At 37.4% G+C, this 60,948-nt stretch overlaps 1 protein-coding gene across 5 annotated transcripts; it reads right to left on the bottom strand.

Moving 5' to 3' along the window:
• Positions 1-8,659: 8,659 nt before the first annotated feature.
• On the bottom strand, positions 8,660-60,400 carry AEBP2 (AE binding protein 2). Of its 5 annotated transcripts, XM_052789587.1 has the most exons (9): positions 59,709-60,395; positions 40,657-40,864; positions 37,384-37,491; positions 28,028-28,214; positions 22,264-22,388; positions 16,213-16,280; positions 12,018-12,131; positions 11,689-11,755; positions 8,660-10,381 (listed from the first exon to the last, which is right to left on the bottom strand). In XM_052789587.1, exons 1-8 carry the CDS (start codon positions 60,329-60,331, stop codon positions 11,701-11,703), a joined length of 1,488 nt encoding a protein of 495 aa, XP_052645547.1. In that variant the 5' UTR covers positions 60,332-60,395; the 3' UTR covers positions 8,660-10,381; positions 11,689-11,700. The 5 variants fall into 5 exon arrangements, with proteins under 5 accessions (XP_052645547.1, XP_052645550.1, XP_052645551.1 ...); XM_052789590.1 differs by lacking the exon at positions 37,384-37,491 and having other exon boundaries at positions 59,709-60,400; XM_052789591.1 differs by lacking the exon at positions 12,018-12,131 and having other exon boundaries at positions 59,709-60,396.
• Between the last annotated feature and the right edge of the window lie 548 nt (positions 60,401-60,948).

Below are 60,948 nucleotides of genomic sequence, written 5' to 3' on the forward strand. Positions count from 1 at the left end.
GAAGGGGGAAGTGGGGGCGGGGAATCGCCGCTCGGGGGACTGGCTGGGTGTCGGTCGGCGGGTGGTGAGCAATTGCACTGTGCATCATTTGTACATTCCAATCCTTTCATTATTACTGTTGTCATTTTATTAGTGTTATCATTATTAGTTTCTTCTTTTCTGTTCTATTAAACCGTTCTTATCTCAACCCACGGGTTTTGCTTCTTTTCTCGATTTTCTCCCCCATCCCACTGGGTGGGGGGGAGTGAGCGAGCGGCTGCATGGTGTTTAGTTGCTGGCTGGGGTTAAACCACGACAAGAGAAAAGAGACTAGGTAAGAAATTGCCATCTTACCACCTTCCCCTTGCAAGTCCTTGCCATAACAATAGTGAGAGTTAAGCCTAGGTCAAGGGATTGCCTTCACATCAGACTTATCTGTCATTTATCTACTCGTAAATTTTTAGCCTTCATTGTTGTGACTAGAAACTGGAAAGTATGACCCAACTGTACCCAATGTACTGATCTCTACCTGAGATTGCAAAGAGCCCAACACTATAACCATGTGTACAGTGCACCAGAAACTTGACAATGGCATTATCAGAATCCCTGGAAAGCTACAGAGAGGGTGATAAGAAGCTGGTCGCTTTCCAGGCAACTGCCAAATGAAGGAAAGAGGGCTGCAACCAAAAGATCTGGTATGAAATAAGGCTCAGGTTCTACAATTCCTGGGCTAGGTGTGGAGCACAGCCCATCCACTGCTATGTTCTTCCACATCTGGCCATGCAAGATAGTTTCCGAGATGCCAGCTTAAAATTTCAGGCTTGAAGCACAAGCAAGCAAGACAGTGTATGTCAACCGCTCTGCATTTACTGCATTATCTTGCACCACTCTTGGATAGAGGCAAAGTAATTCCCTTTCCTACTGGGAGCAGAACTATGTTGCATCATCTTTCATTTACTAGAGAATAAAGGTTATGTAGGTGATTACTGCAAAACAGTAGATGCAAGTTTTGGGGCATCCAAACAAGAAATACAGTAGAAAGCAAACTGACTAATACCACTTTTTGGAAAAAGGGTTTTCTTCAGAGAAGTTCTACAACTACCAGCACAAAAGGTTTGGTGCATCTTGCTGCCATCATTTCAATGCTGCTATTGGACAATTCTGAGAGCAACTGCAGCTCAGAGTTTAGCAAGTTTGCTTTAATCCTGCCTTGTACATGGCTACTCATTTTATAGACAAAAATTTCACTTTCCCTCTGAAAGGACTACTCAGATACAAAAGAAACTGCGATCCTGATTCTAGCAGCATTTTTCTTTCATCTCCTAAGGTGAATACTAATCTGAAAGGTTTTGCAATTGGCAGGAATTGAAAGTTGTTTTGTTTTTAAATCCATGCTGAAACTTTTTACTTCGGGGAGGGGGAAAAAAACCAACCAAACAAAAAACCCCCCCGATCTGATTACCTAAACAAGAAAGTTTGATACGCAACTTACTTAGACAATAAACACAGAATTCCATAAACATCTTGTCATGCCCCTTTAGGAAGATAATCAGGTGGTCAAAAGTACAATGTTGGGCATCACTGACAAAGAAAAGGTAATTAAGAGAAGGTGACCAAGCACCATAACTACCCAGCCACATTTTACAGAATTTGATAATGTTCAAACTTTTCAGGTCTTGGATAATGAAATAAAACATTTCATTAAAGTATCTTCGCTTTTACCAGTCAGTTTTATTAAAAGAGAAGGCAGTTTCTGTTCTCTGCAATATCTGAGATACAGAACAACCAGTAAGACAGTTGGGAGAGCTGTTAAAACAATAATACGTAATTCCACCCTACATCAACAAAGGCAACAAATTGCACGAGACTGGTTTAGAAAAGCAACTGAACACCTTAAGTAATATCACTATGAAGTGATGTATTTATGCATAGTCATAGTGTGGTAGATTGCTGCCACCTTTCGGCTACAGATTGCCATGAAATTAAATTTGTACCTAAAACGCACAGATAATGGAAATGCATACTGTGACGTGTGGGTTCCTAGCATCTCGGAGAACAGTGGGGTGGGACAGGAACATCGTTTATACTTTCCTTAAACGGCACAGCATGTGGCTGCATGTCTTGACATCTACTTACCATCTTCCAGCTTAGAGTATCTTCTATTGCTGAAATCAGCTCCCATTGGAATGCACGTAATGGTTACTAAATTATGAAATACCTTCTAAGATTAAAATTAACAAATATATTAGCCAAGCAAAAAAAAGAAAGGAAGAGGACTCCAAGGAGAAAAATACATCAGAAACTACAATGTGCAGTTTGCACAGCTTCTAGTAGATTACCCAGATGAGGCATTAACCAAGATAAAGCTTTTGTTTTGCACTTTTCCTCCACAATAATTCACTGCTGAACAACAATAAATGCAGTTTAAGATAGAGACCACCTTTCACCCCAAAACCAGCTCTTTGGAATTTTTACAGCATACATTCAACTTTATCCTCATCTATTCATTTTAAAAGCTATTACTAACTAGTCAATGAGAAGTAAAACATGAAAAAAAATTCCAGCCACCGTAGAACTGACCTATGCAGCCTATGTTACAACTTGAGAGACTATGTATATAATGCATGAGCAAAGAAATCCAGAGTTTTACACGAGTCAGATCTCAGACTCCAAGATCTGACTGTAACATAAATCCTCAGTCTTCAAATCAATGGCAAACTCTCAACGACTGTAGAGGGAACAGCTACAATGAAACTAACAGATGAGCACAAGACTATTAAAAAAATCTTCGTATCTATTATCCTCCTTTCTTAAGGGTACACAAGTCAATCAAATGTTATTTGAATGAGGTATCACATGTATCTGGTCAGTGAGGACATGAAATTCATACATGACTGCACAGCACAATGAAAAGGCAGCAATACTGCACGATGGCTCGAGTATGGAGGCAGAGCAAAATATTTAATAAGTCATTACACATGAACTTGCTCACTGTCAGCAGAACGTCTCTTGACATCCTTTTATGTTTCCCCACCTCCCCACTTGTTTAAAAAGAAAGAATCCAGCTGCAGGCAACTGCTAATTAAATACTTTGGCTTTCAGCTACAGTTGCTGTATGCACACATCTGCTGTGCAATAAACAGTTTTAAGTGTAACTGACATATTTTCAATACTCTAGGAGAGAATATTTATGACATGAAGAAAGAAAAAGCAAGCAGGGTCCAAGCCTCTGCCTCATATTCACTAGAAAGTAAAAGCTGCAAAGTGTTTAAAATTAAAACGGTTTAGAATACCTTTATTGCTTAAGAGCAGTCTTTAATCTCACATTCCAATGCTTTTCTCTCAAAACATATTTACTAATTTTTTGGCCTTGAAATTATGTAAATCCAAATATATATTTCAGTGCCTAGACGTGTTTAGAGTGGCTCATGTTGAGCATTTGGCTTAAATGAATCGTAAGTGACACCATGTTCCATTTTCCCTGATTTCACAATCTGCGTTTCAGACAACAGATTTGAACAGAGGTAGACAAGTCAAATATCCGTAATGAAGTCCTTCTAAAGTGAAGAGGCATTGGTCAGACTCCATATGCCTGTACAAATCTCACTGAGCTATGTGAGCTTAGACACAACATGGATGGAACAAGCCAAAAAACACGACTGAGCAATGACATTCAGACAAAGGAGATCTCTGAGTTTGGTCAGTGGCGTTAAACGCCTAGTACTATTACAGAATTAGCTTTTGACTGTAAAGTTGTTGTGTGTTACTAGTATTCAAGTATTTCATAAGTCCCTTTGGAACTTATGGTGAAACATCTTTCATGCCTTTTTTGCTGGATATTGTTGAAAGCAGCTGTTCTCACAAGCAAGTATTACAGAAGGAGGAACATTTCCATGTAGATACACCTATCTCTCTAATACAGTAAACATCCTCCTTAAATACAATGCAACTACACACTTTCAAGTTAAAAAAAAAACAAACAAAAAACAAACAGCAAAACAACACAAGAAAACCCCACCAAACAAACCATCACTGACTACATTTTCTTACCTCCCTTTGTTAGTCAGAAGGGCTACCGACTGTCTCAAATCAGAGGCAGTTCTTCACAGTAAATGTATGAGGGGATCTTATATCCTCCACGGAAACTACAAACACAGGCAAAATACTAAGATGAAAGGATATTAAAATTTGACAAAACTTTTGAACAGTATCCAGTAGACAGTACTCAACTCTTCTGTAAGCAAGCCAACCCAAGGGTATGCTGATCAGCAATTATCTCTCCTCTGGGATGAAGTAAACAGATTTATCATATTACTTATTATTTGTTACTCTACTACCAAGGAGGATTTACACAAGTGAAAAGGGGCCATTTTTAGAATTAGTAAAAACAAATAATGTAGCATGAATCACAGCACATTAATCTTCACAAACAACTGCAAGAGTTGAATTTACCCGTAACTGGCTGTCAACCAACAGCCCACTTTTAGTATGCAATCAATACAATTTTATTCTCTTTACACTTCAAACTACATTTCTTTATTCTGCTCTAAGTTACATTGTGACATTGCAGACATCTTAATTTTAACTCTTCTCTAGAAAAGAATTAGAGCATTAAGAGGCAGACAACAGCTTTCCAACTATACATTTCATTAAAATGAAGAAAAATACAAAGCAGTTATTACACAGGATTTTGATAAAGCTACACCAAACCCCAAACATACGTACTCTGTAGATTACCGTACAGAGTACTCTATACTGTAGTATAAAAATTAAGACACATGGACATATAGTCTGGGGAGACATTTTCACTGTAAGGACAGCTGCTGTTACACAGTAGAAAAACAAATTCTCAGCATTGCCATTTCCAGTCAAAATCCAAAACCACAAGTTGCAACACTGGTCTATGCTCATCACCAGTTTCTTACCTGGAAGGAGTAAATTCACAGCTTCTGTCTCCTGGAACCAACATTCTGCTTTAAACACAAAAAAATTAATCTGTTTTTTTATCCCCCTCCAGGAGATAACCTAAGATTTGACAGCATATCTAGATCTATTTGTTTCTTCTACTTTGTCAGCTATATTCAAGGAAACATAACAGATGGTTGAAAAAAATCTTAATCTTCCAGGAGTATCAGGTTTTATTGTTGGTCAGATTTTAGTTCATCCTACGTTATTAAAAATATTATAATAGAGATTACAAAAGTGAAGCCCTTCAGCACTGTAACAATTCTTCTCATAAATATATTTTGAGAGATTCACCTCTAGTTTTTATACCCAATTCTTCTCATTGTAAGCACTAGGAGACTACAGCTGTATTAACGAGCATTCATTCTTTTAGTCTTGATTTATATAATTGCATGCACACAGTATTTTAGAAAAAGGGGTCTTATTGAAAAGGCATGAAAAAATGGATATTCTTTATTTTAAAATATTTTTTCCCTTGTATTGCTCAAAACAGTAGTGCAGGTGGGGCTTTTTTCCCCCCAAAATGCGTAATTCAGAATTTTTTTATTAAAAGTTGAAGCAACATAGTTTACCAAAGAGTATTCTTTGGTTGGAATAAGTAAACACCAGGATAACTAACAGATCTAAGGGCATCTTTTACTTGACTAAGAAAATCCATGTGATGTTAAGGCCATCTTCTGCTGCTGGAATGTTTTGTTTAGAATATCTTGTTTCAGGGATCAAGCTGTTTATTTTACTTTCATAGCCTTGTGCACATAGGAGCCATTCACAGAATGTCTGCTTAACAACTTATAGAAAATGACTGAAAGAAACCATAGATTCAGCTGCTTTTTTAAAAGCCAACTTTCCTGATGAGATGATTTTTTTTTCCTGTTGTACTTGTCATACATTAATGTGACAAGAGGAATGATAGGTTCATACGCAAGTTTAAAATGTCAAGGCAAGAAAGCGTTAAGTGAGGATATATCATCTATTTCAGACTGAAGTATTAAATAAGACTGGTTTTCTATGATAACCAATTCACATGCTGCATTGAAAAGCTGAAATCAACCACTTAAATTCCTATTATTAAAAACAATGCAGATTTAAACATAATTAACCTATTTGTTCCCAAATGAAGCTAGTCCAGTTTTAATATGTAATTTAAATTGGAAACTACTGATATAATTACTTAATAGAACATAGAAGTAAAGAAAAAAATAGTGTTCCATATTATGCAATTTGGCCCCAAACTGAAAAATCACAGTAACTTCAGAGAAACTTATATGCAATATAAGTATATGAATATTAGAAAAGAACTGATGTGTTTCTGCTCCATCTATTAAAGTGCTTTAGTAGACAGAACGAGACCTAGTATAAAAAAGTCGGCTGTATACTATGCTCAAATGCTAGCAAGTCTTCCCAGACAAAAATTTCCACCCACTTAAGCAAAAGGCAGACATGTTCTTCATTCCCAAAACAGCACTCCTCACTCAAAAATCCTGTTATTCAGATTTAGAAAACTGTAAAATTCAAGCCAACACATTCCAAAAGGACGGATGATTTTGGGCACAGATACTTGGGTGCACTGCAACTCCTGAAAAGCGTGACTTTCAAAGAGCTTCATTCAGTACTTCCTCTTTAAATGTGTCCCAGAAATAAGATAACCCAAGACATCCACAAACACATTTGAGATTTCTGAAAACCCTTGCTGGTGTCACCTGACAGCGAAGGAATAAACATTCCATCCCACACCCTTTTCTGACCCACATCCTCGAGCATCATCATCTACCTTGAGACGATAGCGCCAGTGTAGTTCAAACATATCGTAGGCCAAACCAAACACAGACTAAAGCCCCAGATCCAAGTTACTGTCACAGCTGATCAGTTTTCAATTCAAACAGCTCCAACTCTAGCCATGATCTACAAACATATGAACAGCTTGCTAATGTGATCTAAACATAGCTGATGTCTTCCTGAGCATGCGGGCTGGAAGAGAAAGTCTGCTTAGTTCTGAATCACAGAAACACAGAACAATTCATGTTGGGAGGGACCTCCAAGGGAGGTCCAATCTCCTGCTCAGTGCAACACCAACAACACTGAATCCAGAACATGTTGGTCAGGGCTTTAGCTGGATCTTGAAAACCATCAAGGACAGAGATTTCTGGGATCCCTTGGAGTAATCTGTTTCAATGCTTTACTATCCTCATAGTGAAAAAAATCTCCCATTTCAATTCATGACCACTGACTCTCACCCTCAGGCTGTGCAGTTTTAAGTGAGCTGGCTCCACCTTCCCGGTAACATCTTAGGTACTGAAAGGCTGCTGTTAGGTTCCCCCAAAGCTTTCTCTTTTGCAGGCTGAGCTTGTCCAGGTCCCTCAGCCTCTCCTCGTGGAGTACACACTCCAGTGTATTTTGCCAGGATTTAACTTGAACTATAAAATCAGCCATTTTCTTTTGCTCACCTTCTATGTGTTAAAGATAATAAAGAACCTCTAAGCAAAAAAGTATAAATTTAGGATATCTATATAGTTACTCATTAAAGCAGTCCAGAAAGAGACTGCAGCAAAGGGCAAAATAACTACAGGTTTTTCTTGGTGACACTTCTCTACAAAGAAAATAAACACTCCAGCTGGGAGGAAATGCATTCTGTAGGTATTTGGAAAATCTATTAAAAAAAAAAAAAAAAAGTTCTTGAGAGACAGGAGGAAACCTCTACCTGTTACATCCCAAAAGAAAGCACATGGAACTACTCAAAAGGGGAAGGGCCAATTATTTCATTAACACTTTTCAAGAAGGACAATAAGAGCAGTAAGATATTTTTCAGAACAAAGTGATCAATGCCTCCCAGCACACTGTGCCAGTTCCATGTATCTGGTACTCTAACAAAACTGAAATTCATCCAGGGACACACACAAAAACTGAAGCGGAGCTTTAGAGAGGCATGACTGTCATTTGAAACACAAAACACCACCAAATAATTACATAATTTGTAGAACAGAAACAACTTTCAAGCATAAATAGTTTTAGCAATTCACTTTGATAACTTCAAGGTATAAACCAGCCAAAAGTCCACTTACCTTTTACTACTATGGAAAGTTTAATTAATTCCAACATATCCATTTGTTCACAGATATTTTGAATTTAAACTGATTTTTCCTTCCAAGACAGAAGCTGTACCATGAGAACATCAGATAATACGTTTCTCAAACCCAAGAAAAGAAAGTCACAGTTTCCATGAACAATACATGACTTGAATCCACGAATTCCCCGTTTTGTAAAGGTATGCGCATTATAGAGGAAATAGATAGTGACAATTTTATATCTATCTTTGAAAATTTCATTGAAATCTTACAATTTTGAAGCTAATGAGGTTTGTTTGCTTTGTTTTATTAGAAAAAATACTCAGGCAAGGTCTACAATCATCTGTCAATTATAAATGACTTACAAGAAACTCATGAAGCAATAAAATTAAAAAAATACAAATACAAACTATATCTGAAACACTTCTATTTGGCAATTTTATAACAAATTCAAAAAAAGAAACAAAGATTACGGATTACTTTATAGGTACAGAAAAAGCAGTAGGTGAAGTGCTCAAGCAAAAAAAAAAAAACCAAAACACTGCATTTTTTCAAAAATAAAGTCACATCACTACAGATTTTATGAATAATACCCTTATTAAACAACCATTCCAGAACATCTTATATTAGTGGTGCTTTTAATCTGCACTTCATTTCGTTTGATAAGTTTTTTTTTTTTTTTTTGTGTATATAAGTAACATTTTTAACCCACTGGAGCTAAGCAAGACTCTCGTGTCAGTACCAATGCAGAATGCATTTGTATTATATTAGGATATGCTCACTTCTGCAACCAAAGGGTTACTTTAAGTTTTATTCTATTTAATAAAAATTTAGTGTAAAAACTGCTGGTTATTAGTTTCACTGTAGTAAATTCCTCCCAAATAAGGAGGACTAACTCTGCAGTTTGACTGCATATATCCGTACAAATTTTACATATTAGTTCCTTCCGATAGTAAGGAAAAAACTAATTTCATGTTCACTATTAGAAAGGAGCGCCATGAATTAATTATGGGTACTATTCATCCCTCTAAGATTTCTGGGAAGGATGTTCAATGTATTTTTGTTCTTACAACAGATATTAACAGTAGTATATAGTCCCTTAGGTATGTAAAAGAAGGGTTTTTTTATTGTTAAGGAAGGTGCTTTTTTTAAACAATTCTTCTGGCAGCACTAGTGAATTACAATATCCTTCAATATTATTTCTACCGTAATATATACATTTTAACTTTCATGCCTCTAGAAAAACATCTACAGTACATTTCATAATATAAAAATATATTACAAATCTGCTGAAATATTTACAAGCAATGTCCTATTATCTATATGCAACATTTTTGTCTCCATACAAAGACTAACAGGTTAGACACATCTCTATTTGTCAGTTAAAAAAAATCCATGGCTTCTTGCTTATTAAGCAAGAAAATGATTTTACTTTCCTTTTCAAAGCCAACTTTGGTGCATAAAGGATTGAATTTCTAGATTTATTTTTTTTAAAAAATACCATTTTCTTTACATCTAGAAAACATTAGGCCAAATAAAAAAAGTATACTTTACAAGCGAATGGGGATTCTAAAGGGTCAAAAAAGTAAAATAAAACACCAATAACACTAACTGCTTAAGTACAGGTTTTTCAAAAACCGTCCATTGATACGGATCACATAAAAGCAGATCTCATTAACATACTATACTACTCCTGAAAAGGGGGTCAGACGTACTGCAACACTCTTAACATCTTTAAACCGTACTATATGTACTCATAGTTGATTGGAAAAGACAAGCATTCCATCAACATTTGTTTAAACATTATAATCCAACATATTTTAGGGATCTGCAAAAGGACACGAGATTACAAATGACAAATGATTACTATCCACCATACTCAAAGGGCAACAGGATAATCCCTTGGTAGCTGTTTTATTGTCTGGCATATGTTATATTTAGTTAACATTGACAAAAAGCCTAATAGCTTGTTAACAGTTCTCCTGGGAATTGTGAGTAAATGGTGATGGTTACTTTTTCTTTTCATCAAATATAAACTACTGTATTCACTAAAGAAAAAAGCAGCTTAAAGAAGCAAGCATGCAAAGCCTTTTAGTTGTTCCACTAAGTTGCCAGAAGAGTGTTTGCTCAGTCTCCCACTGTACCATTCCATGAAAATGTGGATATACAGTAATATATTAATATATTCCACGGAAGCATCAACTTCATTCACAGAATGTTTACACTAAGCATAAATATTTATCTAAGAAAAAAAAAAAAAGGATGGGATTTGACTAATGTGCAACTTTATTTCTAAATCCATTGTCAGTGACTAAGACTGCAGGTGTCCCCACTTGCTTGGTTTTTACCTCTTCAACCTCTTCTGGGGCATTGTTCTGTAAAAGAAGATAGTACAGTTTTACATAAAGACCCTGAGATGTAAATTTGATCAGCTAGAGTATGCTATGAATTTATGACTATTTAAAATCTACTTTCATTTAATTTGATTAAAACTGAAAGCCATTTTAGATGATCCCATATTAGCATACGTTTCAGAGAATTGTTTCAAACTTTCTACTGGAGTCATCATTTTAGCATGACATTATAGCTGTCACTGAATTCCCTTAACCACTTTTTTCCCCTTGCAAAGTTTTGGTCTTCAACTTTATTTCTTTAATCTCCCACAGTTGGTCCCAAAACTCTTTTTAATCACACACTGATCTATACTGCTAAAAATCTGGTACAACATTATGTGAGGGGACCTTAATTTTATTTGGGAGACGTAGAAGGGGTTGCTCATTTTTCTCTAGGGGCTTAATCCCAAAGTTCATTACATTTTTATTTTAAAGGGTTATTTTTTCCTTTTCAAATCAAACTAATTGTCAAGTTCTGCAAAGGTAATCAATATATGATTAACACTTAAATAAGATTATAAAACAGTCACTGTGTTAAGCAGTTTTAAAACACACAATCCAATTTCCTCATAACTTTTTTATGATTTAATGTTAACATCAGTAATTCATATACTAAAGTAAGTATTTTAAATACTTACATTTACAAAGATAGCAGATACAGTATGATGATTTATTTTCATATTGTAAACCAAGTTCTCATTAATTTGATTAGTGAAATACACTGAATATTAAAGGTGAACTGAAAGGCTTATCGCATATCAAGACCTCAGATAAGTGTTCTAGTTACTCCTTTAGACACTAGGTCACTAGATGTTAAAGAAGAAACATAGGAACACTGAACTTCTGTTTATGGCAGAAAAAACTTTTTTTTTCCCCCAACCCATTTTCATGGATTTTTAGTATAAGTCCATAAATATGTATCTTTGGACATTCAAAAACTTAAGAGTGAATTAAGCATTTCAGATTACCTTTAAAAACTGTACACACACAGAACTGTGGGTACTGACAATTATGTGAGCACACTAATAAAGGGGGGGAGGAAAATCAGGAGATTATTAGAAACAAGATGGATTAGAAGCCAATCTGAAGTCCTAAAAACACAAATGTGAATGCAGCTTAAAGACAAGTAACATGTACTGTCCCCTTCTGTCCCCCTCTAAAGAATCTCGTATTAAAAAATAACAGTACTTGTATACAAGTACAGATTTCAAGGTAATACTGCATGTATTACAGTTGAATATAAAATATGTAAAGATAAATTTGGACTTTAAAAAAATTGGTATACAAACCAGTATGTGATCTTAACAGAAGTGATCTTTCAGGATTCCACTGTATGTACCTCCTTTACTAGAATTTCTGTACACCAAGCACAAAAAAGTAAAATACACTTGGTAAATACAAACATTCCCCGTTTCTCAGTAACTAGAGTTCAGTTCAAGAAGTTAAGTAATTCTGAAACAACTTAAGACCTCAGAACTTAACTCCTGGACGCTGACAGGATTGAAGTTCCCTGGTCTGGTGTATAATGCATTAGCAATCCTGATTTTCCAACGTCAAAAAGTTAAGTGAGGCTTAAGACTATATTTAAGTAAAGAAATTTTCAAAATTAGGACATTACCTGTATATGTTTGGGTCCAGAAGCAAGGCAGTATCTTTTGGTAGTTTTGATAAATGTACTACTTTAGTTTTTAACTGATGTCGCTCACTTTCATTTACCCACACATCAGGCAGACTATGAATAAATAAATAAAATAAAAATATTCAAAAAAGATCAACCGTTTTTCTTACCATAAAATTATGCGGTAAACTAGTACATATGAAGTTTTTTAAAGTAATCTTCACATTTCACTGGTTAAAAAGCATCTTCACTGGAGTGAGGAAAAGACAGCCAATCTTTACATATTATACTTCAAAGTTTTTCTCTCGGTGTGAGAAAGATACTTAACAGATTTTATATTATTCCAGAAGAATACTAAACTAAACATACAATGATAATGGCACTACATTCTCTATTTTAACAATTTAATGTGAAAATGGGTAGCAGGGAAAACAACAGATCTTTGAAAATACTTTATTTAACTGGACATAAAATTCTTTGACACTGTCAAAAAAGCAAGTAAAGGCCACCATATACTGCAGGCACTGAGCTTCAAGTTATACTAATTTGCTTGCTCCAAGTTCAAAGCTTTCAATGTCAAAATGCTCCAACTTTACTGAAGTTAATTGTTTGATTATCTTCTGAGGAAATCCAGGCAATCACCACAAAATATTTTGGCTATGTCACTGTTCTCATTGTGAGATGGAATAAAACTCGGTCTTTACGCATTAAAGGGAATTGTTGTTTCAGTGCCACTTGCAGTGAAACTTGGGGAAGAGGGCTGGAGATAACATACACAATTGATCCACGTTTTGTACTTTAATTCTTTGAAACAAAATATGCCTACTTCAGAGTGCCTTATTGCATTATTGCTTCTTTTACTGAAACCACATTGGGTTTTTAAGACCCTGCTGAGGTCTTCAGGTAACATATTCTTAAGAGAGGCACTGGGCTTGCAGAGGTCATGAATGTCTTACTGACAACCCACCTTCCTGCCTCCTTCCAAAAGTTAGCATTGACCAAGGCTGTGCAGAACAAACAAGTGATCCATTTTGCTTCCACTATTGAAAATAAAAAAAAAAAAGAAAGAAAAAAACAACCCCCCAAGAAAGAAAATAAAAAAAAACCCAAACCAAAAACCCCTTAAGATTATTTTCAGCCCACAAAAAGACTTTTTTTTTTTTTTTTTTTGGTAAACGTGACCTAGGAGCCAAAAATTAATTTCAGGTTGGGGAATAAGTTTAAGTTTGTAGTTAAGAATTCTAATGTTTTAAAACAAGTTTCAAATTGAGAAACTCAACATTTAAGACCCTCTAAATGAAACAGTTCTTTCTCTGACCAAAGCTATATGCAATTTTACAGACTTTCGTGAATTATTAAACTGAATCTCTGTTTTTCAGCAATGAAAGTTAGCTGTAAGTCAAATGCAATTTTTTGGGTAAGCCATTCAAAAAATGCAACGAAACACAGAACTTCTATCCCAGTAGGAAAAGGAGTTTATCCTATGATACTTTTCCCTTTTCAGATGAAGGTGGAAGAAAAAAAAGAAAAAAAAAAAAAAAAAAAAGGGAGGGGGGGACTACCCAGGAGGCAATCCATATATCTACTAAGGTTTAATATGGATCATGAAAGGTGAAAAAACATCATAAGACTTTTTTTTTTTTTTAAAATAAAGCCAAAATTTTTTTTTTTGACAAGCAATATTTGGAAGACGTTTTTAGTAGAAGCTATATGCTGAAGATGCAAAACAATACAAACAGCAAATAAGAAAACTTTTCACATGCAAAGACTATTTGAAACATAAAGACAACAACTCAGTAAGCTAAGAAGTACTGGCACAAAGAATAAACTCCTGCTCTGAAAGTTATTTCCCTCTTGTACAGGAAACAGGTTAAAGACCAGTATTTACTTTTCCTGAAAAAATACTTAATGTACAGATGACCTGGAGCAGTTTAACAGTTTCTCAAGACAACTCAGAGTAGAAAAAGTTAAATCATTATTACTAGTTCCATCTGAAAGGCTGATGAACAGCTCAGCACAATGGAAAGTAATCATCATGACTGCATCCTTCTAAAGTGTACGTATGTCCCGAGTGTCTTACACATTCACTGTGTAAGACAGATGGATGACATGAGCAATGATACCTTGCATTTGCTGTTCTTAACTGTAACAACCAAGATGAAATTGAATCTACTCAACACTCAATAATTCAAAACTACATCATTCAGTACAGGAAATATACCCTCTACCTAACCCAATCAAGAGGCAAGAAATATAAATATGAAACACATTATTCCTTTGACCTGACAACCAAATCTACATTCTATCAGGGATGTCTTAACATTAGTGAATAACTTGTCTTCTCCAATGCAGAGATTCTAATACTGTATTCATCTGCATGAGCAAAAAACTCATTCGACTCTGTATTAGGAAAAAAGTACTGTGATTTTTTAATTACTTTTCATGTTCCCGGAGTGTTATATGCTTTTTTAAAATGCTTTTTATTTTAAAATGCAATTAACTGTCTTTATCTGTAATATTTCAATAAGAATAATTTCAGGAAGCTGTTACATGCAGTATTACCAGCTGTCCTAAAAGGAAGCAAGAAACTACACTTTTTACTAGAATATTTTAGTTACTCTCTCCCAAACTGAATTGAAACTTGTAGTCTACAAGTGCTGCAACGAGCAGCAAAAGCTAAAGACACTTTAAAATTGCAACAAAATGCCAAATGTTGCTGCAGATAACTTATCAGCAAGCCTAGTCCTCTGCAAATAAAAGTTATAATAGATTCACACTGCCAAGTCCACACTACTGCACACGGCTAATTCGGGGCACTACAAAACTGAGTTAATTTAAACCACTTCACCAAAGCAAAGGTAAATTTCTGTTATGCTAAGGCTTAGGATCACCATCCCACTCACTCACTTAAAAGCAGCACTGAATCTAAAAGATCCCCCCGTTCTAAAATTTAATTGCATGAACTATGACTATTTCATCTGAAGCTTAGATATCCTTACCTAAACAATTCTACCAATTTAGAGATATCTTCCTGGTAAAACTGAAGTTCCTTTTAAGAAAGAGCCTCTAAACCTGCATGTCCTACCTAATTATGCAGCTATTCACCTCAGTGTGAGCTAAACGTCTCAGTAACTTCCATCTTAACGTGAACTAAACATCCTAGTAACTTCATCTGTATGGAGGACCATGGATCCAGGAATCGGTATGCAGGACTATGGATCCAAGAAATAAGTTCTATTATAATTATTCTTACCTTTAAAAGGAAAGTAGTTAATCACCTTAAAAATTGTGGAAGACATGGAACATAAACCTACTGCCTCTCCTAAAACTACTCTGCCTACTGCTCTCCTACAGCATAGTGGAAACAAAACATTCATTCTACTTTTCCATATAATTAAGATCAAAGTATTTACATAAAAATTCTTGTCTGTGTCAGAAGAAAGATACGAGATCTCAGCTATTTCAAAGAAGTAGATAAATTATTTCTAAAGTACATTTACTACTTCATCTGTCCCAAGCCTACCCAAGGGAAGTACCTTCATCCTGTGTTACACACAAGGCTACCCATTTGGAATGAGGCAGAACTTTGGGCGGGGGGGGGGAGAAAACAGCAGCCAAACATGCTGGAAGAGTATTCCAAGCTTCCATGGGAGAATCCAAAGAAGCAGCAATATGAGATGGATACCTTAAAGGGCCAACTGTGGTTATTATACTGTTAAGTAGTGGCAGCTAGGCAAAGATTCTTGTAGTATTACTGTTACACTGATGATTGTACATTTTTCAGTACCTAAAAGTATTTCAGGATCATGATGAATCAGTGGGTAAAACAAAGTTGTCTCAGCGATAAATTTCCTTATGTATATTGCTGGCAAAACCAACCTGAACTCTTCATTCAATAATTAGAGGACCTTGTTATTAACATCCATAGTGACAAAATGCATCAAAAATACAGCTTCAAATTTACCTGAACTGATATCAGAGTCTAAAGACTTGAAAGCTAAAGTAAATATCAGTTGAAGCATTGCTTATTATTTTTTAAACTTCTAGATTACTTTCTAAAAACCATTTTTTACAACATGAACTTTAATTTAAATACTCAAAGGCATAACATAATTTAGTGACAGACAGTTCATTTACCCCACTGTAAATCCTTCCCCATTTAAATCCTGTATCATATCACTAGCAATATACTCACATGTCCTCTGGTGTCCAATGAAGCAAGAGTTTTATTTTTCCAGAATCTTCTTTTCTTTTAGCTATTACCTGATAATAATTACATAAATCATAATTAAAACCAAATATGCAGATGTTTCCTCAAAAACTGTTGTTCTTCATGTTCAACTGGACATTCATAAAAGCCAAACTGTTTTACTCTTTGAAAGTTCTATTAATTCTATATATAGGTAGAATGTACATATCACTACTGAAGCCGTTCTTGGCAAGGTTTAATATTTTTCCTTTAACATTTGTCTATTGAGTGATCCCTGAAAAAAAAAAAACAAACAAAAAACGCATCCTGTAAGTAGTCTTCTTTCTTTTAAAATAGTTCAAATTTTTAAGCAGCTACTCCAAAAGCTTTGAAGAACATACACTCTTCTACAGATATGCTCATGTAGTTCCACAAGACATCTATAGAAGGTGCGAGAAACTGATGCAGCTTATAGTTTAACTATAGCATAGCATAAGGATAAAATTTTCTCTCACAAATGCTTTGACATCTGGACACGTCGTATGTATAACTTTCTAATTAACCTTTACTCATTCCTTTTCAATACCTAAACGAAGAACTGAATGAGGCAAAGGCTGACAGAGATTGTTTAATGCATACATAACAGGGACCCTTAACACTGTAGAGAGTACAATTGCTACTGTTGTTATATGAATGACGAATCAAATGACATGTCAAAAACCTGTCAACAATTGATAGAGTGTAAGCAGAACATATTGTACTCCACTGGTAAGGTCCTGGACAAGAAGTGAGAACTCCTTTCTCAGTTTCTCATACTAGCTCACAGTAGACCAGCACATAAGATACTCTCACAGAGAATAGTTTTTAGGTGAAGGACCCTGAAGCTATACTCCCACCTTTAGCCATGATGAAGTTAGAAATACACACAGAGAAAGTATAAAAAAAGATATTGTTCATTCAGGTACAAATATATTCTTTAACACCAGCATTCAGAAGGTACCCCAAAAATTTACAGTATCCAGAAAGACAGGGAAAAGCCATTTGCTTCCTCTTCTACTGATTTACCCTCACCTTCTCCTTTACTACATCACAATACTTCATACAGATTTTCCCTATTTGCTTCAAACACCAATTCTCCCACTTTCCGCACCTCTGAGCGTAAAAAGCTTACTAAATCTTTCAAAGATTCTATACACAGTCACTGCAGATACTGTGAACTCTGAAAGTTTACTAGAGAACCTTTAAAGCACAGAAATACAGAAGGGTGGCAAGTGATCTTTATGAAAAAGGCTAAAGTAAAATGCATATGGAACTTAAATACTGAAGTCCATAATCTGCATCAACCAAACCAATTTCCCACAACTAAATATCATGGTATATTAAACTTAGTCATTACATTTCAAGGAATTCACAAATTTGTTTAAAGTTTTATTTTTACAACTATGCAGTGATCCTCTAAACAAATATGATGCAGAGAAAAGTGACCATGGATTTAACAGCCAGATTATTAATACAGATATATTTGAGATATCTGAAGGTATCAATATGCTTGTAGATGAGAACTGGAATATTGGGTTTGCGTGGCAAGGCTGGGGTGGGACGGGGCGTGGGGGAGAGACACCTACAGGGGTGGCATCTGTGAGAAGCTGCTAGAAGCTTCCTCTGTGTCCAACAGAGCCAATGCCAGCCGGCTCCAAGACGGACCCGCTGCTGGCCAAGGCCGAGCCCATCAGTGACGGTGGTAGTGCCTCTGGGATAACAGATTTAAGAAGGGTGAAAAAAAGAGACGAGAACAACAGCAGCAGAGAGAGGAGTGAGAACATGTGAGAAAAACAACCCTGCAGACCCCCAGGTCAGTGAAGAAGGAGGGGGAGGAGGTGCTCCAGGCGCCAGAGCAGAGATTCCCCTGCAGCCCGTGGGGAAGACCATGGTGAGGCAGGCTGTCCCCCTGCAGCCCAGGGAGGTCCACGGTGGAGCAGATATCCACCTGCAGCCCGGGGAGGACCCCACACTGGAGCAGGGAGATGCCTGAAGGAGGCTGTGACCCCGTGGAGAGCCCGCACTGGAGCAGGCTCCTGGCAGGACCTGCGGACCCATGGAGAGAGGAGCCCACGCTGGAGCAGGTTTGCTGGCAGGACTTGTGACCCCGCGGGGGACTCACACAAGTCACAGATGCATATTACATCTAAGTACTAGTTAAAGCTGGGGTTGCTGTCCCTCTATCACATGATCAATAGCACTGCTTCTACAGGGATTTACAGTATAATTCATGGTGATTCCAGAACATCATAAATCTCTGTGAGAACCACCCAATATCGCCACCTGCATTCTCCAACCAGGAGGAAAAAAAAAAAAAAAAAAAAAAGTACAAACTGACATTAACAATTTCTAAATTTTGTACTGAAAATGAGGAGTCTGCTGTCTTACCATCAACACACTGAAAAGAGAGATATTTGTAAAAACTCAAAAAAATGAAACACTGATGTGCAAAAGAGATTCAAGGTACAAAATTTAGGGCAATTCAAGTACTGCCTGAGTTATACCACTGCAAGTACCATTTTCTTATTCTAGAGCCCTAGTAACATCTTCAAGCAATCAGTGCTAAACTAAGGGCTTGAACCAGCTTTCACACACACACACACAGAAGTTTAACAGGAGGATAAAGTAACTTTCAGCAGTAGAAAATAAAAAAAAAAAAATAATTTTTCATAACAGAAGAGCTAATCATATATAATACATGAAAATTATGAAAGTTATAGCTAGGATGCTTTCACACAGAGAGATATACTTGTATCCAATGTAAATTTTGCAGTCATTTTCCCCATATCATTGGCTTCTCTTGTCCCTACTAAATTATCAATATTCAAAATCCGAACAATTCACTTGTTTTTGACTGGGATGGAAGATCCTCTCTTCATATATGGAACAAGCCTATCTTTGTTTAATATTAAAGTAGTATGCTAGCTTTCTGTTAGGCGACAACAGAAATCTGGCATCTATAGCTGTCATTGCTTTTTCCCACATTTATTTTGAAATTGTAAAATTTAAAAAAGTTCTATAAAAGATATAAAAAGTATTCAATTTTATCACAATTAGTGCAATGAAAATTTTACCATATGCTAGGCAGGCTAGAGTCAGAAACACAGCTCTGATGCAGACAAATGCAAAATTGCAAAAGTTTTGCAAAAAGCAATTGAAAAAATTATTTGCTATTTTGACACTAGTAATCAGAGCTTTATAGTCAAGTCTGCAAGAGTTACAAATGAAATGGAAGAAGTCTAGCATGTCTGCAATAATGATGCTTTGAAGACTTAAAAATGTTTTGTAAAGAACTTAAGTCCATTTAAGTTTTTCATTTAAAAATATAATTCAGCCACTAGATGTACGCTCAGTACAGCTTTATTTGAAAAAAACTCTTACTATATTCTTCAAATTTCATGCACTGTCCCAGAAACAAAAGGGAAATTTAATTTGAATTTATCTCTGTGAAGGAAACGTGCATCAGAGTTGTCTCAAATCAGAAATGGAGTTCTGCTGACCTCTTCTGGAAGAAGAAAAAAAATTCACCCTATAAATTGGTATGCATCTTACTTTATTCACTTATTGTGTTTGAAAGTTTTAAGATTTCAAAACACATAAAACTAGTATCAATACATGTGATTGCTGAACTGAAATATCTAAAAAAGCTAAAAACAGTGAAGAACACTTTAGTATTCAAGTATTTTAGAGAATTAATTCTAGCCATTTCAAAAAACTGGGGCGGGGGGGGTGGGGCATGGAGGACAGGGTAACCTATAAGCTACGGTTTTTAATCAGTATAGTATCTGCTCTTTAGGTTAAATGGAAATGCTTGACTTTCTCCATCTGACAATTCAGAGAATCAAAGTACCAAGAATTTGACTCCAATAAAAAAAGCTAAGCAGAAAAAAAAAAATCATAATGAAGTCAAAGATGAACCCTGGATGGCAAAAAACATTTCTTCAAAAAGGCTTTATTGATAACTGCATTCTACAGCTTTCCACATCTATAAAGAAAAGGATGGGTTTAAAAAAAAATATATATATATATAAAAGCAGTGTATTTTCATAGGAGATGAAATGTACCTACAGTGATTGCTTAGAAATTATTCACATTAATAATTCTTCACTAGGATATCCATCCTGTAAAATACTGTATTGTGCTGACATAATTCTTATGCTGCATAAAAAAGATAAACCTACATCATTTATGTCAGTTTTCAGACAGCAAGACAATTTTATCTTCATTTTTTTCACCTTTCAAATTAATGCCCCTCATAATTACACATTTTTTCTGAAGGTGGACCACACAAACTGTATTATGCTATTTAGCCCGTCACTATTCAAATTCAATGTCCTAATGCTTTTAAGTTAAATAAAATGTGTCTGCATCAGAGGTGACCACTAACTCAGTATAACAGTGTAGATCCGCAAGATTGCTTCTATTCTGCCTTTTCTTGTTAAAGCAGTTTTTAGGCTGAATCTCATCAACATAGCTGATGTCCAGCAAAAGCCCACGCAACTGTAGCAGCACACTAAAATAGGGTAGCAAAGTGCAGCATAGGGCTGGAATCTTAGAACAGTTCTCCCACTGGTACAACCTCTCCCACAAATGAAGTCGAAGCAATTTCAGATCTAATCAACCCCCTACCATCCTGAGCGACGCATGCATGGATAAGCTAAAAGGATTTTCACCTCTTCCTCCAAGTTAATTCGAAGCAATTTTAGAGCACATTCCTCCCTCTAATTCCATCTCCTATGAATTATTCCAATAGCCAGAGGTGAGCTTCCACAACCGAGTGGTCTGTCTGGATAACCTTTCAGATTAAAGCAAGCTGTGAATTGGAAGAGAATCTGCTTTTCTCACAGCATTGTAAAATCCATGTTGGCCAGCAAAACTAGAATGAGATTTAAATACAGTAACAGCTCAGCCACCTGCAAACCTCCATTTGCAGCTGGTGCTCAATGCACATAAAGTTCAGGAAGAATCATTTGGGAAAAAATTTCTAATACAGGCCACAGATATTTATAGCAATCATCAGTCTTGTAGAAAAGGACGAAATAAGTTTCATGCACATAAAATCATCTTTTATTTATGGAAAGACTGACAGTTCAATAGTTTGAATCATGTGTTAACCTTAAGCCATAACTGAAGACACAGCAGTCAGCATTCCTTCTTTGGACAATTTGCAGTTCATCTTGCACTAGTCTGCCAATTTAGAAAACGTGCCCCCCCCGCCCCCCATTTTGTCCCATCTTTTAATTTTTTTCTTCAGCTGAGTCTCTACCTTTTATGTGCCTGTACCTCCCAATTTGGTTAAGAAAACCTGAGGTTACATAGCTTTTTGAACTTCTGATCTCTGTACCCCAATTCAGTGCTTTTTTTCCCCATTATGAACTTTTCTAAATTAATCCTGATGTCTAGCCTATCCAAACACAAGTGAAATTAACAAAACAGTATATGGAAACAGGACTAAAGGCCAGTTTCCCACCTGGTACTTTTCTCCTTCTAGCAATTCACTGACATTTTGGTAGTAAGTTTATTAAAAGAAAAAAAAAGGGCGGGGGGACACAATACATTTATTCAGGATTATAACTTTTAAACTGAAAAAAAGGAATAAAACCAAATTTCAGATCAGCATCTTTAAATATTCAATTATACAATTACCCTCAAAATATTCCTTGTGATAAATTAGCACTGACACTCACAACTATGGAAATGCCATCTGAATTGCATTCTTATTTAGAAGATATAGACAAATTTTTCTGCAACACATACTTGTTGTTAGGTATTTCCCCAAGTGTATCAGACAGGAAATGTTGCAAGCTATTCAATTTGTGAGCTAGAACAACTATTAACTCTACTTGTAAAAAGTTAATTTACTAATAGAAATGGACAAATCAACAACGTAAAATACCCACTGTTACTTACTTCTAATTAAATGCCTACTGCAGTAAGAAGAAAACAGAAATCTTTCTGAAGTATTAGATTTTTTAGACACATAGGTAAACAAATAGAATGCATAATATATATACTTACGGTACTATGAAATACAACACTGTGGCCTTTTCCTAAACTTTCTATATGTGCCGAGAGGTTAAAGCAGATGGCTCGATGTCTTATAGCATCCAGTGTTTGCGCATCAAAGAAGTCATGAGGTCTTGCTAGAAAAAAAGGAAAAGAGACCCTTAGTGTTAAACACATTGAAAGCATTCAAACACAGTCAAGCATGTAAATAAGAGAGGTGTCATTAGTAAATCATTTATCATTATGGCAGTAGCACTACCTTGTCAATGAGTCGTAAACATTCATTTAACTGAGGAAGAAATGACTCCAAGAGGGGCACAATTCATTTAAGTTTGGTCAAAACAGACTCCTTGTAGATGAAACAGCTATTTTGACAAACTGAATTACACTCACTCATTTTTTTTAAGTTTCAAGTGTATTTTATTCTTTTTTAATCTTCAAAATTAAGAATTCATTAATTTTGGTGAGTACCTCTGGGAACATCCATTGCTATAATCTCTTTAAAAAAAAAAAAAGTTCCAGTACAAAGAAACTAAATGCAGAACTCATTAATAAATGTGAGTTCTAATTTAATGCAAAACCAGCCCAGTTAGGTTGTGATGTTTATGGGAACCTAACTGGCCAAGTCACCCTTTCAGCACAGTCAATAGTTTCAATGTTGCTGCTGTGACTTTTTGAAAAATAGTATTAAAGTACTTCAAAACATGATAGTGCATACTAATCAACACCTTAAAAGCAGAATTGTATCTATACCTTATTTCTTAACTTTACTAAAAAAAATCTGGTCTGATCTAATCTATAATCACTGAAAAATCCAGCTATTTCCAGTGACTACTGGGATGCTGCAAAGAGATCAACAATGGCACTAAAACCAAAAACTGCTTCATACTGCAGTGGAACACAAAGCAAAGTATTAAGTAAGAATTACTGTGAACATACAGAAAACACGAGCTCGTCAAGAAATCTTTTATCTCTACGAGTAATAATGCTGAAAAGTCACATGAAAAACTCCACACTGCTTCATACGTTTCTATGTACAAATTGTCATTCCATGTTCTTTGATTATTAGTAAACAGATTATTTTCTAGCCAAAAAGCACCAACTGCATCACACACTACACTTCAATTTATAATGAGTAAAGTGCAATTAACATCCATCTGATATTTTACAAGTAGTCTAAAACCAGCAGGCACTAATAAAGCCCTTTTCCTTTCAGAAAAGGATTTTTATAGTTAAGTGTTTCTTGAACAGTAAAAAATTACTGAATTCTGATTAGGAGTGTAAAGAAGGTCTATCAATCCTACACTAAAAATACTTTAACTAAAAAATAACTGCTACTAGGCATATATTTGCATACTGTTAGAAATACTTCACACAAATATTTAAAAATATACCATATAGTACAGTAGTAAAATTACACGAGCAGATAAAGTATGAATGAAAGTATTCAGATTTTTTAAGCCTTATTTGAGAGCAGTAGTTCTCTATATAACACACTAAAATTAAAATTAAGAATATGAGTCATGAGTTGATATTACATTATCGACTATATATCATCCCATAATCTGCAAAACCAGTGATTCAAAGTTCTGCTGTCTTCATTTAAAACAACATCTATATTCCTTTTTACCACGATTATCTATCCATTATTTCAAAACAAACTACAAATTCCACTTAAAGGTAGCACTTTCTACACTCCTAGGACTAATTGTTGTTAAGCATTCATCTGTACATTATGTCCTGTCCTTACTCTATCTCAGCTGGATACTGCCAATTAGGCAATCATCTCACTGAAACGTTTTCTCACTGTAAGTGGTAACATAGAACCACAGCTCATGCTGCAGGTGGTCAGTGATGCAAGCATATAAATATTTTACAAATAAATATGAAGGAAGAAGGAAGGGAGGGTAGAAAGGAAAAGACAACCCCCAATTTTTGCTTTTGGTTTCACATAGCAAATTTCTTCAGGATTTACCATTGAATAATATTCAACAGATGCAGAATAAAGGGCATAAATTGTCAAAGGCATATGAATAGTTTTATTTATTCCTTACTGAGTGTTAATGCTGTATCTTCTATGTATCTTAAACCTATTCCCTCAAAATTATTTTCAAAGTAAGGTATCTCCCTTCCTGCTTAATACAAGTTCCAAGTACACATCAATTAAGTCAAATAAATTAGAATCTTCATCCCAGTAGCCTACTAAATTAAAGTCCAAGTCTTAGATAACTAACATAGTCTTACTGTCAATTCCATGAACAGTTAAGTTTCCTTATCTTGCTTACATTTCTCCAGTGAAATTAATTGTCATGCTTGTTAATAACTATAGTGTCATCTTTGCTATTGGAAAAGCAAGTGACAATATTGTAAATATAATCTTAGGTTCTGAAAAATTCTTTGAGGGTAGCTTCAGAACAGCAATACTATTACCTATTTTAGAGACACACACTTTCAATATGTTTGGCTCTGTACCTCTAAATCACAGACTACATGGGGCAGTGAATGTGTATAAGGCTATCCAAAAGAAAAAGCAAGGTACTGACTGGAATCCTGAATTATTCTGGAACATCAACATTTATATGGCAAATCAGATGGTCTCTATAGCACCATTAATGTAACCAGCTATAAGGGTGTCTATAGTAAAACATGCTTTCATCATAAGAGTACTAATTTCCAAACTTAAAAAAAACCACATACTGTTTACAGACAGGAAAAAAGAAATGCAGAACAGTTTAAGAATGGCAAGATGTTACAAAAAAAAGGAAAAAGAAGAATGAAGTAACAGTAAGAATTCTCTTTATAGTCTAAGTTAGAAGATCATGTTGTCATCACATATAAAGTCACAGTAAAGTCTCTTTTTATTTATGCATTAATGTCTCTCAGAAGAGTGTTAACCTTCAGACTAAAACAGATGAAGCAAATTTATTGATTTGCTGTATTTAAACTATTAAGACTTTATACACAAGTATGCTGCAATAGCAGCATGTATTAGCAATCAATTGCCATTAAATATTTAGTAAGCCACTTATGCCTTGCAAAAAAAAGCCTGGGTCTAATCAAACCAAGAGGAGGTAGAAAGAACACATTGATAACATTTTTTCCAGGAGAAAAATTGTTTTGTGATGCAAAACTATAATTTTTCATCAAATGATTATTTGTGAATGATTTAAACAGATTGTACACTATCAAATAGCATCCTGCTTTACATCCATTTGTCATAACTTCCTGTAACACAACTTGCAGAGAACCTGGTACATATGTTCAACACCTCTGCTTTTGGACACTTTTAAAATATCTAAATATAAATCTATGTTCCTAGCTTTATATAGTCTAGACTGAAAATACTTCATGCTGTTATTTTGTTACTTTCTCTTCTTAGATAAAGGTCCTTCCCCTCCCCCGTTCTTCTTGAAAAGGCAAAACACACAAACTTGCACTCTTCATTCTTTAACTAAAACTAAGCTAAGAAACAGAAAGACAAGCAAAATTGTATCAGCCCTTTGTCAAGTTCACCTAATCAACAATAATCCACACAAAGTTTTAAAGAAAAGCTACCCATACTTAGCATTTTCAGAAAATGCCATCAACTTTGGATATATTTCTGGGTCACATACCCTCTGGAGAAATACATTACAGTAGTCAGTTCCCAACTCAGTTAGAGATGATTTTTGCCTTAAGGCAAAACTCTACAGCCAGCATTGCATTCATCTCAAGCGGCAAGAAGATAAAAAAATTGCTCAAGCAGCTGTCATTTTTCTTCCTGCGCAACACTTGATCAGGACAGCAGAGCATTCAAGTACTACAGTCTGCTCTTTAACATTCCCATAATATTTACTACTTACTTTTTTTGGTTTTTTGCCATAGATTCATTCAAGAATTCTGAAGTAAATTCTTATTATGGCTAGAACACCTTAGCAGATAATTTGAAGTTTTAACTATGAAGCTCTGATTTGAAACTTGTAAGTCAATAATGTTCATCAATTACTAATAAAATGCCAACCTGAAAAACTATTTCTGCATATACTGGGGGGGGAAACTGAATTAAGGTGCATTAAATCAGCCACCTAACAAAATCAATATGGAGAAGTAAGCTAAGATGCAACTCAGAAATCTCTGAAAGTGAAAATTTTGAAGTGTCCAGTCTTGGACATCTATATTTTGTATGAGTTACACAGTCAACAAATCAAGATAATCTTTTAGGAACCTGCAACTATTCCAAGTAAGTCTCTCATTGAATCCAAGATGAACTAAAAAGATAAAAGCATAAAAAAAAAGTGAAAGAAAAAAAAAAAAACCTATAACCAAAGTTAACAGTGACTCTTCTAGCACTGAACTGCATAGTTGTCACACAGTGTGGAAGACAGACAGAGGAAATAAACTTTTCAAAATTGTAGGTGATACTGTAACTGTCCAGGACAGGCTTCTTTGCATTCAAGGCAGAAACATGACCACTGCTTCACAAATTTCAGTTGCTTAAAACACAGGCGAGGTATTAAGGTAAGAATAGTCACAATCAAGTGATATAGAGTAATCACTTAAGACCACTAGTATGTGCATCCATTGTTGCAGTACTATTTGAATAATTGGTAACTACTTCTTCACAGGAAGAGAAAGATCAATACAGAGAAGTGTTCTGCCACAGAAGAGTTCTGGAAAAATAAGATTGTAATTACTGACCCAGCGAAGTAACACAAGTTTTACAGCACACCATCACTAAAATCCTACCACCAGCCAGGAGACAGGATTGAAATAATTGCCTGCTTATGAACAGAGCTCCATTTCTGTGGACAGTATGAGATATAACAGGTCCAGTGGTTCATAAAAAAGGTGTCTGGCACTTCAATACTGTAAGGTTGCCTTTACACCACAGGCAAAAATTAATAGAAGTTTTTTCTTCAGCTGTTGACATAGCAGCAGGAAAAAAAAAAACCTAAATCAGTTTTTACATGTCTCTAACTGTCACTGTAACAGTTCGAAATTAGTAAATAATCAGTTCAGTACTGGAGAGTTGCATCCAAAGCAATTATAAAACAAAGGTAATGTTTTTAACAAGCCTAGTCTTTCCTAACCATTTCTGTTCTCTAAATAAATTTGACATGGTTATTAGTCTGATGCTAGGACAACTCAGGAATCAAACAATTGGATCAAACCAGACTAGAAAATGTAGTAGCTAACTGATTATTACTTGCTAGAGGAAACAATTCTCACTTTAAATGATAAATCACACTTCTCAGCACATTGGTTCACATAAAATTAACAAATATCAACTGTGCAGAGCAAGATTTAAAAAATGTAGCAAGTCAAATCTGCCCCAAATTAGATCTTAGTTATGCTCACAAAACTGTCATTAAGCTAATGAAATGTGCTCAAAAGAGAGCTTATATAATATGCATTTATCTCTAATTTATATGAATCTGCAATGTCTGTCTGCAGTACTGAACTTCAGATCTCATCCTCACTAAACAGAACATTTTCCAACAGTAACATAGTTAGTAAACCAAAAGTGACTCTAAAACGAAAAGCATCTTTTGAATTGTAAATTCAAACTGTTGCTCACAGAAAACTGATCTTTGCTACTGAACACATAGATGCTTTACCCTAAAAAGGAACACAGAATCTGGAATTGTTTTCCTCCCACCACAAGGGATGCCAACAATATAATGCTAAAGATCACCAACTCTATCAGACCCACATCTGCAGAGAAACAACCACATTGAAGAGGAACTTCCTATCCAAGACAAAACTTTCAAGAACTTCTACTTCTGGAAATACTTACGTAATGATCGTCGTCTCTTGTTCTTTAACTTTCTTCTTTTATTCATTCCAGCTTTAGATGGAGATTCCTCTTTGGCCTTTGGCTGACTGGCAACTTTTGAAGAGTTCTGCTGGCTGAAGTGTGTTGGCACATGACGGGCAAGTCCTCCCTGAGATGCAAAGCTGGCATTGCACCCACCAACTACACACTAATGAGAAAAGAACAGAACAACTGTATCAGCATGTTATACAGCACTCATTCACAGGAGTTTGATAGATCTTTCAGTTTGACTTTTCTTGCTCAACCTCCAACACACTAAAAGGAAAAGAAATTCTTAATGACCATGCAATTCTTAAAAAGAAAAACAGAAGCACAACCTGAAATAAATTTCTATCTGAACTTTAGAACTCTCAATAATTATTCCATGGTATAATAATTTTTTCTATGCTATATAATATTCTATAGTATTGTATAGCATAAAACCAATCTCAAACAATGCACTGACAAACTCTTCCCACAGAAAATGCATGCTTCTGAATAACTTTCCCCTTCACAGACCAACATCCCCTTGTCTTTCAAAATACTGCACTCTTATTCTGTATTTCTCAACAGTTCTCCAATCTTCTGCATTTGATAACAGTAATGTTCTCCAACGTCCTCCTTTCTTGTGACAGGCAGAAGTAAAGAAACCATACATCCTTACCCACATTAAATCTGAAACAGCTTAACGCTTTTTGTAAATGCTATACAAAGGCAATAAACAGTTATCTTACAGTTCTGTCTAAAACTTTTAACTTCAGTAACTTGAACATTGTATTAATTATTTATACATGTATTTTGGGATGCTACTATTACTTCAGAAGTATTTAAGAAAGTTCTTATTTAAAGAAAATGGCCTCTCCTCCTCAAACAAAAAAATAAGAAAAGGTCCAACAATAATTAAGCAGAAACACAGAAATCGCAAGATACGTGCAGCTAAGCTAGTACTGGCTACAATGATTATTGGTATTTTTATAAGTATTTGGTTTATATTTACAATTATTTCATTTGCAAAATGAGTATTTAAATTATACAGTTGGGGAGGGAGGCACAAACTTTTTCTTTTGTGCTCTGACCTTGCAAGGGTAATAGAAAAGTGATTTTAAGATACGCATTCCATCATTGGCTGCAATGAATTGTGTATCCACACGATTGATTTTTCTTCTTATCCAGAGAATAGCAGTAGGGCAAATGAGTTGACCAGCCAGTAGCACAAACCGCATCACCACTCTAAACCATTGGAAACTTCTTTTTCCACATCTGTTCTGCTCCTCCCCCTCCTTCCCCTCTTCCTCAGCTCTTCCATCTGTACCCGTCCTGGTTTCAGCTGGGATAGCGTTAATTTTCTTTCTAGTAGCTGATACAGTGCTATGTTTAGGATTTAGTATGAGAAGAATGTTGATAACACACTGATGTTTTCAGCTGTTGTTAAATAGTGTTTACACTAAGTCAAGGATTTTTCAGCTTCTCGTGCCCAGCCAGCAAGAAGGCTGGAGGGGCACAAGAAGTTGGCACAGGACGCAGCCAGGACAGCTGACCCAAACTGACCAAAGGGGTATTCCATACCGTGTGACATCATGCCGAGTATATAAACTGGGAGGAGTTGGCCTGGGGGGAATCACTGCTCAGGAACCAACTGGGCGTTGGTCAGCAAGTGGTAAGCAATTGCATTGTGCATCACTTGTTTTGTATATTCCAATTCTTATTATTGTCATTTTATTATTATTTTTATTATAATTATTATTTTCTTCCTTTCTGTTCTATTAAACTGTTCTTATCTCAAACCACAAGTTTTACTTTTTCTTTTTTTCCTTCCCCAATTCTCTCCCCCATCCCACTGGGTGCAGGGGGAAGCAAGTGAGCAGCTGCGTGGTGCTTAGTTGCTGGCTGGGGTTAAACCACAACAACCTCTCTTCTGTAGCAATTCCCGTCAAAGCAAACTGATGAGGCAGCTCCAACAGGAGTTTGGGAATAAGTAACGCTGCAACTATGTACGCAGTGCTAAGGTTCCTCTGAAGACTAAAGATGAATTTGCAAGCTCTTACAGTAATCTGCCCCAAGGCTGCAAATTTGATTGAAAGACAAGAAAACAGCAGTAGAACACCACTCAGCATGTTTTGTCCCTAAAACCCAGCTGTGCTGTTTTGTCCCTAAAACCTGTGTTGTTTTCCAACTGTGGCTGCAGAATTGAAAAGTCTATTTTTGCCTCAGACCTAGCAAATGATTTTCCATGATCTTCATAAAACAATATAGTGTCCATGAAGAGAAAAACCTGTGTCATCCCCAAGGACTAAATACTTGCTATAGGACTAAAAATATGTACGTACATTTCAAGACTGTAAAAGACAAAAAAATAGGAGGACATTTTTCACATTTTTATTCTCTCCCCCCTCCTTTTTTTTAAGGGAAGTTAAGGAAAGTTTTCTAAGTACTGAGCTAGCTACAAACATATAATTCCCTGGCAAAAAGCTTTAGGATCCTTCACACCGTATTTGTTCCTCCCTGTCTCACCCACTAATAAGTATCTTAAGATTTGTGAAGATTTTTAGCAAAAACCTACCTACACTTTTTTACCTTGCCCTATAATTTTGTATGTTCCAACAACAGCAATATTGTATACTTACACTGTAGTGACTCACCATGCTAAGAAATCCCAGCACATCTATGAAATTCAAAACACTCAAGATCCAAATCTCATTTACACTACAGTAACCTCAATGCAATATTTATTACTTCAAATTAATAATGAAGATTGAAATTTATACTTACAGAATCATAGAATGTTTTGGGTTGGAAGGGACCTGTAAAAATCATCCTGTTCCAACCCCCCCTACCATGGGCAGGGACACCTCCTACCAGATTAGATTGCTCAAAGCCCCACCCAACCTGACCCACTTAGTTGTATTAAAGATGATCAAACTCACCATCAACAGATACAGGTAAAATACATGTGTACATTAGTTCAAACAATTTTTTATTCTCCAGTTTTTAAGTCCTTGAAATATCTGTCTTGCCCATAAAAGCAGTTTCATCAAACTAAACTAAGCAACTAAACCTAAACTTAGATCTGCCAAACACTGACAGAAAAAACAGCAAAACCCCCCATATTTTGAAGTTCAATCACACTGCGAAATTAATATTTCAGTCTTGCCAATGCCTGCCAGAGGTCAAAAATAACCTAAAGTCTCAGTACAGTGCATGCATTACCACATTCCAAGTTTATTACAATATAATATCAAAAGGCAATACCTTCTGAAAACAACACATAAACTTTGTGTTGGGCACATTTCTAAAACTTTTTAAAACACAAGTTCATAAGGCTTAATTGTATTTCTTGTCAGATGGGAAACATTGTTTTATGACAAACTGCAGTTTGACTCAGTGTCATAACTTTTGTCTAGTCGTGTACAAAGAAAACACAGATACTCTATATGGATTATCTACAGAAGCTACCACTTTTCTTGCTCTGCCCAAGTTTTACTTTCAAAAGCCCCAAACCAGCATCCTTAGATCTTCAATATATGCAACTTGCAACTAGAAACGATTATTTTTCCAGAATGCCTATTTATAGTCTGCAGCCACAGTATGAATTATTTGCAGGAATCATTACATTCAGATATTGTGTAGTTTGAGACTACCTGATCACGTCATCAAATAACCAACAGCTGATACAGCAAAGATGACACAGAGTGCCTTTGTAGTAGACAGGAAATAGTAGAAGAGGAGAAAAATCTTACCTGGTTTTTTCTTTTTTTCTCTAAAATAATATATCCAGCAATCCGTTACTAATGGGTAAAGTCTCTTCTCTCCAAAGATAAAGGAGCAGTTCAGGCTGTCACTTCAGGATCTCTGGACGGTAAGTCACACCAAATCAGCTTCCCACCAGATAATTATACAGATCTAGAGGGCTTCTAATAAATCAAACTCAACTATTATGCACAACTTTAAACCAATCTCTTCATTTTTCCCCCAAAACCTAAATCTCAAAATTTTGCATTCGATTTTAAATATGATAGATTGGGTCCGGATTGGTGGATATGTTACTTCAAGAGAAAATAAGTCAACACGTAAGAAGTTTAATTTCTCCAGTGTACCCATACCCACCATTATTAATGGGCAGTAATGACCAGTGACTTTAACAAACAGGATATAAAAATATCTAGCAATACAGGTTTTTTTCCTAAATTCAAAATAACCAAATCTCCTTTTTAGAATATTCAATATGCAATTTTTCCAATAAATCTAAAAGTTATATTTTAGACATCTGGATAAACCTTCTTATTGTCTCAACATCTAAGTGTTCAGGCAGAATGCCTTTACATTTTCTATCTGCATCTGCAGTGCTCTAATGGATAGAAGATATTCTGCCAAGAGAGTAACAGACATGAATTCCAAATGAGGACTGGAAGCTGCTTGTCTGTGTTTTCTATGTTTCAACAAGTGTTACTCTACTGAGAGTCATACCAAATACAGTCACCCCTTAATGAATTCTGGAAGTTACAGGTGGTAGAATGAGCACCAAATTTCATTATTAGTTTCTTCCCGCCTTCTAAACAAAGGATGAAAGACTCCAATGAACTTGTGTACTGTCATTCAACGTTACTGAAAGCATTTACTCCTCATGAGCAAACCTTGCATTACTGATCTTAACATTAAGAGCATACCCACTGGAATCAGTATATGAAAGCAGTTGGTAGCATACCCACATGCAGTCTTATATTTACAGAAGATTGCTATATGCAATTATTTTGCATAAAATCTCCCACTGTTTTGTGCTCACTCTTACTATTTGTCCTTTCATTGTGCCTAACATCTTGTAGTGGTCACCTAGACTACATTTTAAGAGTTCATTTGATATGTCTTCAAGTAACTTCCAATGCCTTGTACAGTAACAAGGCATGGCAAGTAGTACTTCTTTTTTGGGGGGTTGGGTTTTTTTTTATTATTGTTGGGGTTTTTTGATTGGGTTTTGGGGGTGTTTTTTTCCCCAGTACCAGAAACCATGCTGGAAAATGCAGGTTGTCACAGCAGATTAACTATTCAGATACTTATTATTTTTAACAGCCAAGTTTAAGACAAGTAACATAGAATTTCTTCATTCACTTTTTCTCAGCTTGCCAAAGACCGTTACCAGCATCCGTTTTCTAACTCAGTGGATTATTCCTCTAGATTCACCTGCCTACATGCTCTGAAAGCCTGAAAGTTTTTAAGTTGCTGAACCCTTGACAGGACCACCACTACATGTTGATGATACTCCACAATATTCCACCAGTTTCTAAAAAGCCGCAAAACTTACGCAACAGCAGAACTAAAAAAGAATGATGTTTATGTTTTTCTCTCTCAACTCTGAATGCAAAATCATACACAAACATGAACATACTAAATGTCTTCAGAGAAACAATTAACATGCTCTGAGAATACCTATATTAAATGAATCTCTACAACAACAACAACAACAACAAAATTAAAGGATGAATAGAATCAGACTGCAATAAGCAAAGAGGAAACTTCCAGCAGCACAAGAGCAATGAACTTCAGGTATTAAGAGGAGCAGAATAACTTCAAAACTACCTAACAGTGGGCCAAAGAAGGCCGGTAAGTTCTCAACCAGCAAAATGTTCTGCAAGACCAGTTTGTTTGTTTGTTCCTCTTGACAAGAAAAACAAATCTAGGAAATGGTGCTTATCAAAAGTAGGATTGGAAAAGCATGCTGCTTTGCAGAAATCGTATTTGACTACAGACTGAGAACTAGCTGCACTGGTAACTATGTCTCATTTGATGGACGCTTTTTCTTTTGTAGAGGGATTGGTGGGTGCCCTAGGAAAAGACACTTCAGTAACAAAACTTAGTGATGATGGCCTCAAAAAAAACAGCAAAAAAAAAAATCCATCCATGTGTTCCACAGGAAACACAAGGCCAGCAGTATTAAAAACTTAGAAAAAAAGGGAGGGAATACACAGAAAAGCAATATGATGACTAAAGGGGAACTGAGGTCCTGAATTCTGCCCAAAGATCTAAGGTATCTTTTTTTTTTCCCCTTAGTTCAGCAGATGACTCAGATATAAAATGTCTCCTCCTTATGAACTGGACATAGGCTACCAGGAATTGCCCCATATAAAAATGGAGATAGCATAACAAAGGTCTCAAAAACAGGTATTCATAAGGAAATTTACCTTTTCTGTGACACAGGTATTGCATGCAATATTAATGCTGAGGGCGACACACTAAACCACACAAACAGAAAAAACAGGAGAAACTTAGAAAAATATGAAACTTTTTGCCGTTGTAATTTAGAATTGAGTTCATTTCTGTGACGAATTAATTACACAGTCACATAGTTTATACGAATGCAAGGAAAGGGCAGGTAAACCCACAAAGACCTTTTAACATGAAAGCACAGCATCTCATTTACAGCTGGATAAGCTTTTAATCAAAGGACACCACCATGTGTATCACAAAAATAGATAATTAAACCCAAAATGGGCAACTACATAAAATGAGTCCACTTGCAAGCAAAAGGGTGACAGGATAGGGACATACCCTTCAACAGAGTAATTACAGTGCAAAGGAGAGCTTTATGCCTGAGACAGTCCCCAACTGCCTTTCAATTTTAGAAAATACTTGTCTCTTATTTTAACTAGAAATATGAGAATATAGCAACCTGCCATATATTTATTACTCTTCTCTGGTCATTATACGATTATAGTGTTCTTTTACCTTCACAAAAGTAAATTTTCCATGCTTTTAATTGTCACTTTCCTAGCTAACATTCTTTGCTTTTCTTAAAAACATCCTGAACAGCAGTTCTTCAGACAACAGCATACACCTATACTATTTCCATCACTGTCTTTTATGGCTTTCCTCAAAAATCCTGACATTCATTTACTTATTTTTTAAATAAACACTGAATGAAAAGGTATTTTCAGCAAGTTCTCTAAAATGACAGATTCCTTCCTCCTATGCTAGAACTCAAGTATATTCTCACAAGGCAATAGAAATTTCATTTGTAATTTAGGTTTTGGGAGATATCTTGTCTGCAGTAATCATCAAGAACAAGAGGTCCTTAATCCAACTGACTTGAAAAAATTTGGCTTTCCTAAAAGGTGAGCAATTAAGATTTATGAGAACAGCTAAATGCACCAAACGGAAACATTTGCTCTGTTTTTGAATGACTGCCATAAAACAACTAGTAATGGCTGTTCTTGGACCGATCCAAGACTAATATCCAACACTTAAAAAGTGTTTTTGTATCGGACCGTAGATTTCAAAAGCTTGTAAAAGAAAAGAAGCAAGTGAGGAAAGGGGGCTAGTTAATTAATAGATTGCTATCACAGACACTTACATACTTGGCTACCTCATGTGAGCCCTGAAGCTTATATTCAGCATAAATGGCAGGGGAATAAAAGATGTTACAAAATTCTACTCAGACCACAATTATCCTCCATTCAAAGCCCCCAGGAACAGATTGAGAAATAAAGAGATAAAAAAAAAACAGAGGGACTAAAGACAACAGTAGGAAAAAATGCTGAAGTGACATACACTGAGCCATGATGATTAGCTACTGCAATCCTAGCCTGTGTTTTGTTCTTTCCCTTAGTATGACCAGAAAGTACAGAAAATCAGCTAGTGAAGTAACACATGTTTAACACAAGATGATTATTATCAGAACTAATTGTTTTAAATTTTAGGCCTCTAGCTGTAACCAGCCTAGCTAAAAAACTGGGATACCAACTTTTACTGACTTTGCCAGGTAACTCTGACAGACTCAAAAGTACTACTGGTATTTCTGAGCTATGCCCACCTCTTTTAAACCCAGTGTCTCTAAGACTGAGTTTCTTTGATCTAGACCAAATAAGTATACAAATTACCCTACTGAAAGACTTTCCTTCAAGACAAAAGCTTGCCATTATACTTTAAGGTATGTAAAATATTTAATTCCAAAATGAGAAGACCTAAGGTACAAGTCTCCTCTGATGACTGGCGTTTTTATTTTATTCAGGGATTAGCACTTAAGATTAGATCAGTTGCTGGAACAATCACATCTGCGAACTTTCAGGGATCTATGATCCTTATGCTATGCTTCCAAGAGCATGCTAACTTTATTCCTTTGAACAAAGGGTATGATAACCTCAAGAGCAAGTTTCCTGATCACTCTCAGTCAGAGACTTTCAAATTAAACTACATGGTTCAGTATGGAAATAAGTCTAACCTTTATTAATAAACTTTTTCACGTGCAATGCACTATTTTTACTCTCTAGGTTTTGAGTTTAGTTTTGTTTTCTGTCATAACTACTGTTATAAGCTACACAGAAGAAGTAACTTCTGGAAGACATCACTGTAACAGAAAAGTATTTTTTAGTAATAAAGCTGCCTTAAAAAAAAAAACAAAACCAAAAAACCCCCAACCAAACAAAAATCCACCCACAAACCAGAAGATATTAACCTGAGAAGAAAGAGAGGAAAGGGAAGTGGAGAAACAGTGACTAAAACTTGGTGGGGTTAGGGGGTGGGGAAGAGGAAGGCATAAAATGCTACCTAAACTTAAAAAACCAAACCAAAACAAAAAGCAACCAAAAAAAAAAAAACCCCTAATTCATTGTCATATCCTACATGGAAGGAGAACTTCAGTCTGAAGTAGTGTGGGTGGGACTTACCATCAAGTGATCCAGGACTGACAGCTATGAACTGCCCCAACTGTATCCATAAGAGGATGAAGCAACTCATTAATAACGGATTGGTGGATATGGGAATGATAAACACTACTATACCTAGAATTGCAGGTACAGATTAGGGGGAGAAAGAAAGAGAAAGTTAGAAAATACTATGCAGGAAATACAGTCAGCTCAATGGTCCTGCATTCCTGACTTCCTTATTATTCTCAGAGAGGTTAACCATAAATAGTCACTGACTGTGTTTCAACTGAATTTTCTTAACAAAATCAGCTCTTATTCAAGCACAGAATGTGCACCATCAGGCATGATCCAAAGTTTAATGTGGACGTGTAAAGCATGGGGCAAAATATCTCACTGTTACAGAGTAAGCAGCTCAACTGGAAAATGCACAAAAAACCTGATCTTCAGCACTATTTAGTTTTACACTCCCTTACCATTTATAGATTAAAAGAAACAGGGATAGAGAAGCAATAATGGTATCTTCACCTGTTTTCATAACAGAACAGGACCTTTAGGGACTATTATTGCAAAGATGAAGGCTCAGCTCATTGGATGCTTTTTAAGAAATCCTCCTGCGATGGCATTTTTCAATTAATATATTGTATCAGGAAAAATAAATAGGATCATTTTTAAAATAAGGATGATATATGTTACAATAAACCTTACCTTGAAAGGTTTGTCCCCACTGTGTGTCAGCATATGCCTCTGCAACCAACTTTGACTTGTTGAAGGTGTATTATATACTTTGCAACCTTTCCACAAGCAAACAAACACCTAATAGAGTAAAAATGCGGTAAGTTTACACAAGTCAAAGAAAACAGTAAAAAAAAAAAAAAATCTGATTAGCAAAGAAGCCTGTTTTCACAATACAAAGTACTTCAAAGAATTTTGAACAATAACCATTTATTTTGCAACACAGTTCTCGTATCTCACCAAGGAAAAAATAATTGCAACTACAAGTATTCCAAAAAGCAGGTCACCGGAATAAAATACCAAAAAAATAAAAAAGATGCTCCTGCAGATAAACACAATTGAGTGCTACAGCATCCACTGTAAAGAGTTTGTGTTTGTACCCAGTATCTGTATCTGCCAGATATTGAGACAGAAGATTTTTAAATGACAAATTTACATTTTCTGGGTAGCAGATATAGAAATTAAATAATTTACTCTCATAAGCAATTAATAATTTTATTCTTTGAGTGTGAAAAAGTAAAAACTCTTAATTACAATACAGTTGTTTAGATACCAGTTTTATATTATGGAATACCAGATACCTCTAGTTAGGGCCTTATACTCAATTCCTGATGAAGAAAGTTACAAGTTCTCATAGGATTCAAAACCTATGGGTGTTTTGTGATTCCAGTGTACAGATCAGTCACATGCACTATAGTGCAATAAGGGGAGTAGAACTTACACATGCTGCTTTTCTCTCTCCTGTCCTTGTGTCTGTCTATAACCAAGAGAATGAAAAAGCTCAATGAACATGCCTTTCATTAGAATTTCCTCAACAGGTCTGTGTGTGAAGGGAGGTATAGCCCTAATTTGTAGCAGCAAAATACAGTCCCCAGGAACAGCACTGTCCATAATACAAGTTTTCAGAACTGCAGGAAACTAATTGGATTTGAGCTTCTTGTTCTCTTTTAGAGATTAAAAAACTCAGTCTTCAGAAGATTGTATTTTCAAAACAAAAGAGCAGCCACAGGAGTGCTATGTACTTCTTGTATAATATATAGATAACTCAGCTTACTGATACAAAGCTGGAAAATCCTGCATGTTTGTATGACTGATCCAGACCTACTGACACACAAGGCTCAAGCCCCTAAACCTTTGGTGTCTGCCACTCCTCAGTTTTGAGATCCCCCGGCAGCCACAGAATTGGAATTTCCGAGATTCCTGGCTCTGTAACTGTCCCAATATTTCCATCAGCAACTGCAGACTGTGGGGCACTCAAAGGAGTATTACTATGAAGTTACAGATTGCGGAAATGCAACCCCTCCAAAAAACAAGCACTTGGTTTTACAACAAGCCATCAGAAGTCCAGGCAAGGCTTCTTGGGAACCCTTGTCAGAAGGCTGAATCCAAAATATTTCTGAAAAAAAATTTTTGGGAAGTAAAACTGTTTTGTCAAAAAGTTTCCTGGGCTCTTCATGGATTTATCTGGTTTGGAGCCATTATATCAGTACTAGGTTGAAAATATACATTTTACCATACAAGGATGCTTATCACATTGCTTTCAAGTTCGCAATAAGCAGTTACTACCCCCACTTTTCTTCAAATTTATAGTTATTGTAGTTAAGCAATACCTGAAATCCAATCAAAACCACAATATAATTTCTAACACCACTTAAACACCTCACCAGCAGGTGGCAGACAAATCCTTGAAACAAAACAGCCATGATCAGTCCCCTTCCATAGCATCAAGTTGAAGAACTTTTCAAAAAATAAACGAACTCCAGTAGGGGGATAGAAAGTGTGAACTCAATGCAACAGTTATTAGACACTTGGTGCTTCCAACAACCTCCTCTTTCAGAAAGACAAATACAGTCTAACATTTTCTAAATAAAAATATCCACAAATCACATCACATGGAATGTAAGTGAACAGAAATACAATTAAAAAAAAAAAAACCACCCTGAAAAATCTTCCAGTCTCTTTTTAAGAAATTAAAAGGGTTCATGGATGGGATAACAACGATCCGCAGAGATGTAGTTATGTGAAAACCCACAGGATACCAATTTACCTCATCCATTTCATTGTTTCATCCAGGATTCATATTAACACTTTTATAAACCTATGAACAGAACTACAGAAATCATCTCATGGGTGGCTAAAAAGCCAGCTCACTGGATGGATGATTCTGCTTAGAGCTTAGACTGAAAAAAGTCACCAAATATGAAGCTGAGAGTTCAATCACACCAAAAAAAATTAGCTAAATACAACCAGAGTCACAGCTGTCTCAGTGACACAATTACATAATAAATTAATGTAAATTAGCATTTTATTTAAGTCTCTTATTCACTCAGAGAGTAACGGCCTAACACTTTACTTCTGGAGAAGTCACAGGACAAAAAGACAAAAGATAATGACTATTCTAGGTTAAGATTTGATATTAGCTCTCCAAGAAATTGAAGAGCTGCAACATACAGCGCCGAAAGCAGGCAGATTGCTTGTGTTAATGTAAAGGTAGTTTACACGACATATTCCAGGAATCAAAGGTAATTTGGGAGGTTGGGGAGGGCCAGGTATTAAGTACAGAGTTGAAATTACTCTACTGGAAGATGTTTTGAAACATTGAAATTGTGAGACCAAAGGAAATTGCACCATTTGACCAGAGATTAGACTGAAATATACATGATTATATATGCACCTCAATTTAAAAAAAAGCAGTAGATGCAATTATGTTGAAGGTATACTTGCCATCAGTACTACAGACAGAGCTGTTTTGGTAAGACTTTGTACTCTCAAGTCAATGAGTCTTACATCTTCCCTATTATACATTCTGTATATATTTTACCTCTACTGAGACTCCATTTGTAAAAATAATCAAGATATGACTTCACCCAAGTTCAATGCAGTAACACATACACTAATAGTTTTAAGAAAATTAATTCCTAATATAAGCACTTAAAGATACACTAACAGCTTCAGGATGTTGAGAAGTTAGCACATCCATCAAAAACCTGATAGCCTCAAATCATTTACTTAAAAGAACTTACTACATTCTGAAAGTTAGACATTCAATCAAAAACACAGAATACCAAATCAAGTGAACTATGCAAAAGACAATAGCTGAATTCCTAATACCAGAATGCTGAAGGCCCAACCTTAGTTGTCACTAGCTACGGAACTGATACTTTAAACCATAAATTTTGCTACTGTCATTAAAGAGTAAAATATTGGCAACTAAGAAGGATGGAGAAAACAAAAAGTAACACCAACCCCTCCTCGTTGACCATCCACATGTATAGAGCGAATGTGATCTGCCAAATCTGGGCTGGAGCTGAAGCAAGCGTGGCAGTGGTCCCAACAACAGTTATAAGCAATGCTTTTTGCAGAGGAGGCAGGAACTCCTTGTCCATTCATCATAACCGGAGTTGAACGCCCACTGGAAATTGTGCTGTCTACATCCATAATAGTGCTGCTTATGCTGCAAGACAAAAAAAAAAGTTCATACTTGTTGCATTTTAACAGAACAAATAAAAACTGTAGCTCTTTGGGGTTTTGTTTCAGATATATTAAGACAGGTTGAAAAGAAAATCTTACACAAACTTACTATTTACTGTGGTTCATCACTTTAAGTATAATAAATGTACAGTCAGGAAATAGCTACTATTACTCAACATTATAACTTCTTCTGGACACGGGCAACAAAACGGAGGGATGGAAAATTCTCCCCTTCACTGACTTGTCAGAAAGTTAACTCTCGTGATTAACACAGTCATTTTTAAGCTACATTAGACAGCCATTCATTATTTTTATTTTCTGGGGGGGGGGGGGGGGGAGAAAGAAAAAAAGGTCAAAAAAAGGGGAAGAAAGAAAAAAAAAAAAAGGCATGCTAGGTCAGACCAGAGCTCTATCTAGCCCAGCATCCACCGCTAACACTAGATCCTTAAAAAGAATACAGCACTGAAGTTCTACAGAAGGTTTAAGGTACTCCCACGCCTGCCCCAGCATGGTGTCCATCACATGCATGGTCTAAACTAATGCTTTTTGTTCTTCTACAACCTTCCAGAGAAGCCAGAAGCAGCAGTGGGAATACATGGCCAGCAGGAGTCATTTTCATCAGCCATTCTGCTCTGTATCTCAGCAGATACAGCGCCAAGTATCAAACTGGACCAGAAAAAAAATTGCATAGAGTGGGCTCTTTTCATATATAAGCAAAAAGTATGGAAACAGATCAATGTTCTTCCCAGATAAACATTAAATAGCTACTGATACACCCTTTTTTTTTCCTTGTGAACCTGTTCACTGCCTTTTAGGACATGTATGTTTTTGTCTTCCACAAAGCTGCACCATTACAGAACAGCTGATCTTTGAAAGGACCTCAGAAGATCAGGTGGCCAAACCTCCTGCCCAAACAGGAGCAAGTGAGATCAGATTGCCTGTGGTCTTGTCCAGCTGAGTTGTTAATGGGTGTCTTCAACGACTGGAGTTTCTGCTACCTTTCTGAACAATTTTCCCAATGTCTGATTAACCTAATTATGGGGGAGGGGGAAAATTTCCCAACATCTCATCAGAATTTCCAGTGTTGCAACTCCTGTCTGTTGCCTCTCATCCTCATCCTTGGCAGCTGTAGGGTTGAGATGACTGTGGTTCCTCCTTTGCTAAACTTCCCTATCAGGTCACTGAAAACAGTAATAACCCTGCCCTTCTTCCCCTAAAACTGAAAAAAAAACCCCAATCTCTCAGCCTCTCCATGTATAGCATTTGCTTCAGCCTTCTAACCATCTTGGAGACTCTCCACCAGATCCTCACTAGTATGCGAGTATCTGGGATGAGTCCCAAACCCAACACAGTAATCCAGATATAGTCTTAATGGTGCTAAGTAGAGGTGAAGAATCACTTCTATTGACTGTACAGATACACTTCTGCTACTACAGCCCGGTATGCAGCAGTAATTTTTACATGGGTATCTTTACATATTCTTCTGAGCAAAGCGCAAGGAAAAAAAAAAATCTAATTACATTACTTTAAAGAAAGAAAATAATCATTTCCTATTCAGTTCTATGCAATGTTTATAATTTCCTAACTTTTATCACATCCCTTTTCTCCCCCACCTCTTGCACATAATTTCTATGCTAAAGCATTCTGCTTTTAAAGGTACAGATGCTGTTCTGTATTTTTGACCATCACTGTTTACATACCCATTATTGTTATATTACACATTTTGAGATGGCTAAAACAAAAATTACACCAAATTTGAAGATATCATTAGCACGTTTGCTCTTTTGCTCTAAAAGCATTTACTAGCAATTTCTCACATTATCTGCATTTTTTTTAATCACTACTGTGCTAGCAGTTTTTTCCTGTGATAGATTTTGAAATCATCAGGTATCTGCCTTGTTTAGATTTCCCCCTCTCACCCATGTGGATTCCACCTCATTTATCAATTAAAAAAACGTCTTGCCTTAGTCAAAATAACAGATTCCCTTTAGCAATGCGTTCCAGTTAAACTTTAGCTTTAACTACCCTGAGTAATTTGGTTCATGAGCAAACTCTGATCTGAGAGATACCAGCAAGGCAACATAAATGCTGATGACCACATTCCAAGCACAGAACCCTTAAAATATTTTCTTCCAACCCATTAGTCTCCTGCTATTATTAAAACTGAGCAATTATTCTTAGGCCTTTGTTTTCCAAGTTAAAAAGAAAGTTTTAGGGACCTTTTCAATAATAAAAGTATATCAAATACATACTTTCTAAATGCTATACAAATACCACACACTTATTTTCACCGTCCCAATTTCAAAAAAGATCAAACAATTTACAAGGTATGACTTCTACAGGCTTTTTGCTGCTACACAGCATTTTTCCATGTGCCCACTATTTTTATTTTCTTCCCTTTTCTATACCCTGAATACACACAGCTTTCCGTGATCCCTCCCCACCTCCTCCCCCCCGCAACCACTCAGTAGTCTTGGTTCCTTTCATGACATACAAGCTCGCAATCTGCGACGAGCAAATGAAGAAAAGGTGGCCAACAGAAGCCTATAGACATGGTTTTGAAGCTGTTCCAGATTGCTGCCTTTCCCAAAAAGCTTATTTTATATTCATCAGAAACTTCCAAAAAAGCGCAAATAGCACTGAGCTGAAGCTATCAGTCCCAACAGTGTTAACAGCCACTAACTAAAACTACTGGGAACAGTAGTTTAGGATCCCTCTAGGGAATTGTCAGAAGCTTTAAGTGCAAAAACTGTTGCAAGCAATCCCAGTTTTTCCACCACGCCAGGCTCACAATAGATGCAACTAAGAGACTAACATTCCCTCCTTCTTCAGCTGATGCCCAAGCCAAAAATTATCCCCAGAAGTAAAAGCTGTAAAACTGTGTTATGAAAGCAAAATTTACCAATAGGATGATAGGAAAATTGAATAAATAATTAAATGTGACCCCCCCACCTGAGTTTGAGTTATCCAAATACAGTTTTCTCAAAATCAGTACTTAGAAGTTTGAACGCATACAAGATGGCACATAGCCTGACCGCTTCTGTCGCATACAGCAATGTTACACAGATCAGTGGTTCCAACAGGAAGTTGCTTAACCACGGATGGCAAAGCACTGCAGATACAGCACTCATGCAATAGCTGCCTCAGACAATTTCATGGGGATAAGTAACCCTAACTTTCTCACAGTTGAAAGGTACTAAAGTACAGTACTTTATAAACACTTTAAGAAGGAGTTCAAACTTCCAAGCTATTTACAGTCAGTCCGAGTTTCTACATCCACTGACAGCATTAGTACCATTCTCGAAAACCCCACAAACAGGCATAAGCAAATTTCCGACTAAGAGGAGGTACAGTGCTGGTGACCACAAGGACAGACTATGAAGGGGTATTTAGCATAGTTCTCTCAAGGGTTCCCTGTTTTTACAGCCAGGTCTTAAGCAGGAGAGCAATGAGAAAACATAACCCACATAACCCAGAACAAGTTCTGTGAAAGAACTGGGGGGGGGGGGGGGGGGGCAGGGAAGTGCACACTCATGAAGGTGTGTGTGTGGTTCCTCCGGTTCACAAGCATGCAATCTGGTTAATTTCTCTAAGCAGAGATGAAAAAAATCTCAAATTGATGAACCTGTAGGATGAGAGTTTATTTCATATCGCAAATGCAATGCAATATACCTTGACCACCTTCTGATACAAAATCACAGGTCTCTAATTTTACAGCCTAAGGAATGCAAATACTTAGGCACTTTTTTTTTTTTTAATATCTTATCCTTCCTGTAGAAAATTACTCTTGGTTTTGGAGAAAAATATGTAAAAGTCAACTAGTAATACTGAGCCAGCAAAAAATATTCTGATAAGTAGGGTTATTAATGACATGAGAAACCAGTAACACTTAGAAAGCTGATTCAGTTATAATAGTTTAAATGTTTGCTTGGTTTGGTTCTAAGAGCCTAAGTGTTTGTTAAGGGCTAACAGATTAGAGTTGCATACACAATATCAAAACTTAGTATCAGAGGAACTGGAATAAAAAAAGGTTGCCCATGGCACTTAGACCAAGTAGTAGCATATAAAATTTCTTGGAAATTGAGGATGAAGTGCTACATTGGACTGTGATTCTAGAATCTATTCAAGATATAGTCTAAAAATGGAAAAAAAGAAGAAGTAATTCAAATCCAGTTAAGTGATAACAGATCAGTATTTTATTTAAAAGGGAATGCCTTCCTTTCTTCTAGTTTGAAGAACTTCGTGTAAGATGTTAAAGAGTACAGACAAATATTGTTGTAACAGGACCTACTAGAGAAATAGCTAAACTGCTTATAAAACAAAATGGCTAAGAGTCACACAACAAGAGACTGCTGTTTTCTGATAGTTCTCTTGATAGGCTCCACCAAAATGCAAGAAACTCATTGCCCTGACACATTCCTTCTCTAGGAATAACCCATTAAATAAAAATGTAAAATGAATTTTTCTTTTTTTTTTCCTTCTGTGCCTCCAGATATTTCAGATATGCCTCCAACATATTTCAGGTGATCAGGCGCCTCACAGTACTGAGAACCTAGAATTAGCTTCCGTCTTTCTCACTTAGTGAGTTCTGGGTCACCCAGGAAAGAGGTAAATGCTGCAAAGAGAATTTGTGAAAGACTAGCAACACCTTTCCTCTCTGACATAGTGCCCTGTACATCTCAAGCATGTGTACGTTTTCTCTAGTCTTCCATACACTGAGAAAGTAACAGGAAGCTTTTCAAAGGAAAGTTTGTACTATATACAGCATCAGAGAAGCCACTAACTTGGGAGGTCTCTTGCCCTTGACCTGCCATTTCAAGATGAAGCAGGAAGATGATGGTAATTTTTATAGTCAGAACTGCGGCTACTGCTAAGTCTGCAAAGACTTAACTGCAACAATGTTTTTGTTAGACCTGCCGATTCACCCACTTTTTTGTTTCTTGGGATTTCAGAAAGGGTGTGAGGGCAGGACATACAAGTGGGTAAGATGTGCACACACACTCCACCATCTTATCTAATCCGCTTGAGTCTTTTCCTGACCAAAGAGTGGAAGCACGTCAACTCAGCCCAAGAAGGGATGGACTACTAAAATAGTGTCTGTATATCTTTCAATCTATGAATGGGGCTTTTCAATCCAATCTCACTTTCTATCTGCTTGGGATGATCCAAGAGAGGGAAAAGTTCCTTAACAAAGGGAAGGTAGTAATGGAAATTACATCCTTCTGCTTTCTCATCTGAAATCCATAAAGCCTGTAAGTGGGAAAGTAATAATGTGTATCAGAGGAGAAAACAGAACAAAGTAAGAAAAACACAGACATTCTGGCAAACTACCGGTAACAAAACAAAGACATTGAAACAAACTTTTAGCTAAATAAGTTAAAGCAAGTTTTTCTGCCTTTTTCTAAGCCCTTTTTCCTCAGCCAGGAGATCTGTTTAAATCCTGACTGCCACTATCAAAGCAGAATGACACGAGTAGAACTTAAGCGCTTGTGGCATTTCCCTATTGCTAGTGACAGACAGGTTTGGGTTTGCTCCCAAGCTGTAAGCAGGCTCCAGCTCCATTGTAATGGATCTATAGACCATAGCCTGATGAAGAACATTAGACATTTGAGTTTCAGGGAGTTCAACTCAGGGGTCATCCTAAACAATAGAGCATCAAAAACAGTCACTGCTGGAGAGAGCCTGCATACACAATAGCTGTTTTTAAGAAGCACCATTCAAAAGACTGACTAATTACTAAAATTTAAAACTGTTACAGCAAGCACAACATAGTCTTCAAGCTTATGTTATCCCTGCTTTCATCCTGATCTGAGCACCAGAATCAACCTGAAGAAAAAAATCACAGCTCTAGAGGCAAGAACTGAATGCCTTTCTAAAATACATTACTAAACCCACACCTCCTTTTACCAAGTCTGCAAACACTGGCAAACAGTGCCTTCCAAATGCAGCAAGGCAGAACCAAAACCACAGAATCTTCTCAGCAGAGTCAGACCTTCTTCCTTCCTCCAATTTTTCCCTCTACCAAGAAGGATCAACAGCTTTGAAATGATACTGACATTTAAAGTGTATTCATTAAGCAACAACACTAATGCAAGCTTAAAGAGAGGAATCATTACCTCAAACACACTGTTTCAGGTCTTATTTTTACCTATGCCTACTTTACCTTTAGCTAGAAATAATACATCTTCATAATCAAGATGATTAAGATTTTTTTTAGCATCACTTTCATGTTAAAAGGTTAGTACCTGTGCAATCTGTACGTGCATGTGAACCAAATGCATCTACCTGATTAAATCCAGTCCAAACTGTATTTAAAAACAATCCTGAAACTGAAACAAAAAATAGCTAAAAACTTAGAAGAACTTGCAAGTCATTTTCGCTTTATAGAGAACAAAAAAAGTTCTTCAACCATTTTTAATCCTGGATTATTCTTTTTCTTTAAGGATCTGAGCAAAATTAAGCCATTGTTGCAGTCATGTAAACATGAATATGTTCTATAAGGACAAAAAAATTCCGAATTATTCCCAATTTAAAATACATGAATTTCAAACCATGTATTTTACCACATGCACATTTGGGCACTAATTGTTGTGTACAGTTAAATGCAAATGAAAATATAACAAGCCTGTGATTTAATGCATTAAAGAAAATGGTGTATTGCACATCATTCCTGACACACGCTTGGCTCTCCAAGGAGATCAATTTCATCACTACTGCAAGTAATCCCTTCCATTGAATTTAATTAATGGAATGCCCCCAATTTTTTCTTTCCCTTTTTTTCGTTAATCTTTCAGAACAACAGGCAGTAGGAGTCTAGAAGGAAAATCAACAAAACCAAAAGAACAGCAGCATAATTTCATTTTTACTTTCCATGAACCCCCATTAGCAACTGTCCACTTGAAGTAATAGTAGAGACAGGCACCGAACACATGCACAAAAGCCCAATCAATTTGCTATTATACTTTTAATGTCTGCTAAATGTACTCCCTCTAGACCTTAACTGAAGTAACCTTTCCTCAGGCAAAATTCAGACCTAACAGATGGGCCTTATACCATGCCCTTGAGGGTCAACAAGCACTGCTTCAGTCTGATCAACAGGAGCTCATTTCAGAGTTACACTACCTCCACCGAGAATGCTGAGCTTCCAGTCCCCAGATGTTCAGTAGGTAAGCAAAGGACCCAGCTGATTTCAGCTAACACCAAGGGAAACGACTGTGACAGATCCTATAATAAATAACCTCATCTTGTAAAGCATCAAATTAAAAATGAGCAGAGATTTCAGGGAACATACATTGCAGGGTTGCTAAAACTAACACTACTGAGCAGCCATCAAGCTGCACACTACACTAATTAAAGTAAGGAATCTTCAGAAACAGTTTCTTCTAAAGTACACAGTGATAACCCAGTCATAGAGCATCAAATCCACAGAATATTGTCTCCTACTAGATGAAAAGAATAATTAACATTCAAGAATCCAAATAGTACAAACCTCACTGGACATAGGTGAACATTTTAAGGATTAAAAAAAAAAAAACCAACCCAAAACCCGACGCTGCTAGTTTCTTTGGCTTTTACTAGTCAGCGAAATGCCCTGTCATTTTTGCATGGAGCTTCAGCTACATTGTTCCAATCCATGAGGGAAGCTTAAGAAAGAAAACTGAACCATAACACTCAGATAAAACAAACTCAGAATAATGGAAACACTGTGAATGACAGTCATTTCTTACAGCAACTTCAAGGGGTAAAACCTAGAATCCAACAGAAAATCTTTTACCACATGGAAGACTAAATCACAACTAGGTACTAATCCCAAAAGAAAACAAACAGCTTCAATCGCAATCATTCAATTACAAATGCCAAGTCAAAACAGAACAAAAATTGAAAGAAAAAAAAAAATTGCATGCCTAGTGACATGCCCCAGCACCTCATTATTTTCATTTCACTAGCAAAAGTCCGGAGTGAAAACAAAAACTTCACAAGTTTCCCCATCACTGTATTCCTTTCCAAGACAAGGGGTGGAAAACTCTTGTGTACAGTTCTGGTCAATGGACTAGTTCACAAAAACAAGAGACCACCTAGCAGTTTTACAGGTTTTTGAGGCGACCAAATTCAAAGTGATTTACACTCACTACTTCCTAATGCAATCAATGGTCAAGCAAAGATAAATCCTCAAAGCTTGAAAATGATCAAATTATCAACCCTGAGCTCCCATCATTGATAAGGAGCTGCTACATCTGTCCTAGGAATTATATCTTTTTTATAAAATCTCCATCACTTCTAAATGTGGGACCCGCTGTATCTTCTCCAAGAAGCATTACATGATTAACTTTTACTTTTTTACATCCCACCCAGCAACATGAACTGCAGACCAATGCTGTTAAAATCTGAAGTAGGACAAACATCATTTCTAAGAGCTAACAATTTCAATGGTGCAACTGAACTTGATACAACTCATTAGTAACAGAAATTGCTACACTGGCTCCTAAATGAAAGCAGAGGAAGAATAAATTCATATGTTTTTGTACTAAGATTTAACTTCTGCTGATCCTCAATGAATATTAAGCAAACTTTAATGCCAACCCCTTTATGAAGTTACTGTCAGAACATCTGCATCAGGGTACCAGTAGGCAATAAAATGCAGTGCTCAAGGCAACTATACACAGGTGTCCAAGCAGTTTTAAAATAATCTTTGCTTTATGCTCTCCAAATAATCATGCCAATTTAAAAGTAAGATTAAAACAGATCCTAAGAAAAATTAAGAGCTCAGAAAACATGAGCAACCACTATGAGGCAGCAACAGAGCAGAAAAGTTTAACATTTGCCTGATCTTTTTTGTTCCTCTCCCCATCTTTGGTGAATTTGGTATTTTATGATGCATCTACATTGGTAACAGATATACTCCTACTACTAAATTTCCATGATTTATCAATTTAATTCCCCAAATAAACATTTATGTTCCACAAGCAAAACAATTTGCCTTATTTTAATGGATGTAGTTCGATTGTGGCACACAAATGCCATAATGCTTTAGAGCTCTTACAATATCTTTTTATCTAACTAGCAAATAACCCAAAGAGAATTTTCAAATTAGACAAAAAAAATAACTTCAGCTACCCATATTTCTAAGGGGGGTTTTTTGATTATTTTCCTGAGAAAACCATTTGTCTTTAGTTTAAATAGAAAGTATCCAAAATAATTTCATGACTGATTATGATCAGTATCTGAATTCAGGAAAATCTTCCACCACCACCAGCAAGAAAAAAAATAGTGTATGCGGATAAACCACCACCAAAACAAAAACAGATTGCACAACACTAAATGGCTGTCAAAGAGAAAGGTAATTCACATGGCAACAAAAAATTAGAATACCTGAATCAAAACAATAAGCCAGAACTACATGAAGTGAAAGTCCACCACTATATTTTAAAGGCAGTACCTTTTCTGTTCACATCTGCTCTTGCAGCTCCTATCCACAAAGACCCCTGATACCAGACAACACAACTGACTCCATGGCTCTTCAGAGGCAAGGGAGCAAAAGTAGGATAGGCAAGAAGTGCATATGTCAGCAAAGTTACTTTGTGAAAGCGAGGGAGAATGAACCTAGCAAGTAAGAGATATAATACTAAAAAGTTAAGAAGGATAGAGAAGGAAAATAGCAGTGTTTGGTGGTCTAGCATTTTTCAGAAACACTTTCAGGTTCTTAATATCATTTAAATAAGTAAAATCAACATTAAGGCAACTTCTAGATAAAGGAAAAAGACCATGATTTCCAGGACTGCATGATTTGAGGGCACCCACTCACTTGGAAGCACTTGCGCTTCTGAATCACTTCAGCATCTTTTTGGAAATCAAACCTATGCTTTACACAGATCAAGTTATTCTAACAAAAACTTTTCAAAATGAACAGGACTCAAGAAGTATTCATAAATCAATCTTAAAAACAAGGCTGCATAAACTCTTTATTGAGTATCTATGCAGGTGTGATGACTAAGAAATCAACACAGTGGAAGAATAAAACAGTCAAGGGAGAATATTATACAGCATGACAAGCAGTAACATTACAAAACTCGTTTTGAAATTCATTTTGAAGCAGTAACTTATTTTAGAGTAAAGCTGCATCTAGATTAGGTATAAATACCTAGAAAAGGGAGCAACACTGCCAACACTTCAGATTGATAGTATAAAACCAGGGGAAGATAGAAAAGTTCTTCAAGACAGAGAAATCGAAGGAACTTAAAATAACAAACATGCACAGGAAACAAAACAAGACTGAGAAAGTGTGTTATGAATCACCACCTCTCTAGAGCTGTTTCCATTCTCGTGGATCACTTACTTTGATTATTTAGATTGTTAGCCCTAGAATATTTGGGCTCATAATATTTACATAACACAAAGCCAGGTTATCACTGGATTTGTAGCATACAGAGGAACAGGTAACACAATAAAGAAACTTGGAATGCCAAAATATCAGAACAGTAGTGAGAGAGTACAACAGGTTAAACGTGCATGCCTTGTGCTATGACAGCACAAAGACTACATATGCAAAAGGATTACACAAATCAAGAAACTGTAAGTGGTTCTGCCTTAAAGATACAAATAAAACTGACTTTCATTTCTGGGAACCACATTATCTTCAACTTGATAATCTCCTTGGAAAGTTAAGGAACAGCAACAAGTGGTTCATAATTTTCAATCTTTACTGATAAAACAGTATGTTTACTAGCACAGCTTAAGACAAGCACAGAAGAAACACATTGAGCCATTAAAGATTTTTTGAACCATACTTTCCATTCTGAGAACCATAATCAATATGAAGTAATCAGCACTGGAAGTCAACAGCCTTCAGGCATGGTGTCAAGGAAATTTCACCTGCTATAACTATTACCCTCCCATTCTCCCATCCTCAGGATACCTTCCCTTACCCCACCCCCAGAACAAAAACCTCAGAAAACGAGCAGAAGAAAAAAATGACCAAACACAGATGCAAAACTCCCAGAGGAGACCTAAAAAAACCCTCCAGTTTCAGTTACTGTCATGTTAGGTTCAACTTAATAGAGAATAAAAATACATAGATAGGATAGCATTCTATAAATTAGCAGCTTTGCCTACTCATACCTCAGTGAATAGTTGCTACTTCAAGTATTAACCAGGCATCAAAAGCAAAGAAACCAGCAAAGTAAAACTCCATAACTGACTCAATTCATAACAGAAAAGTCATAAATTAAGGTCTGATTCCTGTTCTGCTGGACACTGAACTTTTACTTGTACAAATTGTCTAATCTACAACTTGGTGTGCAAGTTAGCCTAAGGAAGTCTTAAAGACATGCCAAAAGTAGTTTTATTTCAAATGAAAAAAAAAAAGTTTACATTTCTCTGTTTACTGTGTATATAACGAAAATATTTTCTTTGCACCCTTAAGATATTTAATATTTGGAATCTAAGTTATGATTACAGAACAATAAATTATCATGATCAAAATAAGGGCTTTACTGCAATTTTACAGGGGAACTAGTAATTTGTACAAGATGCTGCATGGAACAACATTAAGATTAACAGTAAGAGGAGAATCTTTACGCCATATTGTTATTTAGTAAAGTATATTTAATAAATGATACTACCACTATATGTGCCAAAAATTTTGTCTTTTACAGGTCTCTCAAACAACTTAGGTTCATTTTACCCCCTCTGACACTACACAAGCTATTTAAATTACAGCACTCTCCTATGGTGCATCAGGATGACAACAGGACTTTCAAGATCATAGCAAATCTTTTGCTTTTCAATCACTATCAAATATCTTTGCATATACCTTAAGTAACCCTCTATTAAAGAAAGTATCTATTAAACGTTAGCAAATGAAGTTTAGCAAAAGATATTTAAGATCTTAAATTCTAGTACAGAGAAGAAAATTAGATATGGGAAAAGAAATCCCCGGTCTTTTTTTTTTTTTTTTTAAACCACCATTAAGGGGAAAAAGTACACTGGGATCTTGAGTGAGAAGCTTCAAATTTTTTCCCCAACTATTTTTTGTTTTTCAGTTTTGCAAAATCACAATCTGAGAATTGTAAACACTATCTTAGCACATCACAAACCCAATGATAGATATCAAGCATAACATGGAATATTTATATTTCATTTTCTAAAACAAATTTATTTGAACACATTCATATTCTAAACACGAACAACTCTGGGCAGAATGTATATAAAGTTATAAAAAGGAACCAGTTAGATAGATAACAAAACAAAGAAATCTCTACCTCAAAGAATCTTCCAAAACTACAACTTTCATTTTTCTGCAAGTCATGCCACCATATTTTTTTAATAGCAACTGGGAGAGTGGGTAAAACTCACTGTTCAAACAAAGGATTTCCTTACTCTCTTCTGTTCCCTTCTCCTGCACAAGTTAACTGGAGATTACATTCCCACCTGTTTCAAGGATTCCCTGCAATTACTTGGCTCCTTTACGGCAGAGACCGATTTTTCACCTCCTTTGGGTTAAGTAAGCTCTTGCTTTTTCCTCAGGCTATTAGACATATCTCATTCCCTATCATAGCAAAAGTTTTCTGTATGTATTTCGCATCTCCCCCTTGTCAGAAACCTCTGTTCCCATCTCAAATACTCCATCTGCTCCCTTCTATGCCATGTCCCCACTTTCCTACCCAATAACAGATTGCTCTACAACTACGCCAACGCAACAGGTTCTATGTGTACTTCCACGTTGCCATCTTCCATGCTAGCTCTGCATACTGCTCGTTCCCCCACTATTATTCTCTAATTGGATAGTTCTTGGAAAGCTGCGCAGATTTGAATAAGAGTGGCTATGGTAGAACATTCCCACTGCACTATCCAAAAAAGTTAGGTTTATCTGTGACCAACTCCAGAAATGCATGATATCACATCTCTGCCAAATGGATGTTCAGACTGCACATAACACCCAGTTTAACTTAACTGGAAAGTGGAGGAAAAACAAACAAACAAACAAAAACAAACAACAACAAAAAAAACCCAAAAAACAACCAAGACAGCTCTTTCCACTACTGCCTAGGAAATTCCCTGAAACAACCCACCAAACTTCATATTCAGAAGTTACCAGACTTAATGTCAAAAACTTAAACAAAACACACATAGACCTGTGTGGATGTACAAATCCAACATAAAAGCAATACCATTTATCTCTTACACCGAATGGGAAAATGTTTTTCTCGAATTCTATGAAGTATATTTACATCTTACTACAATAAGTATAACAGCTCATTATACCAAGCTCTTTCATCTAGTTCACAAAAAGACCTCATGTTAACCACTCAATTATACCAACCAACAGCTTTATTACTAAAGATACTCACCATACAAAATATCTGGGCTGTTTTGTCTTCCCATCAAAAGCTATTCTCTTCAGTGCCAGAAAGGCCTGAACATAACCATTACAGAAATAAGGGTTTTATTTTGCAGTTTGAAAGCAAATAACAGCAACAATAAATGCAGTCAGAAATGCCGAAAATGTAATTTTCAGCAGAATTTTGGAAACTCAGGTAATCTTCCATATAGCCCACTCTGACACGTCAATATTACACACACTCTAAAAAAATTTTAACAACTTAACCACCTTGCCATAAGTGCTAATGAATGATTCTTCACTTCCTGGATAGGAACAAGTGAGACTATGCAGCAAAGAGAGGCCTGAAGCACTTTTTAATCTGGTCACATGGATACATGAAGCATACCTATTAGTACCATATGCCTTCCTGATCATATTTCAAATTTACTATTCTGCCTTCATAAACATCACTCGTACAATTCAGATGTCAGTGCCTAGTCAGTCTTGAAAATTCTTCACTTTTAAGAGTTTCAAAACCCAGATAAAATACAGACTATATTTAAACCTTTAAATAACTAATATTATAAAATCAGCACACCTATTAGATTTTGAGAAGGCCTTCATTTTAAACAAGACTAAAAAACTGCAGCCTAGGCCCTGGATTTTTCTTGTCTAAATCTCTTATCTTTCAACGTGTTAGTTTCACCCTGCCTCATTTCACTTGATAAAATGAACAAACCTGACAATCTGAAGCACAAAAAGGTTTATTATTGAAAAACTTTCCTGAAACATCTGTTCTCAAAACTGCTTACCTATTACACGGGAACAGAATAGCATTTCTAGAAGTATTCTACATGTCTAATACCGTTAAGATAGCTAGCAGTGTCCTTGAGCATTATTAGTATTCCTTGAATCAGTCCCTCTCAATAACCATTTCTGCTGGTGAATAACAGTAAACATGAAAAGGCTCAAAAAAAAAAAAAAAAAGCAAGCCTTACAAATTACATGAAAATCATTAATTAGCGCTGTGTGTGAGGGAAATAGGTCCGATGACAACCTGTTACATTTGGCCTACCAACTAGTTAATCAGCACTTTATATACCAGTCAGCAAAACAGCTGATACCTCCAGCTAAAACATATTTTTTCAGTGCTTCTTGCCTAGTCAGTAAGAGAAGGGAGCAAAGGATAAACTGCTAAAGACGGGTAAAGATGATGTAAGAACGGAAGACCAGGCGTCACTTCTAGGTGAGAATACAAAGACGCAAGACAAATTCACAAGGGTGAACAAAAAAGCCCTTCATATAGGTTTGCTACTTTTCTGCTAAACATGTTATTACAACTGTGAGATCTACCACTGTTCTCTAAATCAAACAAAAATCTGATAATGAAATTATTTTCAGGTTCAAATATACTTCCCTAATAAACTTTCCAGTAAATAATATTTAAATTATTTCAGTAATCTGACACTAAGTGTTTGTAAGTAAATATTGTAGTTCAGCAATAACACATCAGTGAGCTGCAGATGCATGTCAACTGCATTCAGATCAGCTGATTTATACCCAAATCCATGCATCTACTTAGGTCTAGCTTCATTACCTGTGGCCCAATGCTAAACTTGGTTACTGTGTTTATAGTTAACTGAACCTTTATTTTTTCCTTTAAAGTCATATCAAATGTTTCTCAGCATTGTAGTAAGACTAGCAGATCCAGAGAACTCTGGAGAAACACATCCATCCTTTCAGCACATGTCCGAAGTTAGGGAAAGGCACAGGAAAATTACCAGCATTCACATGCTGATAGTCTTTGTTCTAACTGTAAATCTGGAGGATAACTAGACTTGAATGCAGCCTATTATTATTGAGCCAACTAATCCGAGCTTGCTCAAAAGTCACAGACAAACTTCAGCACGGTAGTGGGAACTTAGCTCAATTCCCAGGAAACACCTGGAATGATTACTCATCAACAAGACACCTACCAGTCCTACAGTTATTGCAGTCAACTGTCATTACCAATACCACTGATCTGAAAATGTCACCTGGTTATCCTAGGTATCAGTTTGGGTTTTGCTTTTTGGCTTCTGGGTTTTTTGGGGGGGAAGGTAAATATGTTTTAACAAAGTACAAAGTCTGTCTATGTGTATGGAAATGGCTGATTAAAATTCACCCTAAGTTTCAGGGCAGTGATATTCAACTTTATATTTGTTTCTTGTGTCATTATAAACACTTATAAATTTCCTACAGTAATGCCCCAAATTATTTATTCTATTAGCAGATACTCTGAAAATACATTAAAAATGTTAGAAGTTGCTGAATAGTAGTTGTATTTTGATCATATGCAAGATTTTCCTGTTCAGCTGTTTTATTTGTAGTTTATTTTATATTTGATATCACTAAACCAAAAATGGAAGAGATAACACATTGATAATTGTGGCGAATGATGAAGACCGTACGCAGGGAAACAGGAATTTGATCACTCACGGAATTCAGGCCCTCTCACCACACCCTCTTATTTATTCAAATTTTCTAAAGAGGAAACAAGAAAAAAAATTCCAAGCCTAGGGGCATGATCTGAATGTTACCAAACCTGCCTACAGCAGGAGAATCTTTACCAAGCGTACCCCTCTACCAGCTTCCTCTCACTTAACCCAGGGAATGTAAATTCAAGCATGTTAGTTCAACCTCTCTCTTTCCTTTTCTCTCTCCCCTCTCCCCCAGGTAATCTTACTCTACATCACACTGTGAGATGAGACACCAAGTTTCTTATGACTTCAGAGACACAGGTAGTCAGCAAAGGTCACGAAGTACTGTCCAATATACCATTTCATATAAAATATCACTTAATAGATATGGTATGATTCTCTAATAGTTACAGAACTTACATTTTAATGCAGAGGTGACCAAATCAATGAATAATTAAATCTTTAAGGATTTTAATATATTATCATAAACCTGTACCTCCTCCTATAAGTCTAAACTGTTCCCAGTTCTTCCCTAGTATTTCACCATCCCACCTCACATACTCTTTAGCTCTTCGGCACATCCCCTACATTTTGCAACACTCTGCTTGTCTATCTGATCATCTAAAAGGCACAAGATTATGCTGTAGCCAGCATCCAAGCAGCAGCAATCATTTGGATCCTAACTAGGTCAAGCAAGTGACTTGTTAGACTACATGTAGCAAAAATAATAAAGCCTTCTACCATGCTGCAGCAAGGGGTGCATACAAAATGAAATTTCGATCATCAGGAGTAACAAATGGCACTCTCGGTAGCATTGCTCTTTTCCTACCCAACTCAACAACCAGGCTTTGAAATTACAGCACAAAATTCCCTCTCAGCACCCCAAGTTTTTAGCCTGCAAAGTTTTATCTTGAACTGCCAAAGATTAAAAGGAAGGCACAGTCCTTATTTAAACCACTAAACGCAAAGAGTCCCACTCCTGAAACTGAGTCTGTACCAATGGTACTGGAAAGGAGCAACGATGAGTACGCACATGGATTTAACTGTGTGACTACAGCAAGAGAACCCTAAGAACAATGACAGAGAAAGAAAGTAGCACACTAACTCTGGAGTGCACAAGCAAGGCATAATGACACTGTACTTCCAGAAAACCCCTGCAAATTATTTCTGTGATTTCCTCAACCCACAAACTGACATGCACTCAGATAAGATCAGGATTAGATTTAGATTTTTAATTCGATGAAAAACAAGAAACTATTATCTTAAAACTCCATTATGTACCTCTTGTTTTTCCAGCAGTCCACTCCCATGCTTATGCAATTTCACGTAAAGTCTCAGCTTTTGAAAAAAAAAAAAAAACCAACAAAATCCAAACGCCCACCCCTCCTTTCCATCTTGCACAAGTTTGGAAGAAAGAAAATGTGACTCCTATGATTCTCAAAAGTCAGATGGAAACCAAAGAACGGAATTTTTTTATCTCATCTTAAGACTTTTAGGCCAATTACATGGTTTTGGGAAACTGACTCACGAGGGTTTTGTTTTGTTTGTTTGTTTTTAACACTTGAGGTTAGATCTAGTGATGCCCCACTTCTGAAATACGGGTATTTGTATAGCTACACAGAATTTGATCTAACATATATTCAAGTACATTTCTGGACCAAACCACGTATTTCTTCACACTTAATGAAACTGTCTCAAGAAAGTACAAACAAAATTTTAATTGTTGCTTAGCTGTAACTCTAAACAGGGAAGTCTGATACGTTTTAATGCTAAACTTAAATTAAAAAAAAACAGCACAAGTTTCTTTAACTATTTGAAAGGACTAATTAGTATAGGGACCTGCAGCATTTTAAGACCGCTCTTATGTCCGTTTTTCATCCTATTTTCAGTTTGTCAATTAAACCATTGCACACAACATCCAAGAAAGCTACTACATAAGCCATGTTCTTTGAAATGCTTGACTTCGTAGGCTAAACCAGAGCTGAAAGGTTGAATTCAACCATGTGTGAGAATTTGGTTGTGCCTTTCCACAAGAATCAAGCTAAAGTCTTGGTAAAATGAGATGTGTAACTTTAACATACAAAAATCTACGAAATAATCTTTACATTTACTATTACAAAACTCATCCAAAGATGACTGAGCCTCAAATTACCGAGCCTCGCTTAATAGTGTGCATGTTTATTACTTGGGTACGCCTAATACGGAAAAGCTGGTCCCCTTTTTTATTTTAGTAAGCTAGATTATTTCCCACCCCCCCTTACGCTTTCAGAGGTTACCACTCAGCTTTCTGCTTCTAGTGTACAGACCCTGGTGCGAGTGCAGGAAAAACCACATCCACTGATGATTTCCCATCCCGAAGCTTTGGCACACCCCGCCTGTGCGTTAGCGCAAGATACGACCCTGAAGAACCCCAAAAGCACCATCTGAAAAAACTCAGCGGCTCCTGAGGAAAGCGGCAACCAAATATCTTCACCCGAACAGGCAGCGCCCGGGGCTCAGATCGCAGCGGGGGCCGCGCCGGGGCTCTCCGTAAAGCGCCTAACGGCGACGGCTGCGGCTCCAGTAGCCCCCACGCAGCCTGCCGCCCGGGGCCGGGCCGGGCCGGGCCGGGCCGGGCGCGCCCCCTCCTCCCAAAAGCAGCGGACAGGCTTTCGGAGAGGGCCTGGAGGAGCAGAAGCCGCGGCGGGGGCGGAGGGCCCGCCGCGCCACCGCAGGCCGCCCCCCGCTCCGCCCGGCACAAGTTGGCCGGAGAAACCTGTGGCTGCCCCCCGCCGACGACCTGACAGCCCCCGCGGCCGAGAGGGGGGGGGGGCGTGGGGGGGGGCGAGGGGCGGTGGGCGCCCGGGGAAGAGGGGCCCCTTCGCCGCTGCGGCGGGGATGGCGGGCGGGCGGGCAAGCCCCCCGGCGCTGCGAGGCGGCGAGGCGGCCGGACATGGCGCCCGCCCGCCGGCCCCGGGACCCGAGGGACCCCCCGCTCCCCGGGGAGGGGGCCGGGGCCGGGCAGAGGAGGCGGCCGCCGGCGGGACGACGACGACGGGACGCGCACTGACCTGTCCTCCGAGTCCATGCGGCTGAGGGGCTCCCCGTCCGAGGACATCTCCAGGCTGCCCCGCCGGCCCCCCGACGTGGCGCTGCAGCTGCTGCTGCCGCTGCTGCTGCCGCCGCCGCCGCCGCCGCCGCCGGTGCCGTAGCCCTCGTCGCCACCGCTGGACACGCTGCTGGAGCTGCTCCCGCCGCCTCCGCCTCCGCCGCGGCCCAGCCCGTCCTCCTGGCTGCCCCGGGGGCCCTTGGGCTCCTCCTTGGCGTCGGCCTCGCTGCTGCCGCCGGGGCTCAGCGAGCGGGTCTCGTCGCTGCAGCAGCCGCTGCTCGTGCTGCTGCTCCCCACCAGACTGCTCTCCTCCTCCTCGCCGCCCTCCTCCTCCTCCTCCTCCTCTTCCTCCTCTTCCTCGTCCTCGTCCTCCCCGTCCCCGGCCTGGCTGGCGCTCTCCGGGCTCGGCTCCGACATGCTCTCCGCCTCGCCGTTCAGCAGCAGCAGCGACTCCGTCTCCGCCGCCGCCGCCGAGGAAGAAGGCGACGACGAGGATCCAGCCCCGGCCTCCTCCTCCTCGGCGGCCGCCGCCTCGCCGGGAAGCAGCCCCTCCGGCTCCGCCATGTCGCTGCGAGCGGCCGCCATGGCGCCTGCGAGTCGCTGCGAGCGGAGCCGAGCGGGGCCGGGCGCGCGCGGCGGCGGCAACGGCGGGGGCGTGCGCGCGGCCGCGCTCCCTCCTCCTCCTCCTCCTCCTCCTCCTCCTCCTCCTCCTCCTCCTCCTCCTCCTCCTCCTCCTCCTCCTCCTCCTCTCCCCCCCGCGCTCGCTCCCTCCCTTTGCCCTTCTCACCCGCACAATCGCGCGGCGGCGCGAGCCGCACAGAGGAGGGGCTCGGGCCGCCGCCGCACGCGCTACGGAACGCGCCCGGGGACAAAAACGTGGGAAGCGCGGAGCGGCGGCCCCCGGCGCGGAGTGCCGAGGGAGGCGGCGCGCGGGAGGGGCGTTAACGGTCGGGCGGGGCGCGGCGCGGCGGTTGGGCGGCGGGGATCCTGGCCCGCTCCTAACGCCTCGCTTGAATCGCGTCATCGTTACTCACCGCGTCGGGGGGAAGAGCGGTTAAACACTCATGTGCGGAGGGGCGTCCCGCAGGACGAGCCGGGAACGGGGAAGGAGGCGCTCCCGCCCAGGGGCCGCAGCCGCCGCACCGCCCCCCCCCCCGCCCCGGGAGAAACCCCGGCGGCGCAAGCGTCCCACACCTCTCGGC

This window comes from Harpia harpyja, chromosome 6, assembly GCF_026419915.1.
Source record: "Harpia harpyja isolate bHarHar1 chromosome 6, bHarHar1 primary haplotype, whole genome shotgun sequence".
NCBI lineage: Eukaryota > Metazoa > Chordata > Aves > Accipitriformes > Accipitridae > Harpia > Harpia harpyja.

What these genes read in the sequence shown, in the direction of transcription:
- AEBP2 (XM_052789587.1), bottom strand. Translation starts at nt 60,331, where the DNA reads ATGGCGGCCGCTCGCAGCGACATGGCGGAGCCGGAGGGGCTGCTTCCC. An exon ending in CGCATGGACTCGGAGGACAG is followed by an intron (nt 40,865 to 59,708) that starts GTCAGTGCGCGT and finishes TTTGTCTTGCAG; the next exon opens with CATAAGCAGCACTATTATGG. An exon ending in CAAGAGACGACGATCATTAC is followed by an intron (nt 22,389 to 28,027) that starts GTAAGTATTTCC and finishes CTTTTTTTCTAG; the next exon opens with CAAGACCTCATGACTTCTTT.